General features: G+C 38.3%; 3 protein-coding genes and 1 pseudogene across 6 annotated transcripts in view; 1 reads left to right on the top strand and 3 right to left on the bottom strand.

Moving 5' to 3' along the window:
• The window catches only part of LOC146363412 (uncharacterized), a 28,398-nt pseudogene extending 4,686 nt beyond the window's left edge, over positions 1-23,712 (bottom strand). The window contains exons 1-7 of the transcript XR_014799203.1: positions 23,535-23,712; positions 21,367-21,627; positions 19,891-20,169; positions 19,134-19,436; positions 2,516-2,776; positions 2,094-2,194; positions 119-275 (exon numbers count right to left, since the gene is read on the bottom strand). The product of XR_014799203.1 is annotated as an uncharacterized LOC146363412 (transcript). The remainder of the gene's footprint in view (positions 1-118; positions 276-2,093; positions 2,195-2,515; positions 2,777-19,133; positions 19,437-19,890; positions 20,170-21,366; positions 21,628-23,534) is intronic.
• Positions 23,713-23,830: 118 nt separating this feature from the next.
• Positions 23,831-30,387, bottom strand: LOC146363411 (class I histocompatibility antigen, F10 alpha chain-like). 3 transcript variants are annotated; one of them, XM_084919832.1, is made up of 8 exons: positions 30,014-30,387; positions 29,091-29,357; positions 28,369-28,647; positions 27,520-27,822; positions 27,094-27,195; positions 26,369-26,416; positions 24,340-26,229; positions 23,831-24,174 (listed from the first exon to the last, which is right to left on the bottom strand). In XM_084919832.1, the coding sequence occupies exons 1-7, from the start codon at positions 30,066-30,068 to the stop codon at positions 26,165-26,167; spliced, it is 1,119 nt and encodes a 372-aa protein (XP_084775958.1). In that variant the 5' UTR covers positions 30,069-30,387; the 3' UTR covers positions 23,831-24,174; positions 24,340-26,164. The 3 variants fall into 3 exon arrangements, with proteins under 3 accessions (XP_084775958.1, XP_084775957.1, XP_084775956.1); XM_084919831.1 differs by having other exon boundaries at positions 23,831-24,446; positions 24,919-26,229; XM_084919830.1 differs by having other exon boundaries at positions 23,831-24,446; positions 26,091-26,229.
• A 5,934-nt stretch (positions 30,388-36,321) lies between these two features.
• Positions 36,322-61,418, top strand: LOC146363410 (major histocompatibility complex class I-related protein 1-like). Its single transcript, XM_084919844.1, has 7 exons — positions 36,322-36,454; positions 36,944-37,204; positions 55,597-55,875; positions 55,996-56,298; positions 56,687-56,791; positions 57,065-57,082; positions 57,347-61,418. Exons 1-7 carry the CDS (start codon positions 36,394-36,396, stop codon positions 57,394-57,396), a joined length of 1,077 nt encoding a protein of 358 aa, XP_084775970.1. The 5' UTR covers positions 36,322-36,393; the 3' UTR covers positions 57,397-61,418.
• Positions 61,419-68,334: 6,916 nt separating this feature from the next.
• LOC146363409 (major histocompatibility complex class I-related protein 1-like) lies at positions 68,335-71,699 on the bottom strand. The gene is made up of 4 exons (XM_084918973.1): positions 71,606-71,699; positions 70,031-70,230; positions 69,539-69,808; positions 68,335-68,858 (listed from the first exon to the last, which is right to left on the bottom strand). The coding sequence occupies exons 2-4, from the start codon at positions 70,154-70,156 to the stop codon at positions 68,445-68,447; spliced, it is 810 nt and encodes a 269-aa protein (XP_084775099.1). The 5' UTR covers positions 70,157-70,230; positions 71,606-71,699; the 3' UTR covers positions 68,335-68,444.
• Between the last annotated feature and the right edge of the window lie 390 nt (positions 71,700-72,089).

Below are 72,089 nucleotides of genomic sequence, written 5' to 3'. Positions count from 1 at the left end.
TTAGCAGACAGAGAGGAAGAGAGAAAATACACTAAACTTAACTGTGTTGGTCATAAAAAAGTTGTATTACTTAATAAAAATGAGGTAAATTATCACTCTAAGTCTGGTCATGTGATACCTGTGATACACAGGAGGTGTATCACTCCTCCTGTGTTCCTCCTGGAGACAGTGTGCAGTCTGCCTTCGGTGGGTTTTTGGCAGCAACTGTGACATTCAGCAGACGCCTCATTGTTCTGACACACACAAAAAAAACTATCTACTGCACAACACAATGACTACACACTCCAAACACGCTAAACATCACAAATCTCTCACATCTGTAAACTCGCTCTCTCTCACCGCTGTCACTCCTAAAACTTCCCCCTCTTCCTAAACAACTGAAGGCCATGTTGCCATATAAATTTTTTGACTGGTTGACATTAGATATTTTTCCACCAATAGGAAAAAGGTGTTTTTTTTCCTTTTCTTTTCGGTCGGAAGCAGAGAGTGCTTGCTAGCGCTGTCCTTAGACAGTAAACGTGACGATAGTACTCAGGAAAAAACATCGTGGATATTTTTTTTTATCATGACTCTGTTTTTAAGTGGTGTAAAAACACAATTTAAAAACTGGTATATAGTTTGAAGTCCCCACTTTAACACAAAAATGGTGACTCAGGGTTGCTTTGTCATCTTAAATTGGTAATGTGATTAGTTTAACGCGACTGCTTTCCTTTCTCAGCCAATCAGCAGCCCTCGTGCGATTGTTTCACCCCCCTAGTTCCTGTTAAGCTAGTAATAACTACAAGCTATTAGTAAAGCGTCTGCACCGCATTTTCTTGTTAGTAGCGATAACGGCGTTGTAACAACAGAAATAGCAATTAGTTAGATCACTAGTTACTGAAAAAAGTTTTAACGCCGTAATTCCCATCACTGGTTACTACAACTGGTCTCATTAAACCAGAAACCAGCAGAACCAGTATGAACACTCAGTCCTAAATAATAATAAATTTAGTGCTTCTATTCCATTAAATCTATGGGGTTTGTTTTAATTATTCACCCATTAAATGTTCAAAATGACCCAGCACGTGTTTGAAAGTTTACTTCTTAAAATGCTGAAAACATTATGATCATCATTTCTTTTTTTTTCATGCCATGCACATTTACCAAATACAAGCTGTGTAAGATGTGATCTCAGTACAAATGCTGTTTTCAAAATGTTAAATAAAAGAGAGAAAAACATCATTTGACTTCACAATTCATCATTTCTTCTTCCTCTTTCGGTCACTCTCTTTAGGGGTCGCCACAGCAGATCTACCTCCATCTCACTCCATCCCCAGCATTGTCATCCGACACAACAATCCTCTAAATGTCCTCCTTCTCTACAGCCATGAAACTCCTCCAAGTTCTTCCTCTTTCCATTCAGTCGATCAGCTCCATATTCAACATCCAAACCATCTCAGTCTTGCCACTTGGTCACTCCCGATAAAAACATCATCAGCTCTGTCACCTCCAGCTCAGTGCCTTCATCTCCACACTGTGCATCGCAGCAGGCTTTACTACCATCTTGAAAACCTTCCCTTTCACTCTTGCTTGTACCACAGATCACACCCTGACACCCTGCACCTCTCTTGTGCACTGCAGGTACTTTGGATGGTTGACCTAGTTATTTAAATTAATAATCATCACTATTTCTGCTTCTTGCATCCTCTCTGTAACACTGTTCTCCCTGTCATTCACACACATGTACTCTGTGTTGCTTCTACTGATTTCTCATTTCTCTTGTCACCAGCGTATAACCCCATCCCTTCCACCTGCTCCCTGCTCTCACTCCAGATCACAACACTGGAAACATCATAGTCCACTGAGACTTCAGTCTGACCTCATCTGTTAACCTGTCCATCCCCATTACAAACATGAAGGGGCTTAGAGCAGATCTATGATGTAATCCCACCCCCCACCTTGAACCCATCTGTCACTCCTACCACACACACCGCTGTCTTACTGTCCAGATACATGTCCTGTGCTACCCTCACATACTTCTGTCATTCCCGACTTTCTCATGCGGCACCACAGTTCATCTTTTGACAACTTATTATATGCTTTTTTTGCAACACCTTCTGACCTCCTCTAAACTTCTCCATCAACACTGAAAGACACATCATGTCTGTGCTGCTCTTTCTCAGCATGAAGCCGTACTGCTGCTTCTTCCCCATTCCTCAAATGTTGCACAGTCTGGTTAAAAAGTCCACTGCTCTCTCTCCTAAACATCCCCATAACTCCACAGGGATGTGATCTGGAAAAAACTGCCTTTTCACTCTTCATCCTCTTACAGCTGCCCTCACGTCTTCTTTACTCATCCCCTGCACTCTGCCTCCATCTGTCCTTTACATTCATCGTGAGTCATTCTGTATTTAAATCTTTAATCTGAATGAAGCATTTTTAAAGTGTATGTATGCAAATCTTTTTATGACTAAAATAAACGCTGAAAACATTAACAGCAAATATCAGTAAAAAAACCAAGAAAATATAAACAAACCTCCAGTTTGGTTGAAGCGCGTCTTTGCAATTTCAATGTTGGCTTTAAACACCTGCTGGGCACTTACAAAGCCCCCAGTCTCTCTCTCCCAGTACTGCTCATCTATATTTCTGTTCATCCAGTCCTGTTTGGACACAGTTTTCATGGTGTTGCTGTCAAACTGAACCATCTGAACTTCATCAACCATCCCAACAACCACAAACTCTGGGAAGTTTGGGACTTGAGAGGATGCAGTGTAGAAATACTTCAGAGAGTGCTTCACTGGAAGAAATATTTAATGTTGTGAGAAACAGCTTTAAAAATCAGCATATTTTCAAAATAAAAAAACTATACCCACATAGCAAGCAGGTCTGGCCCGGATCTGGTGTGAAGCCGGCACTGCTGGCTGACTTCTGGCATGATAAGACGTATGTCATCCAGGTATGGGCCAGGCCTGGCATAGATGGCACTGTTTATGTGATGGCATGCCACATCTGGCCCAATTGTGGTTTGGTTTATGTGGCCAAGGCTCACAGAAAACGCGTCTGGCCCGGATCCGGCATCGAGCTGGCACTTCTGACTGACTGGTGTCATGGCAAAGTGTATGTCAACCAGATGTGGGTCAGGTCTGGCAATGATGGCACTATTTATGTTCCTATTTTCCTATTTTAGTTAGGAGACCCAAATGCCGTGTTGCAATACTACACTGCTATAGTAGCCAACGTTTCAAATGCAGGTTTGACAGGTTTGTAGTGTACACTTTATACAAAACCTAGTGACGGTTTACTCATTTTTGCCAGTGGGTGGCTGTAACTCAGGAGGTAGAGCAGGTCACCTACTGCTCAGAAGGTTAGCGGTTTTATCCCTGGCTCCTCCAGTCTGCGTGTCAAGAGTGTGAATGTAGTTAGGAAGCACTCAGTTTAGAGAAAGTGTGTGGTTGGGTGAATGTGACATGTTGTATAGAGCACTTTCAGTAATCTGGGAACATGAAAAGCGTTGTATAAGAATCTGTTCATTCACTGTCTGAACAGAGTTTTGTCATGTTACTTTTGCACTATTATGCACATGTTTTTATTACATGGCTTAATTAAGGTACACATAAGGCTGACATCTGGGCCAGAGTTGAAACTCTTCTGGGCCAGCAAAGGACCACCAGTGTGTCTGCAACTGGCCTTGTGCTGGCCCGTGTGTGGGCCGCCTCTGGCGAACCAGATCTGGGCCACCAAAGCGCCGTCATCCTTTGCGGTATGTGGGCCACGTGTAAGCACATTGTGTGGGACAGATCCGGGCCATACCAATTTTGCTATGTGGGTAGTGTCTCCTCTATAAATACAAAAATAGATTTATGAATCAATGTTTTATCTTTTCTGATCATCTTATATTAAAAACTTACATTTTGTAACTACAGTATTGTTTTGTAAAAAATGGTGTTTGTAGGTCATTTTGATTTGGTTATACTTTCATGATGCATCAGTAATGATTTACAGTCCTTATTATGGCATTAACCTGACCATAGGCTGCCAATAAATTCATTATTTTTTTAGTATTGTACAGATTTCAACTGTTTCTTTCCCCTTTTGCTAATATAACACTCCTATACCTTACACCATAAAACATTATGAGCAGCTTAAATTTTTCTTCTTCTACAATTAGAAATTTAATTTCAACAAAAAAGAATTTGTAAACCAACACTCATTTAGGTTTTGATGTTTGTAGCTGTTTGTAGGCTTTCTACAAACAGCTACAAACAAACATCAGGGACCCAAACCAGCCCTCTCACGGCCTGTTCTCCCTCCAGCATCTGGAAAGAGGTGACGGAGCATCAGCTGCAGAACCAGCAGGATGCTTGAAGACTTTGCACTAACAATCCTTATTTTAGATTTGTTATTACTGTATTTTATTTCTTTTACTGATCATTGTACCGTAGAGGCTGGTAAGAAGCAACATTTTGTTGAAGCATTTGTATTTCTGTAAAAAAAACCCAAAAAAAACCCCAACAACAACAAAAACAAACAAACTGCGAAATAAAAATAAACCTTGAATCTTGAATATATGCAAGCCGAGAGTCTGTTTACAGTAACACCTGAGCCACCTGAGAGCAACACTATCTCTAAAGAACAGTTTCATTTTTATGAAGCTTACCTGCAGACAGAGACGCTGTCCAGTAAAGAAGCAGCATCATAAACGTCCTCATCTTCAATTCAATTCTCTCAATATAAGAAGAAAAAATTAATACAACCGTTTATTGTTTGAATTTTGCCACAAAATGAAACTACTGCCTCTGAGTCCGCACATGCAGTGACTCCTCTCTGACCAATAGGAATTCAAAGCTGGATGCGCCTCACCAGTAACCAGGCAAAATGTGAGAACCGAGGTTTATTTATTTACTCATTTATTTTGGAAAGTGAAACACTTCAGGCAGAAACAAAGAGCTAGTAGCGCCTAATCTGTGATTTTGATTAGAGACCTAAAGTGACGTAGGGATTAAAGACACATAACAATCATGTATATTTGTGTCACAGCTGTTATCACATATTTTCTGGAGTTATTTGTACTTAATCATATTCTTACTATTTTCATTTTTAAAGTAGTTTAAATTATGCTCATGTTTACACTCCTATGCAATTAACCTTGAGTTCCCAGAGTAATCCAGATAAAATTATTCATCCACCCACAAATTTAGCTTGCAACCTATTTCACCTGATTTGGGACAAGAGATAAGGTACACCCTAACAGGTCTCGCCCAGAGAGAGAGAAAGAGCAAACCATACACTCTCACATCCACACCTATGCTTGACTTAATCACCAGTTAACCTAAAATGCACGTTTTTGGGATCAAGTCAAAGTGAAAGAAGTGTAAAAGAATTGTTCCACAAACAAGCATCCAACAATATACCAAAGTAAAAACACGTTTTTACAGGTAAAAGTCTTGCAGTCAAAATCACGCTTAAATAAAAGTCACGAAGCACCAACAGAAGTAAAAGATTTATATTTATCATAATTGAAGTTTAAGAGATTATTGATTTGTAAGCAGTATTCATAGTATAAATACTGCAGTATAAATTTTATACTGTGTTATCTGTTTGAGTTCCATCAAATACAGTTCAGCAGTTTAAAGCTTGGCCAACCACCGGGGTCATCCACCTCTGTGTAACCTGAGAGTTTGTGACATGAAAGCCTGCACACTGAAAACATGAGAAGAGGTCAAGATCAGATACTGCTGACTCTTTAACTAGAACATACTCAGAGGTTTAAGATGCAGGTGTCATGTGCTTGTAACTGTTGTATTTCATGAGCTTATAATATGATTTAAATTCCTTAAAAGTCAATAAAGCTGTCAAATATAAAAACCAAAGTAAAAAAAGAAAATATTTTATTTCTAAAATATTGGGATAGACAGACCAGAGAAAAACGTATACATAGAAAGTGATGAAAAACGTATACACTTAATAACTTGGATAAGGTTAGACACTAAATGCTGCAATGTGAGGAGAAAGCAGTCAGAGCAGAGTAAAGGTGCCCAATATTCAGAAATTCTCATATTTTATCTCAGAAAAGCAGCAAAGTAACCAGTTTAACCAGATTACAGAGGTTGTTTTCAGCGTTATAACATGATGATGATGAACTAGAGCTTTAATTATGTAGAGAAAATGAGCAGGTTTTTAAGATGAATTCAGAGAACGTGAAATGTCAAAGAACAAATGAACAAAGTGAGTGATCTCATTTAGCTTCCAGCAACATCACATCTTTTAAATTTGAGATTTGCCTCTTTATCTTTTAATTTGCCTGCATATGTAAACTTACAACTTCTGTCATTCAATAATTTCTACTGTCTTTAAAGTGGGAAGAAGTATATTGTGCTTCTGACATGCTTTTCACACCAGAACAAAGGAATCCGCCTAAAATCAGACAGAGTTCTGATGCATTTCCTGTTTTTATTTTGAGAGGTTATGAAAACACAACACACCTCAGGTTGTGTTTCTTTGTGACCCTCCTAAACTTAGATTCACACAGCATCACCCTCACACAGATACATGCTGCTGTGTGTTGTCACTGTGACACACTCAGCTGATGCTCTTCTGGGCTGTGACTTGCAAACAACAAAGAAATGACATAAGCCTCAACAAATCTTCTGATCATTCACGGTGTTAGAGCGCCGCCACTGGACTCAAACAGCACTCCATCTGTGCCGCTTTCTGAGAAACCACGTGATGACTCTGTTAGGTTTCGTTTTTGTGTTTATGAAGCTGGATCTGGTTTGATTTGCAAGCGTTGGCACACAAACAAAGAGGCTGTTATCTAATTTAAGCGCCAGGTCGTCAAGGCTTTTTGTCTTCCTGGTTTTGCAACATTGCTGCAATGATAAAGAAATGAAGCTAATAATGATTAACATCAGAAAAACTTTAGCAATGTAGAACTATGTATGTATAAAAACCAGTGTTGGGTAAGTTACTTTAAATTAGTAACTTAGTTACATTACTAGTTACTTCTATCAAAAGTAACTCAGTTACTTCAAGTTACTCGTTACTGTCAGAGTAACTAGTTACTAGGGAAAGTAACTTTGATTTTACTCAGAATTCTCTTGTTAATGTGCTGCTTCCGTAACTGGATACCCAGCAAGATTGCCAGTCTTCTAGCTTGCTTACTTGCCACAAGTGCACTGTGCCACCTACCAATAGAAAGGAAAAAATAATGTGCACATTTCCACGAGAGAAATCCCACACCTGATTCTATCCTAGCCTACTTTTTACATCCAACACAAAAACTGAAGTCGTGGTGCTTTGATTGTACTCAGAACTCGGAAATTCTGCCTTCTGAATAGGAAGATGTAGGTAACACCAGACTGCAGATGAGCTGCATACAGAGCTGGACTGGGACAAAAAAATCGTCCCGGGCATTTTGACTAGAGACCGGCCCACCATTATAGGAAAAATCATAAAGCCTTTGAATGAAAATAAACGCTGTTGTGACAGTGATGTACACTGTTCTGATGGTATATATGTATCAATCTATCAATTGTTTGTTGTAAGACTCAGATAATTATTTTTTTAAAAGTGAGACATTTTAAATGAGAATAAGAAAGTATTTCCTTGTGCCCCCCTTTCCCTTTTAATGCCCTACATGGACCCCTGGCAACACTTTGCTAGACCCGCCCCTGCACAGTTACCAGCTGTCAGCTACTTAGAAAAGGATCCTGGTGTTATTTGTCTCTCAGAAACAGTTCATAACTTCCCTTCAACTCATCCATGTCACCTAAAAGGTAAACCTGTTTCTCCATCACAGCTCTGATGATTCAGTAAGGACATCTCCTGGTTTCATCTTCATGTTTCCCTCTCATCACATAACCAAACCGATATCATGACCAGCAGCTTTACAGCTGTGGCTCCAGCAAACATCAGCTGATACTAGAAATTAATATTAAATAAATTCTAACAACAGCTGATCAAGCTTAAACATGCTGCTGTTGTTTACCGCGACATCCGCTGGTTTCCTCTTTCTGGCGCAAAGCGGGCGATAAATAAACAAGAGAGAAAAGCCGATCAGCTGATCATTGATCAGTTTCATGATTGAAGTAGAAACAGGAGAGGGAGGGTGAGAGGATGAGAGAAGAAGAGGCAGCTGTGCAGCGTAAAGACAGAATAACTCCAGCTTTGTGTCTTTTTCATTGTAGCTGAAGTCCGGGACAAACTGTTCCTTTTCACCTCAATACGAAACGTGTAATATTTTCTCTGAATACGAGACGATTCCGTTTTTTACGGGACGGTTGGCAACTCTAATAATTAACCTTATGAACAAAATAAAGTTCAACATCAGTAACATAGCACCACCCAGCTGTATAGAAACTCCGTCATGCTAGCTAGTACGCAGTACAAAAAGTCAGCATAACAAAAATAAACTCCACCTAAACTTGGTTCATATCTGACCCAGATGGACTGCAGGTTATAACTTCTTACCTGAAGTTCAGTTCACCTGACACTCTCGGACCAGCGGCCGCTTCGGGTCTCTCCTCTTGCCTCCCTTTTCCTTCATCCACCTGCTGGCCTCCACCACTTGCTAATGTTATTGAATCTGTGGAAGCTCCGCGATAGCCACCACACGAAGTAACGAGTAACGAGCCTATCTAAATCCCAGTAACGAGTAACGCGTTCCCGGTTTTGGCATAATAACTAGTTACCGTGCTCGTTACCACAATAATAACGTAGTTACTGTAACGCGTTACTTAATAACGCGTTAGTCCCAACACTGATAAAAACACATAAACCACAATATTTAAGTATTATTATCTCAATCCAAGGGTTACGGACATAATATTATGCATTTGGAATATAAAAACAAAGTTGTATATTTTTGGATTTTAAGACTTTTTTACTAGTTCTGTTTCTCTTGTCCTCGTCTGACATTTTTTATTTGTTTTTTGAGTAGGATTTGCCACAATATCCAATTAAAAAAACATTTCTATTTATCTCTCTCTCGCTCTCATTTATAAGATTTGGATTTTTGAGATGTGGGTCAGCATCAGAATTCAGTGGGTGGTGGTAATACACCTGACTGTAACAAAGAAGGAAAAAAATATGTCTTTATTGTTTAGACTCTGCCACAGTGAAAATGAAACTGCCGCATGCGCAGTAGCTCCTCTCTGACCAATAGGAATTCAAAGCTGGCTGCATCTTAACGGTAACCAGGCAAAAAAAAGGGAACTAAGGTTTTCTTTGGAAAGTGAAACTTATCATGACCTCAGAAACAAAGAGCTAGTGGTGTGTAGTCTGTGGGCTCTGCGTCTTTAACCACTAGGTCGCTGTAGGCCGTCTAATCAAAATCATGTATATTTGTGTCACATCTATTATCACATATTTTCGGAAGTTATTTATACTTAATCATATTCTTACTAAATCCATTTTAAAAGCAATTTAAATTATGCTCATGTTTACGCTCATATACAAATAACTTCCCCAAGTAATCCAGATACAATTATTCATCCACCACAAATTCATCTGGAAACCTACTCCAGCCAAATCAGCTGGAATCGCTGTGTGTCCTTCTCTTTCTGCAACGTTGCTGCAATGATAAAATAATGAAACGATCAATCCCTAAAATCAGAAATGTTGAATTTTATTTAAAAAAACAAACAAATAAAGAGGCAATATTTAAGTATTATTGTCTAAACCGAAGGGCTACAGACTGAATATTATGTATTTACATATAAAAATTTAAATATAATGTTGGATTTTAAGACTTTCTGTTATTTCTGTTTCTCTTGTCCTCATCTGACCTCTGCCCTCACAGACTCTTTCTCATGACTTGCTGCCTTTCATATGAACTCACTTCAAGTTATAATCCCACTGTTCATAAATAATCCACTCATTCTGCACATAAACATGTCTAAGCATCAAAGACTATGATTAAGCTCTGCTGCAGGACTAGGTTTCTCCAGAATGTGCTGCTGGGTTTGGTTTGTCAGATGGCGCCATCTAGCAATGGGATTGTAGTACTGCTGAATATAAAAGTAAGCTTTGTTTTTTTACTGTCTTTCAGTCAACTAAATTGTGTTTTCTTACCCCTCCCAATCCAGTTGCATAATGCTAGTACTAGTTTTAGTCAGCGAAGACTAAAAACATTAAACTGCCTCCATCTGCTAGCAGAGCTCCCTGTAGAGAAACGGGCCGTCTCTGGACTGTGAATGTGCTACCTCCTGTTTTTAAACTGAAAAAGACTCTTTGATGAGAGGTGAAAAGGAAAGCACCGATGAATAAAGAAATAGAGAGCAGTGTTTTTGGATACAGAACATAAACCTATGACATGGTCTGAAAGAATGATTATTTATTAAACTTTAAAAAATGGGTGTAAAAGGTAGATTGTTTAATTGGGTCAGAGACTTTCTGGATAAAAGATCAATAATGTTTTGTATAAATGGTACAGAATCTAAAAGCTGTGTAGTTGAGAATGGAACTCCTCAAGGCAGAGTATTTAGCCCATAAGTAATTTTAAGATTAAATATATCTTTGATCAAATCCCTTTAGGCATATAGGAAAGTCAGCTTTTGCAGATGATGCAGTCATCAGGAAGAGAGGAAGAAGTGTGCAGACTGTTAAAAAGCAGCTGCAAGAAGCAGTTAAGTAGGTACAAATATGGGCTACTACATGAGGATTTCAGTTCTCCATAGAAAATAAAACAAAATCGTGTATTTAAACAGGAAACATATAAGCAAAGATTGCTTCATTTATCTGTATGTCATTTAATTTTTTAGGAGTGCACTTTGATGTAAAGCTTACATGAACACAGCACATTAACAGGACTGAGAAGAAAATGTAAAAAGAGTTTAAATATAATACCTGGTGGAAACGCAATGGGAATCACAAAAGCTAATTTTAAAAAAAGTATGTGCATATATATCAGTGACAAGATCTAGTTTGGATTATGGAGCTTTAACATTTGGTTATTATCTGTTTGTATTGAGGCACAATACAAACAGATAATAACCAAATTATTATCTGGTTATTAATTTGCACCAGATAATAAGCCTCTGCACAGTTCAGTTTGGCTGAACTGAGCAGAGATCATAGACCTGGACTCTTCAGATTTAATGGTTCTGTTTCTGTGAGCAGTCACATCATCAGTAAACACTAGAGGCACTAGTTGCTGTGCTTTCAATCGTGAGCTGTTTCTCTTTTCCAAGTTCTTCATTTCCCAATATTCTGTTATAACCTTTATTTCATCTGTCTAATGATTTATTTATTTATTCATTTTATTTTTTACATTTCTGTGTACGCCGTTTTAGATGTTTTAGATGTTTTCTAAAAAAAACCCCACTGTAACCAGTATTTTGTACCATGTTGTAAACCCTCTGTATTACATTAAATAATGGTTCTAATGACCATGACAATGATATACATTCAGTGGCTTGCAAAAGTATTCGGCCCCCTTGAACTTTCCACATTTTGTCACATTACAGCCACAAACATGAATTAATTTTATTGGAATTCCACGTGAAAGACCAACACAAAGTGGTGCACACGTGAGAAGTGGAACGAGAATCATACATGATTCCAAACATTTTTTACAAATAAATAACTGAAAAGTGGGGTGTGCGTAATTATTCAGCTCCCTCAGTAGAAATACAGCTGCTCTCTGACGGCCTCAGAGGTTGTCTAAGAGAATATTGGCAGCAACAACACCATGAAGTCCAAAGAACACACCAGACAGGTCAGGGATAAAGTTATTGAGAAATTTAAAGCAGGCTTAGGCTACAAAAAGATTTCCCAAGCCTTGAACATCCCACGGAGCTCTGTTCAAGCCATCATTCAGAAATGGAAGGAGTATGGCACAACTGTAAACCTACCAAGACAAGGCCGTCCACCTAAACTCACAGGCCGAACAAGGAGAGCGCTGATCAGAAATGCAGCCAAGAGGCCCATGGTGACTCTGCACGAGCTGCAGAGATCTACAGCTCAGGTGGGGGAATCTGTCCATAGGACAACTATTAGTCGTGCACTGTACAAAGTTGGCCTTTATGGAAGAGTGGCAAGAAGAAAGCCATTGTTAACAGAAAACCATAAGAAGTCCCGTTTGCAGTTTGCCACAAGCCATGTGGGGGACACAGCAAACATGTGGAAGAAGGTGCTCTGGTCAGATGAGACCAAAATGGAACTTTTTGGCCAAAATGCAAAACTCTGTGTGGCGGAAAACTAACACTGCACATCACTCTGAACACACCATCCCCACTGTCAAATATGGTGGTGGCAGCATCATGCTCTGGGGGTGCTTCTCTTCAGCAGGGACAGGGAAGCTGGTCAGAGTTGATGGGAAGATGGATGGAGCCAAATACAGGGCAATCTTGGAAGAAAACCTCTTGGAGTCTGCAAAAGACTTGAGACTGGGGCGGAGATTCACCTTCCAGCAGGACAACGACCCTAAACATAAAGCCAGGGCAACAATGGAATGGTTTAAAACAAAACACATCCATGTGTTAGAATGGCCCAGTCAAAGTCCAGATCTAAATCCAATCGAGAATCTGCGGCAAGATCTGAAAACTGCTGTTCACAAACGCTGTCCATCTGAGCTGGAGCTGTTTTGCAAAGAAGAATGAACAAGGATTTCAGTCTCTAGATGTGCAAAGCTGGTAGAGACATACCCTAAAAGACTGGCAGCTGTAACTGCAGCAAAAGGTGGTTCTACAAAGTATTGACTCAGGGGGCTGAATAATTACGCACACTCCACTTTTCAGTTATTTATTTGTAAAAAATGTTTGGAAGCATGCATGATTTCCGTTCCATTTCTTACGTGTACACCACTTTGTGTTGGTCTTTCACGTGGAATTCCAGTAACATTGATTCATGTTTGTGGCTGTAATGTGACAAAATGTGGAAAAGTTCAAGGGGGCCGAATACTTTTGCAAGCCACTGTATGTTACATCATGTTAAGCAGAGATTAATTTGAATTTAAACTGATGATGCTCGGATTCATTCACTGAATTCAACCTTTATACCAGCTACGAGTAACAAATAGAAATCAGCCAAGATGGCTAAATTCATACAAAGCAGTAAACCTCAGAGCAAGAGCAAAGGTCAGCTGATCACAGCCTATACACGGAGAAAATCTACTAGAGCTCAAAAGAGAAATTATTGTGAGTTTTGATTCATTTCCTCACACTGAGCCACAACAACCAATCTAAAGGTTCCCCCACCTGCCAGATCTCACTTTTAGCCCTCACTCTACTCAAGAAGAAGATGAGGATGGGTGACTGCGTGACACCAGAAGAGGTGTAAATCCTATTCATTTCCTAACTTTGCCCATATTTATGTGGTATTAACTTTGACTTGCATTTTCTGTTAGGGGCCCAGGGGATGATGTCCATCAGATAACTATTCTTATCTGCAAAAAGACATCTCTTGTGACTCCCTGCTGTCTTGCTCCCTTGATACCTGAAAAAGACAACTGACTTTTAGTTTAAACCTATTCATTAAATCCATTACACTTTTTAATAGCTTGTTTCTCACAGTCCTCTATCTCTGTGTCAAGTTTGGGCACGGTATGTTGTCCTGGAGCTATCAGTAAGAAACAAATATGATGATTTATTCTGATCGTGTTGTTTCATGTGTGCTGAAGACAGAAGTGCACTTTTTACTGGCTGTGGATCTCAGAGATTGATCACTATTTGCAAGAATGGCAGAGTTTATTCTTTAAAGTTACATGCAACAGTTGACAACTATTTGAAATGTATTGGTAACTAGATTTGGTGTCACCTTGTATTTAACTGTGATGTGAGTATGAATGAGAACAGAATTAACCCCCCCCCCCTTTAAAATTTTTTTTTTAGTATTTCCAAATTGCTGGTAAACAGAGCAAGAAAAGTATTATTTTTAGATGCTTATGGTATTTTACTTGGCAAACAGAAACAAAAATTTCAGAAAAAACAAAAACTAGCAGGTTCACTGCCCCCCATGCTTAAAATCTGAGACTCTCCACTATTTGATCTTAGAACTAAAGAAGCTTCTCGGATGAGAGGTGAAACGTCTTCAAGCAACTTAAAGAAGTCCAGACGCTTTTCTTTCCAAGCTCCTTAGACAACATTAGCCTGACAACTTCCCCATCATCAATTGTCAGGCAGATTTCAGTGCAAAAGTTGTTTTGTTTTTTTTCTTCTTCAGAGGACAAAAGACATTGCACTGAGACTGGATTCGTCCAGTGTGAAATAATGGGTAGACATGGAATGCAACTGTGGTTTTGAATATTATTTGAATATTTGATATTCTACTTCAAGCGTATAGTAAAAGAAGGCAAAGTTTAAAAAAAGAAAAAGAAAAGAAAAACACTAGCTAATAATAGTATAAAAGAATCTATACCATTTGACCAAATACTCCATCTTGTTAAAGACAGCTGCAAAAAAACAAATGAGAAAATGTGCTTTTTCCCCACTTAAAAGCACAAAGAAAATCATCACTATTATTTTCTTGAAAACAAAAAAAAAATGTGCTAAGGACAGTACCTGGGTACAATAGACAGTAGGCACAACCACCTGATAAACTGCAGACCAGTCTGAATCTTCCGAGACCTCAGCTGTCCATCTGTGCATCAGTGGACCTTCATCTGAAAAGTAAGCCAGCTTTTTCTTCTTGGCATCCTGCTGACTGAGGACAGAAGAGTGACACTTTGACAGGGTTACGTCATTTTTCTATGCTGTAATTAATTCTTCTCGGGAGACTGGCAAATGCAGGGCTGGTTGTGATTTATCAGCAGGTGGAACTTTGACCTGACCCTTAGATCCAGACTTAAACATGACAGCATCACTAGAGAGATCTGACCTCAAAGGAATCAGCCAAGTTAGGACATTACTTTGATTGAGCCCTTGTAACTACACAAGCTGGAAGAATATCAGGCTGGTCATGGGCTGAGGTAGACTCCAGATTCAGCTCCGGTCTGTCTAACACTTCAGGAATGGGCATGACTTTGCCTCCAGCAAGGTCATTACCTAGGATGAAGTCAATACCTTTGATAGGCAATGCAGAATGAATAGCAACTTTAACAATTCCACTAACTAAGGAAGACTGGATGCGAACCGTGTGCAAAGAGGCAGATATGAATCTGTGTTCTACTCCCTGGACAATGACACTAGATTAGCAGAATGACTCCTCTGAAAATGGTAAGATCTCTTCTCTAATGATGGACTGAGAGGCCCCCAGTCAGTGAAACTACTTACTCAAGGATGAAGGGTTTGAAACAGGGATCAGGGTGGTGATAGTCAGGCTGCAATGTCATTCCATTCTCTGTAGCTTTAGTCAGTCCCACCCCTTTTGCTTGTGAGGAGAGTTGCTGTTTGCGCTTTTATGCCAGACACTCTGCAATGAGATGACCCTCACGGGGAGGTGAAGGTAGTCTCACTGGCCTAGCAGCGGAGCGACCAGACTCAAGCCGTGCAGGGTGCAAGGCTGTGGGTTTGTCTGGATGAGAAATAGGGGTAAAAAAAAAAAAAAAGAAAAAAAAAAACTAAAAAAACATTCTTACGTGTTAACACAAACTCATCGGCCAACACAGCTGCTTTTGACATTGACGTCACCTTCTGTTCATTTAAGAACATTATGACTCTCTCACGTAAAGGATTTTTAAAATCCTCCAATAGCATTAACTCGTGCAGTGATTCATAATCATCACCAACTCCGTTAACAGCACACCATTTATCAAAAAGATCCTCTTTTCATGTGCAAACTCAATGTATGTTTGGCTGCTAGACCTCTTGTGATTCCTAAATTTCTGCCTGTAGGCCTCAGGTACCAGTTCATAGGAACGTACAATTGTTTCTTTCAACACTTCACATTTCATACTCTGCTCCAAGGAAAGTAAAGCTACCACCTCCTGAGCTTTGCCCACTAATTTACACCGAAGTAAAATACTTCATGTCTATTGGCCAGTTCATAGCAGTAGCCATCTTTTCAAAAGCATTAAAATATGAATCTACCTCAGACTCAAAAAAGGTAGGTACTAATGCAATGTTTTTGCTCACTTCAAAACTTTTGTCAGACTTTTGGGGTTTCTTCAAGTGGCATGCGTCTTCTGCCCTGAGGATATCTTCAATGCTTCTACTTGAAGCTGCTTTAACCTTATTTCCTTTTCAGCTTCTATCTCAAGCCTACGGATCTGTAGCCGGATATCATAATCTGCTTTTTGCACCTTCTCCTTCTCCTGGGCCTCTATCTGTAAATGAAGTAAGCGAACCTTAAGCTTTGCATCACTGCTAGATTTCTGGGGTTCTGGAGAGAAAGGCTTGAAGCGAGACAGGGTTTGTGGAGCTGCATCTGGCTTGACTTGGGCACCCGGAGGTGTAGCAATTGTAGCTTGTTCTTCCGTTCTATCTGAAAAAACAGGATAAGCAGAGGCTCCAGGGGGAGCTAAAGAGTCTTGAGAGGGGACCTCAGTCATAGTAGGGCTAATTAAGATACCCAACTCAATTAACCCCTCCAGCAATGCCTGCTTAATGTCCCTTTTTACACCATATTTTGGTACCAAAAGTTTATAGTGAGCAGCAACACTTTATGGCACAATTCAATCTTTTTAACAGTAGGTTGATTAACAAAATCAAGCAGGTCAAAACTCATCTTTGATGGCAGCCATGAAACAAAACCACCTTAACTTGCACCATTTCATCAATTTAGATCCTTTGGAAAAGAGTAGAATTCTTAAAACTGAGTTTATTAAACAGTGTTATAAGCACAGCAAAACAGTACAATACCGCACAACAACATATAGCAAGCCCGCAAAGCAAACCCCAGGGTGTAGAGCCTTTAAGCACAAACAGCAGAGACACATACAATGACAGCCAGGAAAAAAAGCTGCCCGGGGCATATCTAACCTTCCTTTATATGGGATCAGTGATCCCTCTTCCTGCTGTTTGGTAACTTTCCATTCCTTGTTTTTTACTTGGACCGTATTAATTTTAAACTAATAAGTACTTTCTTAACACTATAAATATCAATATTACCCCAATTATTGATGTAATATGTTTGTCAATCCTTTCCCCCCAAGCAGTTGTCAAACCCACTTGCACTTTGTAGCTTTTTTAATCTCCGACACTTGTGTCACTTAACCTTCTGGGCTACTCCATAACTTTTCCGAGCCCTATTCCCAGCATCCATCATTTTTAATTGGGTCCCTTTGTCAGTTTTATGGCCAGAGTGAGTCCAAAAGTCTACAAATCTCACAGATAACAGTTAATCATCCTGACAACCTTGGCAAACTCTGTTTTTTTGCCAGAGGTGGGCCACTATATTTGATAAAGAAAGGTTTTTCACAACTTTGGGAGAAAAGAGTCCCAGGTGCATCCTCAGCAGTGCCAAGTTGAATTAACCCTATGTTTGGATGGGGTTGGCCATAACACTATCAGAGGTTACTTATTGATCCCAATTATTACATTTCAAACAGTATTAATCAACATGTGCTCATACAACAAGTGGCACAAACTTTATTAATATAAATGTAGATAATATTTGACCTCAATTTATGGGTCTTGTGATTTCGAGCATGTAGGTTAAATGCTTAACACAGTGATTCCAATATATAAAACACTACAGTATAGGTGTGTATGGTGTATACGAATATATGTGATTACACAGTATACATGTGAGTATATGTCCAGTGTATACAGGTATATATGTCATAAAAAAATCCACAACATAATAGATCTTAACACTTCATTTTATGATGTGAATGATGAATAACTAATGAGGTCACAGTTTATGGGGGCAAATGAGGCTTGTTGATGCTTCTTGTTTCAGTGCAAAATTTGTCCATAAACCTAAAAAGACAAAATAAGATATATTAACATTCCCAGTTCAATCAAGCAATCATCTCTTGTGATTTTGAAGCACAAAAAAGAAGTAAAATAGTAAATGTAGTAATCTCACTGTTTGCAGGGCTGTTTGTCATTTAGGCTTTAGGAATCATTTGCTCTAGAGACTCAGAAAGTCACGTCACAAACACACTGTTAGTCCACATCCTGCTCTGATCTGACATTTTCTCAAGAATGATCCTGAAAAAGTTATTTAACATAAAATACAGAAAACATTTTATTCTACGCAGGGCATAAGGGATCAGAGAAAACAGAATAGAAACAAGTTTTACTTATGAGATGGGGGACGTTTTTCTCAATTACAAAGAAAAAATAATTTCAGTTACATTTATAAAATGTTATACATCGTATCTTTTCTGCAGCTCCTATTCTTCTGGAACTGTGACTTTGGCCCTTGTGGAGCTTATTCTGTTTTGGATAAACCATCGAGTAAAAGGGATTTCTGTTTTTGTCTCTCACCTGTTCTCTATTTGTAGTCAATGAAACCAATTACAGCAATCACTGCGAGAACCATCGTTTCATGGTCGCGATGATCATGGTGAGGAAATTTCCTGTAGATGACACAACAACAAATAAATCATAACCTGAACAAATGAAACACGTTAAAAGAGACAAACTTCAGTTTGCCAATTAAATAAAAATACGGGGAAAAAAAGATGCTCGCAAATTTAAATAAACAGTGAAACGACAGCAAAGTGGACAATAATTTAAACCAGAGCGTTTGTCAAAGGAAAACTGTTTTTATATAATGTGATCAGCTTCATGAAATGTGCTTTTTATTGATCACTAAGCAATCTACATGTCTACGTGACTTTTCACCTAATAACTTTTGTGATGATGAACTTATTCAGCTACTAACCGCTTCCTGTCTTCAGAGAACATTCGACGTAGAGAAGAGAAAAACCCGTTGCTCTGAGTGACGTTGTTATCTTTGTACACACACACACACACACACAGACAATCTTGTATAAATAAAGAACGCAGACAGTGATGAGACACAGGTCGTGCGTCCATGACTGCTCTCACGAGTGAAAGACAACTGCAGTGTTTGTGTTTTCTAACTCAGGTGTCTCAAGCTGAAGAACTACGGGGTGATTCTTAGAAATCCCCTGTCAGCGCTCAAAACTTTAAATGTTAATATTTATTAAGAAATTAACAAATCAGTATCAGTATGAAACACTTAATAAATCTGTATACAACGGGGGAGGAATTAAACTTTTCATCAAACTCAAATAAAACCACATGAACTGCACCATTTTTACAGTAAACTAAATGCGTGTTTCCTACCTTCATCACTTTTACCCTTGTTGGTTTTGATCACTGCTTTGTCCAGTTTGGTGACGATGTCCTCGTTCACACCAGAGAGCTGAAACACACAGTTGTACCTCTCCCAGTATTCAGGTGTGACTGATGAAAGATCCAGATCAACACTCATCTGAAAGTTCCCATCATTGTTGGTGAGAATCTCTCCTTTCTCCACACCCTCATGAAGCTCCTCTCCATCCTTCTTCCAGAACATCTCGGCTCTGTTAGGATAGAAACCTGTAGCGTGGCAGGTGACTGGAGAGGAGGGAGTCTTCTGGAGGAGAGACACTGAGGGAAGAACTAAGGAGAGAAGAGAAAGATAGATGCTATATTACTATTATGTACATACTAATGTAATTCCTGTGGGATGTAATGTAATTTCAATGCCTTAGTTAAGCCTTTTAAAAAGCCTATGAGCATATGTAATGACAAAGAATGGAGGCTGGGAGAGACTGGTTATAAATGTCAGAGTGTAGATGGTGGATAAACTGGGCCAGAGAAAATTGGGGCAAAAGGAAAATATGATAAAAAAAAAAAACCCAATTTTAATAATATGTAAGAGTGACAGAGAAATCAGGAGAAAGGTAGAAAGAGTCAAATGTCAATGTGTGAATGGAAATGAGAGAAAGAGAAAATTTAACTGTGATGTTTTTTTGATGGGGCGAGGGTGTCAATGCTTTTATGTTTTAATGGTCAGAAAAAGGAACATATTAAGATTGTTCTGGCCAAAAAACAGCATGTTATATGATTTCACCTGTTTTCATCAGAGAGCTCCTCCCATAGTTCACATACTTCTTCAGCCACTCAGGACAAATCTGGGTGAGGTAGTTCTTTGCCTGTGTGGTGTAAAATCTGTTACTGTCCCACTTGTATTTGGTGATGACAGCCTGTCGTACAGGAGCAACCCACACCTCTATCTTCAGGTTAAAGCTTATAAAGTCCTCTCCATCATAACCAAACTGCTCATATCCGTTCACTTCATCTGTTTCATCATCCCATTCACAGCCATACATCTGCTGGACAACGTGAACACCTGACAGAAAGAAAAACTTTACATTAGGAACAATTGTAGAACACAGCATACATTAGGAATTGACAACATCTTTACAAGAAAACACTGATCCACGGTCATTTATTAAGAGAGGATATTAACATCTGTTGTTTTTGGCTCAATGGAAGCCACTTACAGATAATCATCACTGAACAGTGTGAGCATCTTAGGGAGATAGACACTGGGGAAACATTTCTATATACTCTCTTTATCAAAGAAAAACAGCCTCCATAAAGACCAACACACATGTGCCCTCTGAGCGACTGAGGGACCCTTTTCTCTTCAAGCAACTCCAAGAGTGTCAGTACTCACTGACTGGCTAGCTGGAGACTCGTGCTAGCCCTCCTGTATGCAGATTGCAGTGTGTCAACCCTCAAAGACAATTGGCTGCCTGGGATCCTTTGATGCTCCAAGAAGCAATGAGTGGTTGATTGTACTCACCTGTGGCTGCAAAAGGCTGGAAATTGTTCACTTAGTGGCTGCTGCTTAGGACTAAACATGCAGTTTGTCCTTCGTGCCTCCCTCTTTGAACTTTGTTTGTTAACCTTTGTACATGGTTCACTTATCCTGATCCTGGGTATTAAGTTTCCATCCTCTGAAACTGCAACCAGTTATCCTTCTAACAAAATCCTCTAACTGTGAGAAACTACACACCAAACTGTCCAGAGGTTTTTCTAGAAGCTTCCACTGAAGGAGAGTTTCAGTCCAGGATTGTTTTTAATAAAAGTCAAATACTAGTTCACAATAATTGTAAAATATTCAAACCTCAGACTGATTATTCTGATCCTGCTGATTTTCTGGAGATTATTTTCTTATTAATCAATTATTGAGAAATTGTATCAAAAACAATCATCAAGGTTTCAGAGACAAAAAAAATCCTAAATATAAACAGAAAACTGCAAATATTGCAAATTTATCTTAATTATTTTGATCAACTAACCAGTTAACTGACAAATTATATCAGTTCATACAAACATGATCCTTAAAGCTGGTTGAATTAAATTAAAGCTTCACAGACTGTAGTTCTACATTCATTATGAATTATTATGTTAATAATTGTAATCTGTAATCTGAATGAAACATTTTCATTTGTATACAAACCTGTTTACTACTGAAAACAAAACACACTGAAAACATTAAGAGCAAGTGTATCATTAAAAAAATGAAACATGAACAAACCTCCAGTTTGGTTGAAGCGTGCCTTTGCAATCTCAATGTTGGCTTTGAACATCTGCTGGGAACCCCTGGAGATATCAGTGTTCCTCTCCCAGAATTGTGGGTCTACCGCACCGTTCACCCAGTCCTGTTTGGGCACCTCTCTCTCCGTGTTGCTGTCATAATAATTAATCTGAACATCATCAACCATCCCAACAGTCACAAACTCTGGGAAGTTTGGGACTTGAGAGGACGCAGTGTAGAAATACTTCAGAGAGTGGGTCACTGTAAGGAACAGTTAATGTTGTGAGATCTCAGGAACACAGATTTATAAATCACATTATTTTTTTTAAATAGCACAATAAGAAAAACTGCAGCACGTTAAAGACATCCTGTAATAATCCTGCTGTCCCTTCAATAAACACCAAATAGATTTATGAATAGATATTCAGTGTTTGTTGTGATTTTGTGTTTTGTAACAGATTCTAGTTTGAACCTGAGTTTGAAACAATTTTAAGTTTTAAAACTGGTGTTTATCCTTCAGTTTACTTTAATTCAGTTTTCATGATTAATGGTTTGAACTCAGAGCAGCATGGTGGTACGGTGGTTAGCACTGTTACTGCACAGCAAGAAAGTCCTGAGTTCAATTCCCCATCAGATCGGGGTCTTTCTGTGTGGAGTTTACATGTTCTCCCCGTGTTTGTGTGGGTTCTCCCCGGATACTTGGGCTTCCTCCCACTGTCCAAAGACATGCACTTAGTGGGGCTAGATTAATTTTAATTAATCCACATTGCCCATAGGTGTGAATGTGTTGTGTCTGTCTCTGTGTGTTAGCCCTGCGATCTAGCGACCTGTCCAGGGTGTACCCCGCCTCTCCCCCTATGACAGCTGGGATAGGCTCCAGCGTCCCCCGCTGCCCTGGGTGAATGATTTGAACTCATTATAACTTTAATTTGACTATATTTTCATTTTCACTGTTAAAGAAAGTACACATTACTTTTAATCTGTTTTGCTTTTGTTAGCTGCTGAATTAACCATAAACTCAATTAAGTTTCTTCTTTCTTCTGAATAAAGCAGCATGACTTCTAAAGTGAGTTGTTCTCTTTTCTATTTCCATTTTTTATATTACAAATTATAGGAACTGATTTAATTCTTTTGATGTGACTGTCCAGACTTTGTTTTTTGTTGTTGTTTTTTCAGAATTTCAGTGTTGGGTTTTCTAAATATCAATATCGATGCTTTTCTTTGTTTATTTTATTTCTCATGGATTTTGTTAAAGCTTAAAATTGTTACAGAAAGCTTTACTTCCAATATCTTTGATTGATATTATCAATAAAAAGCTAATGTTAAGTAACTGATATTCTGAGAATATTATCTTAAGCATTTGGATTTTATCTTTTATTCATTAATTAAGTTTGCAGGTGAGTTTTCAGTTATCAAAAGTACATGGATTTATCTGTTAGTGTTAGTGACCAAGGCATATAGTGAGTTTAAAACTTCTCATTAGCGCTCACTGGTTGAGGTTGAGTGTCTTTAAATTGCAAAACTTTTCTGGCATTTCTCACTTCCAGCTTCTTATTGATCATTCAGCAGTGATACCAACATTAGCTCATGCTGGTATGTAAAGTGTATTGGCACTTTACATACATAAACTGTATTCAATTATAAAGAAATAATTATTTAATTTGTATCTCAATTCAGTTCACTTGAATTCGATTCAATTTTATTTATACACCTCACAACAAAAGTCACCTCATTGCGCTGTTAATGAAGCAATAACATCAGAAAAACAGTGAACTTCATATCCGGGTGTAACTCGCGCATGTTTGTCAAACAGAAAGTATTCACAATAAACTCCATTTAATGACATGTGGCTCTTTATATACAGCTTATGCTGAACAAATAATTAAACATCTAAGTTTTTTACAGATACTTTGTGTCGAATGAACTTTAATGGTGAGCTGTTGTGTGAAAATGTTTTAATTCCTTGTGAAAATTAAAATGGTATTCAGTTTTTAAAATAACAGTTTTGATTATTGTCACCAGATTAGCATCAGGCCTCCTCCCTGATGTTTTATTTGTTAGAGTGCTTGGAGAGACAGCAGAGTAACAACGTTTAAAAATGCGTCATGAACGATTTAAAGACGGGACTCGTCAAACCGTTTTCGACAGAAATCGTCAGTCAAACTGACCTGCCGCTGCCCCCTGTATCCCCAGGATAAGAAAGAAGATGATGACCTTCATTGTGACCATAAACATGCAAACCTTTAACAAACTTTATGTTTCAGTTGTCCAGAAAAAGCTAAAGCTAAAATAGGAGAAAAGGAGGAGAACTAGGAGGTACGTCACCACTGGGCTCCATCTGAGCCAATAAGAATTTACTCTGAGAGTAAACGTCACTTAAACCTGGGGTAAACGCACCCTTTAGGGTTATCAACGAAACTGAAAGTAAAATATCTTCATATGAACCATGAATGATGAAGGGAAGGGTTAAAGTTAGGTTCATCTTATCTTTATTATTTTTTTATGTTATGACAGGTGTAGTTATGCTGGGTATACAATGTATAATTTATTTATGTATTTTTAATCTGGGGTTAGCTGTTTGGTACAGATTGCCTCTGGGGTCTGTGAGGTTACAGCGTCTTTAAAGGCACAGAACAAATTTTAAAATTTGTTTTTGTGCAACTGATGAGGAATACATATCAAATATGATTTCGCCGAGCTTCACTGAATCGTGGTGGTTTGGGCTCCCTCCAGTGGATAAAACCTCGTTAAGTTTCTCAGTGGATTGATTGGTATTAATTTTAAATCAATATGTGTGGCGAGGGCCGCCTGTAAGGGGGAAAATGATGAAAACATTCTATTAGTATTAAAAAAAAAAGAAAAGAAACCATAAAAAATGCTTCACAAAGTACTTATAAACGTGTTTGTTTCCTAGCATTAGTTTTGTTTTGTTTTTGGCAACACAGAATAATTCCAGTCAGCCTCTGGCCCCACCCTCATTATTTCACGGTTTGGTTTGGTCCAGGTGTACGTTCCCAGCTGATGAGCTGGAGGGGCATGATGGTGGCTGAGTTGAGAGCACAGCTGGACTGGCCATCGGGCTGTGGGCAGACAAACAGAAGAAAAAGGTAGTGAGGTGAAAAGGAACACAACTTGTCCCGTACTTCTGCTAGAATGAGAAAAAGACACAAAGCTGGAGTTATTCTGTGTCTTTACGCTGCACAGCTGCCTCTTCTCTCCCTCTCCTGTTGCTACTTCAATCATGAAACTGATCAATGATCAGCTGATCGGCTTTTCTCTCTTGCTTGTTTATTGTCCACTTTGCGCCAGAAAGAGGAAACCAGCGGATGTCGCGCTAAACAACAGCAGCACGTTTAAGCTTGATAAGCTGTTGTTAGAATTTATTTAATATTACTTCTTAGTATCAGCTGATGTTTGCTGGAGCCACAGCTGTAAAGCTGCTGGTCATGATGTCGGTTTGGATATGTGGTGAGAGGGAAACATGAAGATGAAACCAGGAGATGTCCTTACTGAACCATCAGAGCTGAACAGGTGATGGAGAAACAGGTTTACCTTTTAGGTGACATGAATGAGTTGAAGGGAAGTTATGAACTGTTTCTGAGAGACAAATAACACCAGGATCCTTTCATAGCTGACAGCTGGGTGATTCTCTTTTTGCAGCAACATTTCAGGTCCTCATATGAATGCGCCAAATATGTAAAACAAAGTAATTCAATTATGTGTTTAAGTGTTTGGCATTATTGAAACATAATTTAAACATAAATAGGTTCAACTCTGTCCCAGACTATTTTCTGCATGTCATCATTCTTTTCCCACTTTCCTCTCACTTTCTGCACTGTCCTATCCACACATTCTATCTACTTTCAACTGAAGGCCAATTTCACTAAAACCACTGACAGTGTGTAACTGGACTTGTTCTTTTACATATAATGCATATGGTTCATACAAAAAGTTTGAATTAATCTGATTGAAAAGACAAAATCCAGTGCTTAACAGTATCAAGGTAAGTGAGAAATCTGCAGTTTTGAGTGACAAAAGTACAAACTGCTTTGATGAGCTGTGACATTCATATGGAAAATTAATTAACACAATAGTGGTGTTTACAAAAACAATGACAAAGTCTGCTGTGGATGAGGAAATACGTCACTGATTTGAGAACTGCATTAAGAGTGCTGAGTGTGATGCTCCTAATGGAAGAACTGCCATGGAGCAGCTGTGTGAAGGCAGGAATAGGACCCAAATGCAAACTCGTGGAGGTGGAACTTAAACTCAAAGACCTCAGCTTTATTGCTGGCATAAGACAAAACAGAAACTAAACTGGGAAGGCTAGAAACTGAGCTTGAAACAGAACACAGAGACAAGTATGAGGGACGACGCGATGACGAACAGGAACACACGCAAACACTAAATACAGAAGGGGAACGGGCAAAGAGCAAACACCTGGGAGACATGGCTGACACTAATTACATAGACGAGATGGGGAGGAAGCAAAACAGAATACATTGACCTTCAAAGTAAAACAGGAAACAGTGGGCACAGAACTAAACCTATACTAAACAGAAGGGCACCAGAACAAAACCTAAGAACTAGAATACAAAAACAGAAATCAACACTACAAGTCATATAAAACAGAGAAATCACAGAATAACAACAACAACAACAACAACAACAATAATAATAATAATAATAATAATAATAATACACAAAATACTTGGGTCACCAACCTAGGAGTGTGACAAGAACTGCATCAAATCAGTGAAGAAAAATTGTTAACTTCTGTTGCAGCAGAAACTTTTTCTCAGAGGTTCAGTGTTGAAGATTCCTTGGTGAAGTTCACAAGCGTATCCAAACTTTTTCTGTCTTCTGTTCAGATAAAAATTAAATATTTATTAATGAGGAGGGCTTTGAAAATATAAAATACATCATGGGATGAGTGAAACCTACTTTTGAAATCATTCAATACAGCACAAACCTGACTGAATGCAGTACTTGTATCACTTACCGTTGTCACAGATAATATCTTCAGCAGAATTACCAGGTGTCTTGGACACTAAAGAAAAAAATGAAAAACATTCAGATGAAGGACTATAAATAAAAAACTGGACAAGATAAATAAATAAAAAGATACAGTTACTTGATCACTAGTAATATGTAACATATATAATGATATACAGGATTCACTTTAAAGCCATGACTGTGACTGCTGTAATGCCTGAGCTTTATGCCAGTACTTTTTAGCAAGATAAGAACTGGCAGCTGGAGAGGTGTCCCTGATGTCTAGAGCTGGTGGGACAAACCAGTTCCAGTGAAAAATGCAGAAATATTTTTAATTAATATGTATCAGAAAAAAGATTGCAAAAGCATTCTTAGAAAGATGGCTATATGTAATGTTAACAGCTAATGTGTGAGCAGAGATCAAGTACACTTAATTTTAATAGTTTGTGATTTGCTGTTTATATTTTCTCTAGAAGGATGATCAGAAGAAGTCTTTGAACCTGGGGAGAAAAAGTAAAAGACCACAACTGTTGTAATACAGGAATACTGATACCCAATCCTTCCTGCACTACTGGTTACCTTTGACCATATAAATAATTATATAATTATGACACTGGTGCCCTAAACATCACTTTTGCTTCGGATGTTGCTGTGTCTGAACCCGAAGCTTATTTCAATTTGGAATCTGGACAAATAAGTAAAATGCTTAAGCCATGAACTTTTTTGTCTCACCCGTTTTCTTTCGATAAATAACGAGTCCAGTTACAGCAAAGAGGACAGCAAAAGCTTCAATGACAATATAGATGATCATGACCCTGGACCGTCCTGGTGAGGCTTAAAAAAAGAAAAAGAAAACAAATATGTTCATTTTTTTCAGAAGAAGCGTCATAAATGATTGTTTATTGGTTAAAACGTTTTTCTGTTATGTCAAATATGTGCTTTTTAACTTACATTCACTGCAAAATATTCATATTTACCACATAAAAATAAAAGTAAATAGAAAACTGTCAAATAAAATTTACACTGTTATCTTTAAATTCCCACCCTCTTTCTAAAGGTTTACTTATGAAGTTTTTCTAATGAGATTTACTGTTCTTAGACTGGCTTATACCCAAAGTCTACAGCTTGTGAATCAGACCAGTAAGAATTAAGCCTTACTTTCACTGGTCCTAATCACAGCTTTGTCCAGTTTGGTGACGATGTCCTCCTTCACACCGAAGAGCTGGAACACACAGTCATATCTCATCCAGTCTTCAGCTATAACAGATCTGAGGTCCAGATAAACACTCATCTGGAAGGTCCCATCATTGTTGGGAAAGATCTCTCCTTTCTCTACACCTTCATGAAGCTCTACTCCATCTTTCCTCCAGAACATCTCAGCTCTGTGAGGATAGAAACCTGTAGCGTGGCAGATGACTGGAGAAGAAAGAGTCTTCTGGAGGAGAGACACTGAGGGAAGAACTGGAGAGACAGAGAAATTTTACTGATTCTCTTTTTAAATAGTTATAATAATTATTATTATTAATATTACATTGGAATATGTACAATGCTGGTATTATGATTACATTTAACAAAATAACCCTTTTTTTCACATTTTCAATTTTCCACAGCTACCATGCCTAAAACCAGAATACATTTCAAATACAACATCAGTTGACCAGGTTGTGAAACAAAACTCGAACTTCAAATACAAAAACAGAATATCATGTGCAAACAAAACACACTCAACCACAAGGTACCTAGCTTGTGCTCAAGAAAATGTTATAATAGCAATTCGAATATTTCTCTGTATTTATGAAAATATTATAAAAGAGATTTCTTACTCAAAAAACACACATTTAAGATGAGTTGTATTCTCCCATCTACTTCTGCATGTTTCTTAAATGCAATTAAATATTATATTTCACTTTATAATTACAAAAATGTAACATTGCATTACCTAAATATTCCCTCCCAAAACTTGGAGAAGACGTGGCATGAAACTAAATCAGTTCGAGTGAAACCTACCTGTTCTCATCAGACTTTCCTGACCATAGTTCACATATTTCTTCAGCCAGTCAACACAGTCCTGAGATAAGTACTTTGTCCTCTTCGTATTCCAATCTGCATCACGATCCCACTTATTTTTGGTCATGACAGCCTGAGGTGCTGGAGTGATCCATGTCTCCGTGTTTACATCAAATGTTATGAAGTCTTCTCCATCATAGCCGTACTGGTGATATCCTCGAACATCTTCAAACTCATCATCCCATTCACAGCCATACATTAACTGGACAACGTGGATACCTGTGAGAGAGAGAGAAGCAAAATCATAGTGCGTTCCAAAGAAGTATTGATCCACAGACACCAAAACAGAAGAGCTGATTACTTCTTAAACAGCCAGCCGTCATGTAAGATGCAGAATGAGACAAAAAGACAGTAGCTGGGGTTGGCGAGCATAAATTTATTCTGATTTAATCTATGGAGATAACATGTCATTTTAAAACATTTAGTGATTGTTTATTATTGAGTCAGAAACACTGCAAATGAGCAGCATCTGATGGTCTCTGACTCTTCAGTGTGTGTGTTGAATCAGACTGTTCTTTATTCAGGTTCAGACATGAGTCCAACACAGAACAGACATATAAATAAAATGATGTTATTTACAAAAACTGGAGTAATGCAGTTGGAGAACATGTGAGTGCTGGTTTACAATGAAGATGAAAAGATACGATTAATCTTAAACAAACCTCCAGTTTGATTGAAGCGGTGCTTTGCAATTTCAGTGTTGTTTCTGAACACCTGCTCAGCATTACTGAACCCTCTACTCTCAGTGTCCCAGTACTGTGGATCATCTTCTGTGACTTTACTCATCCAGTCCTGTTTGGGCACAGCTCTCCTGGTGTTGCTGTTATAGTGAATCATCTGAACATCATCGATCATCCCAACAACCACAAACTCTGGGAGGCTTGGGACCTCAGAAGATCCAATGTAGAAATACTGCAGAGAGTGAGTGACTGGAAAAAAGTTATTGACAACTTAAAATCCCATGTTTCATTTCATTTTGTATATACACAATACACAGTAGATGTTTAATCACTTCAATAAACAATATAAAGCTGAAAATAAACCTAATAATATATTCTGAAAACATTTTTTATTCAAACTGACAGAAAAACATCCAGCAATAATTCACTTAATAGCTCAGTATGAAACGTAAATATAAACAAAACCCCAAACTTAAAACACGAAACTGAAAAACAGCTCAATTTGGGTGTTTTTGTACAGAAATGCAACCTTTCATAGCAGCATTTACAGAAACACAGAAGCTGTTTCGTTTCCACATAAGTAAAAGTATTTAGGCTATGATTAAATTTTCAAAATCCCTTATATAAACATATTTGTAGTTTATACAATGATTTGAGCTACATTTGTTTTTAGATTACACCAGGTGGGCTACATCATGTTTCTCCTGTGGAAATACATAAAAAAGTACAGACTAATGAATGTTTGCAAAGCAAGCTATAAATACACAGTTGATAGCCAGCACGCGATTACTTAATGAATATGTAACAAACTAAAGCTCTGCTCTTATTCTTTGAGAAACATTAGGCCAAGACCAATCTGTGACGCCTGAACAACCCTGTTTTCCGCTTCAGCACCCAACACCTACCTGCAGACACACACACTGCGCAGCAGAAGAGGAGGAGCAGAATAATCGCCCTCATTTTTAATGTGAAACAGAAATGAGAAGAGAAAACGAGCAGGCTCGGTAATTACTGTAACTTCTCCATAGTCGAGAAATTTCTTGCCAAAAGTGGTCGTCTCAGAAGATGGCTGTTTTAGGGGGGCATGTACGTTTTTCAGTGTGCCTTTTGCAGGTTTACGTTTTGCACGTACGTCACGTGGGAGATGTTTTAATGATTGTATGAAGAAATATACCTCACGTGGGCTGTACTCCAGTAAGCAGATTTAGCTAACAACTCTGAGATGAGGGAAAACTCTGAGTTAGTTACAGTGGTAACAGACTTTATGTCTTAAACTTGCTAGCGGACAGATTTTCTTAAACTAACTCCCTCTGACTCCTCCCCTCCTGCCGCAACTGAACTGCGTGACTGACACTCCGATTCATTTCCTCATTCATAACGTCGCTGTCAAAGCTAAATTATTCCACTGAAAAAAAAATTCTGCCATCTGTAAGTGAAAATTCAAGGTTATTTTCCCATAATTTCAACTTACTTAATCAACATTGTGAAAAAAATCAAAAACAGTCAAAACAGAACAAATGAATCTGTAGCAGTTTCAATTTTTAAAAACACTGAAATCCCAGTGAGAGGTTTGTTTGCTATGAACACTTTTCAAGCCTGTGTATCTCAAATGTCAGGACAGTGATTGTGATTATGTACATATGATCAGCTAAGAATGAAATCTATGCTGCTAACTGCTTGATTCTATGGATAGCAATGCAGCTGTCAAACAGCCAGGCAATCCTCTGAAATATTTACCATACAACTCATACTCATCAATGTTCGATCATGTGTCATGTTTAATTTGTCAAAGTGATGTAAAAATCTGTCACAGTTGGAGATAAGGTAAATATTTGAGTCACTATGAGGCTGAAATTACTTTAAAATTCTGAAACTGAACAATATGTTTTTAAAGTGACTTTTTAAATGCAGCATGCAGACACTCTGACCGTAATCTGATTAGATTTAATTTTGAAGTGTGCACACAGATTCCTTATTTAAAATTACTTTAAATAGGTCATCCTCTCAAAAGTATGCTGAAAAACATCTCAGAGCTGGCTGTGTGGCAGGGTGTGAGTAGGGAGTATCTTTGTTGACTGCTCAGATTGCTACTCCCATCATTGTAACAATTCAGTTTGTGATGTTTCCTCCCTCTTATATATTCCACAGTCAACTGTAAATGCTGTTATTGTTATTGTTATTAAGTGGGAGCATTTAGGAAACACATAAGTCCAAAACCTCCTTTATGGCATAGGTTTCCATGGCAAATGCATGTCCTGTAAGTGTAACAGCATGTCCTATAAGCCTGTACTTTTGTCCACACAGCAGTGGGATATAAATCAATATCCATCCAGCCATTCTCTTCCGATTATGATCACGTTGTTGAAAATATTTAAAACATCTCTTGCAAAATACCTCATATCCTTTCTCATGAAAAAAAATGTACATAGGCTGCAGTTCAGAGGCTTCCTAAGTTGTTTTCTCCTGTTTAAGTATGAAGTTAGGAACAAGCACAGAGAAAAATTCAGTTTTCTGTGCTTACTATTTATTTTGTATACATTAGCAAAAGGTCCTTCCAGCAATTCAATCATTTTATAGAAATGCCGTGAAACTTTGTCGTCAGATCAAATACTATTAAATTGTTTCCATCGTAACCATACTGATAATGTCCATGCGCCTCTATAACAGGGGTCCTTTAGATGTGTCCTTGATCCATCACAGCTGATATAAATGGATAAATTACCTTCTCAACATGTCTTGAAGTTCTCCAGAGGCCTGGTAATGAACTAATCATGTGATTCAGGTGTGTTGACCCAGGGTGAGATCTAAAACCTGCAGGGACACCGGCCCTCGTGGACTGAGATTGGGGACCCCTGATCTAGAGTTTCATCATTGCATACACAGCCATACATCAACTGCACAATGTGGATACCTGAGAAAAAAAGAGGCAGGTGATATCAAGTTGTAACACCCAGAGTGTCATATGTAGGCATGTGTGGCACACAAAACAACAACTATTATTTGTTGCTGAAAAGACAAAGCAACAAAACATACATAAAAAGGAGTACATCAGGAACAAACTGATAGACAAAGGTTTACGCACCATGAGTAAGGACACGAAAAAGACCAGAGGGAGACAAAGGCAATAAATACACAGGAGGAGTTTAGAGAAGAGTGGACACACCAATGAGCACAGCTGAACAAGACAGGGAAAGCAAAACTGAACATCACACGCATAAGAGACTAACAAAGTAAAATGGGAAGTAACACACACACTGAGACTAAGATACATTCCAGACATAAACAGATGGGGACATCTGACTGACTCAAGACACAACTGAGTGAAAAATAGAGAGATGATCACGGGAACAGAAAGTGATAAATGTAGTCTAGATATTAAGATGTAATATCTAGAAACCAGACAACCAAGGAGACACAGAGAGGGTAAGAAAACATGGAGACTTCCACAGGAAACGGTGAAAACAGAGATGACTGGGCATGAAAAGGGAAACAACGTAACCAAGTAACCAAGAACCATAAATAACAAACTCCAAGGCACTACAGAATAACATACTCAGAAACTATTTCATACTTTCAAAGAAGGTGTGGGAGTGAAGAGTGTGTGTGTGGGGTGTGTTTGGGGATTTTGATGTACAACAAAGATGATGAGAAAAGGTTGAAGTGATGCTTTGCCATTTTAATGTTGGCTCTGAACACCTTTAGGGTGTTATTCAGCAACTTCACTCTCTGTGTCTCTCTGTTTTATTGTCCTGTTTGGGCACTGCTCTCCTGGTGTTGCTGTCATAGTGAATCATCTGAAGTTTATCAACCAAACCGGCAGCCACAAACTCTGGAAGGAAAAAAAAGAATACATCCGTTTATTGTTTAGACTTAGTCACAGTCAAAATGAAACTGTTGCGTCCGCAGTAGCTCCTCTCTGACCAATAGGAATTTAAAGCTGGCTGCATCTCAGCAGTAACCAGGCAAAAAAAGGGAGCCAAGGTTTTCTTTGGAAAGTGAAACTTATCATGCAGAATGACCTCAGAAACAAAGAGCTAGTAGCCTGTAATCTGTGCACCCTGTGTCTTTAACAGAGGTGGCTCGAATATCCAAAAATTGTTCTCAAGTAAGAGTAGCATTACTTTAAAATATTATTACTCAAGTAAAAGTGATAAGTAGCCATCCAAAAACCCACTCAAGTAAGAGTAAAAAAAAAGTGGTTGCCGAAAAGGCTACTCAAGTACTGAGTAACTGGTTGTAACGTCTAATTTATGTTTTTAGTTTGTTTAAATAAATGCTCAGACAAACAAAAATACATAAATGTACAAAATTCAGTATTTTCAAATAGATGTTATGTAACAACATTAACAAAATAAGGCACAACAAGTCTAATTTCCAGATTTCAGTTTTTCACAACATAAAGGTTTTTCAAGCAATACCCACAGTTGATATATTCACATTTACAGCGGCCTCAGAGAAAACATTAGAACGAGGCAACTTCAACATTTGTATGCAGACACTAAAGCTGATGCGCCAGAATGTCACACTAGGGGTGGTTCTTTTAAATAGAAGGAGGGATGAAGTAAATCAGAAACCAAGGACACAGAGATGCAACGGGTATAATCAGGAAAAGTTTATTCCCCAAGGCGGACAGCAGGAATAAAAAAAACCCCCCACATCTGTGCTAAAATTCCACAGGAATAGACAAACACAATTCTAACAAAACTATAAAATGTTCTTTGTCTGCTAAAATACCCGAAAGTATAGACAGGGGATTAACACAATGTCATATAAAAAACACTAAAGACATGTGATACAAACATCAGAATAAAAAATTTCAAATAAAAACTCTACTCACAAATAAACACTGAAGTCAGAATAAAAACAATTATAAAAGACAAATTTTCACAGTGTGGATGTACATATGTGTATGCCGCAGATGCAGGAAGAGCTGTACTGACTTTGACTGACAGCTTCTTGATGTGAGGAAAGCTACGCAATAGATCCATACCACCAGTAAATAGACATGAAAGGTACTGCTCCAGTTTCCCTTGCTTCTGGGTTTCCTGACCCCATGGATCCAAAGAAGTCATCTTCATCAGATAGGCCGCTGTTTATGCTGACCTCACCCAACTCTGTGTCTAGGAGATGTCTGATGAAGGTCAGACCTGTGGAAAAATGTATGGTTAGGTCTGTACATTAATGTGCTGTATACACTGCCGAGCTGCTGATGTTTGGCATGAAAAATGTTTTGTCACACTAGAGATGTTTTTTTTTCTTTTGTCAGCCTCTTGGTTTCTAACTAACGCTATAATCCCAAATCACAGTAACAAGAAAAGCCATTATAAGTCAAAATCTAGTGGCTCACAATTTAATGGATAACATGCATATTTACCTGCTTTTAAGATGCTCTCCTCTGTGGTCCACGATGTTCTGAATCCTGGTATAAGTATTGCAGCTGCAATCAGCTCAGAGTCTTTCATTATTTCGCCAAAACGTTTCTAGATCCCATCCCGCAGCTTATTAACAAGAGGTCTGCACATTTTGCAAGATGACTCCAGCCTCCTCAGCTTCTCCAGCAACTGGTAAAGTGTTGGCAGCAAGAAGCCCATGTGCACAGATGATTCCCCTTGGAGGATGTTGAGGGCGATTGAAACGGGCTTCATCACAACAGTGTACTCAACCAAAAATCCCATTTCAGCAGGATTGAACCTAAAAAAAGGTCTAAAAACAGAAATAGGTCATAGCCATTTCTACAGCAAAGTAATAACTGTGCATTGTCTGTAAAATTTGCAAGTAATTGCAAAATAAGACAGTAAAACTAAGTAATTGATAAGTAATATTCACATTTTTCAGTCTCAGTCAAAGTCACTTAAAAAAGGGTGGATTCACACATTAGTCACAATTTAATATTTAAAAACAAGTTCCATCAACTTACATCTTTATCTTTAATGCCGTGCAAACATTGCAGATTGCTTTCTCGCCTTGCTCTTTATGAATGCGCACAAGTCTTTCCACAGGAAGGAACAGAGAGCTCCAACGAGTCTGATTGGGTCGAAGAAACTGCAGCTTGCACTCACGTTCCACTGTTTCATAAGCCATGATTGACCTGCTGGTTTTATTCCACAGAGCATGACATTTTGCAAAAGCAAACCGAGACACTCAGCAGTGGCATCAACTATTGATATAAGACTGAATTGATGACATGCACACTTTTGGTGCTTTGGAAGCTGGTACTCCAGACCTGTGTTGTCATTCAAAACAGCAAAGACATCTTGATACTCCACCGCGTTCAGTGTCTGCTGCACCAACGGGAGAGTTCCAAGGACAAAACACTGCTGACCAGGGTTAAAAAAAATGGCAAATTGTCTGTTTTTGACTGCTTTTGATCTTACCTCATTCTTTTCAGCACAACCTCACATGTCTGAATCTACAGTTAATTTTTCACTTTGACATACTGTATTATCACAACTGATCTAAAATCAAACAAGAAAACATAAAATCAGAGTAGAAAAAGTTACTTTTTACTGTAACAACCACAACCATTTTAAAGAATCATTTTCATAACTTGAAATGCAAATATAAGTTATATAAGTTATAATAAGTTATATAAGGCATTTTTAATAACCATTTCAAACTATTTACAGAACAATCAGGTGTTCTGCATCAAATAAGATGCCACACAAATTATTTGTGCCACTCGAAAAAATAGTTTCTGTCCACTTTAAAGGAGAACATCACAGCCTGATACCTGCAGGCCTGACAGCAGCAGGTGTAGCACAGCACTTACACTGTAGTCTGCCTTTGGTGGCTTTTTGGCAGCAACTGTCACATTCAGCTGTCGCCTCATCGTTCTGACATACAAAACAAAGCTATCGACTACACTACACACAAACTACACTCCAAACATTCTAAACGTCACAAATCTCTACATCTCAATCCTCGCTCGCTCGCTCTCTCTCACCGCCGTCACTCGATAAACTTCCTAAACAACCAAATGCCACATGTTGCCGTATAATTTTTTGATTGGTCGACATGGTAAATGTTTCCACCAATACAAAAGGGCTGTGTTTTGTTTTTGTTTTTTTATCATGACTCTGGTTTTACGTGGCCTATCAACACAATAGCACCTTGTTGCTATGTCGTCTTAAATTGGTCATGTGATTGGTTTACTACTTTATTCTTCCTCAGCCAATCAGCAGCACTTGTGCGATTGTTTCCTAACAGGTAACTTTGGCCCAGCCTAACAGAACATGGACGTTTGGAGAGGTAGCATTACCACTGCCAGTTAGTTTTGGTCTTGAAAATGGAAAAAAAGATGAAGTGTGTGCTCATATTACTCCTCTGCTGTCATGCTGTATCTCCAGGTAAGATCATATTTCAAGTTTTTCTTTAAAAAATATTTCTGTTAACTATTGGCAAATTGAATCGTAAGAGACTTCTAGTTTTACTATGAGCTGTCACTATTTTACTCATTTGTTTGTGCAGATTGGTGATGAAAGGAAGATGTGTGCACCCTTGAAATGTCACAGTCAGTCTCTGTAGGAGACATATTAATATTATCAGTGAATGTACTTTGCTGTAGATGTGGATTTTAGAATGTGGTATGATTTTCTGTATATACTGGCAATGTATGTTTGGAGTAAGAATAAAGACTTACAGAAGAGTTATTAACAGAAATGTAATTTTACACAACACTAAGTATTTCAGGTTTTCTTTGTCTTTTCACCCTAATACGTTTTAAGACAATGCTGAATCTGAAACAATTTCTAGTTTATATTTAACCCTCTTAAATCATACCAAAAAAAGTATATAATAGGAATGTCTCCTAATTCAAAGTCCTCCCAATCTTACAGTAAAACACTCCTTGAAGTATTTCTGCACTGAAACCCCTGAAGCTCAGAGGATCCCTGAGTTTGTGGCTGTTGCATTTGTTGATGAAATTCAGATAGGTGACTTCAACAGTGTAAGGGGAGTACAGCCGAAGAAAGACTGGAATAAATTCTTTGAGGTTCATCCTGAGCACCTGGAATGGCATAGTTTACAGTCTCTGGATGATCATCAATTCTTAAAGGCTACCATTGAGATGTTGAGGCAACGTTTAAACCAAACTGAAGGTATGGATTTGTTTCGCTTGTTACTGCTGAAATATGATAATGGTTTGTTTTAAATCATTTTATTTTTTTTAAATTTTATTTTAAAAAGCCTAAATTTTTGCATTTGCAATGTTTGTTTTTGGTAAAGGTGTAGTTTCAGGTATAAGCTGTTCTGGCATCTTACTGGTTTATTTTATTTCATTTATTTATTTCACACCTGCTTCAACAGTTTCAACAGTTTTATTCTTTCATACACAGAAACCATGCTTTCCCTTGATATAACACTACAACCATGCGTGAAAAGGAGCAGGAAGAAGAAAATATTCTTATTAAACACTGCCCCCTATCTGCGATCCAACTAATATTACAACAAAATTACAATCAGCAATATACCACATCACATAATAACAAGGAGGAAAAAAATAAGTAAATAGAATAAAATAAGGAGAGAGAAAGAGGGGGAAAAAAATCCCTTCTTCAATTAACTCCAATTTCTTACATATTCTTCATATTGATTTATCGTTTTAAACATGTAACACTTTTTAAACCAATGTAAATTTGTACAACTTTTTAGATTATAATAAAGAGAGTTCCACAGCCCCTAACCGTTGGACTCATTAATCTTTGTGTAGTCCTAGCTAGCTGATGCTTAAAAAGATATTTCCTTCTGCTGTCCTCACCTCCCGAACACATTAAAAATAAACTTTGAAAGGCAATATATTATTTTTAGCCTTAAACATAATTAATAGTGTCCATAGTTTCACGAAATCCTTTAATTTCAATAGTTTCGATTTTATAAACAATTTATTTGTAAGTTCTCTATATTTAAAATTATGAATCATTCGTATCACTTTCTTCTGTAATGAGTATAGAGGGTTACAGAATAAAGTAACCCTCTTTCTTCCAACTACTTGGACGGTGTACCCATACCAGCTGCATGGGCTCTTGTTGGCGCTGTCACTTGGTGTTCGCTCTCTCTGCGGTAGCGCATCACTTCCTGTTCCTGCTCAAACACACAAGGGCTGTTTTTTGTTTTTTTTTTAAATATTAAACTTTATTAAGAAATAGTATTAAAGAAAATGTATACAACCAGAACAAAATTAACATATGCCAGGGGGTGTAATACAAAGAATTACAAACATTCAAATAATTTGTAATTACTACAAATAGTAATAGTTTTCATAGCCTTTTTGTTAAGTGATCCACTAATCAATTTTATGTAACATAAAACATCATTATAGTAATGTTTAAAATTAGGCTTTTTGTTACTGTATTTGCATTTGTGAAAATAAAATTTAGCTAAGATAACTAACAAGTTTATTATAAAGTAAACATCTTCTTTTTTTTGCCTTCGAAAGAAACAAAATACAACATTTTCCCATTTCACAGTAAAGTCTTTATAGAGATGTCCAGCAATGAATCTACTGAAGTCTTTCCAAAATGTTCTAGCGTATGAACAGATCCAGAAGAGGTGCTGCACAGTCTCAGGATGGCTTCCACAAAATCCACAGTTCACATTTATGTCCCTTTTGAACTTTGTCATATAATGATTAGTGGGATAAAATTTATGCAGTATTTTAAATGAGACTTCCTTCACTTTATTCGTTACCAGATACTTGTTAGGAATTGTCCATACTCTTTTCCAGTTAATGTCACTGACAAAGAAATTCCAATAAGAGACCACATGTGGAATAGTTAGAGATTCTGTCTGGAACAAAGCACGGATATTCTTATTACTTTTACTATGGTTTGTTAGACAGATTCTTCCTATGTGTGAATCCAAAGGGTTGGCGAGAGAAACAGATGATATGCAAGGTTGAATACCTTTAAAAAGCATTATAATACCCGTAGGTATTTGTTACGCCCCTAGTCTAGGCGTGTAGAGACGCACATAAGGTTGGAGGAGAGAGAGACAAATACCCGCCCTAGTTCCCAAGCCAAACATCCAAAACCAGTTGTGAGTAAAAAAAAAGGTGATTTTATTGAAGGTAATGAAGCATAGCTCCAGGGTGAACCCAGGCCAAAATAATAAACAAAACCAACTAAGTCCCACCAGAAAACTAACTAAACCCTAAGAAAGAAACAGAACAAACAAATGACAATACTAACCCTCGCTCCCTAACCCGGAAAACAGGAGAAAACTGTTCCAAAGAAAAAGGCGGCTCACCCCTTCCGCTTCAGCCTAAGGGTGCCTAAGCACTAAGTTAATGCACCAGGAGCGGCTCTCACAGATCACGCTCACACAAATACACAGTAAAAGTATAGGCTGGAAACCAGGGTCAGGACCACGTCGGCTGCCAAGCTACTCGCTCGCTCCACTCTCTCTCTCTTCGGCGGGAGCTGTCAGAGCGGCTTTTTGAACGTGGTCACCTGTTCCACGGTCCAATCAGCTGCTCGCTACTCTTCATTAGCTGAGGGACCTGCAAAGAGTCTTAAGCACAGTAAAGAGACACAGAACAAAACAGCCCACACAGTGTTCTTATGGCCACAGCCGTAACAGTATTGCATCAAATAATATGGCATATTCTTTGGGTGTGGCTGGAAATTTATAGGTGTTTAAGAATTCTGAATAGGACATAAGGTGCCCATTAGGATTAAACAGCTGATTCATTAAAACAATCCGTTTCTCAACCCACCTAGAAAAAAATAATGATTTATTTTTATACACTATGTTCCTATTATTCCAAATTAAATACGTATGGGGTGTAAAGTTTTGTTTATATATAAGGCACCAAGCTAATAGAACTTGTTTGTGAAACATCAAAAGGTTTTCTGGAAGCTTATCTATATTATAATCACAACCTAAGATAAAACTTAGACCACCAAACTTAGAGAAAATGTAGTGAGGAATAAAATTCCAAATGGATACCGGATTTTTAAGAAAATGTTTAGCCCAATTATCTTAAATGTATTGTTTAGAGTAGTAAAATCCAAAACATTGAGACCACCGTGTTCATAGTCATTCATCACTACACTTTTTCTGATGTAATGTGTCCCGTTTTTCCAGAGGAAGTTGAAGAGCATTCGGTCAACATCCTTACAAGTTTTGCCGTCCACATGCAGAGAAATTGCTGCATAAGTCAGTCGAGACAGACCTTCTGCTTTTGAGAGCAATACCCTTCCTCTTAAACTTAAATCTCTCTGCAACCATTGATTTAAATTGGTTTGAGATTTTTTTAATAATTGGGGGAAAATTTAGTAAAATTCTGTCTTTTGGATCTTTGCAGATAATCAGACCTAAATATGTTGCTTCATTTTTAACTGTTATATTACAAATACTCTGAACATTACACTCTTTGACAGGTAATAATTGACATTTATTTAAGTTTAGGACCAATCCAGACCCTTTTGAGAAATCCTCTATTACGTGTAAAGCAATTGGCACTTGGCTGGCATTTTTAAGAAAAATTGTGGTTTCATCTGCCAATTGACTGATGACAATCTCTCTGTCTGCTATATTTATACCTTTCACAGTGCTATTCGAAATATGAGAGGCAAGAATTTGGGTGCAAAGTAAAAAAAGATAAGGGCTAATCGGGCAACCCTGGCGTACCCCTCGATTAAGACTAAAATGAGAAGTGGTGCCATTTTTCATTCTAATAGAACTATTAGCATTGGAATACAGAGTTTTGATAGCTCTGCAGAAGATATCACCAAAACCAAATTTCTGAAGTGAAAGAAATATAAATTCACGCTCAATTGAGTCAAAGGCTTTATAGAAGTCCAGGAGTCCAAGGATAAATGAGTCATCAGATATTAATGCTGAGTAGTCCAGAATATCCAAGACGAGTCTGATATTATTGGAGATGTGCCTGTTTGTCATAAATCCAGACTGTGTCTCATCTACAATATAATCCAAAATATATTTAATTCTTCTAGCTAGCAATAGAGCTGTAACTGTATGTTTATTGAGTTTTAAACTTTACACTGACACCAAGATTAAACAAAACAAAACCAACATAGCAGAACAAAACAAAACAAACAAAACAAAACAAACAGACAAGCAACCCAGCTCATGAATACAAAGAAATAAATGAAAAATCCAGACATTTGATTATGAGATACGATTAACAATACATATATGTAAAATAGCAGTGATCTGCGTGCATTATACCAGAGCCTGTGAGAAAATGGCAGAAATATCCAAACCAACATACGCCATAAATGGGTCCCATATTTTATGAAACTTTTTGTCCCTACTATGTAGCCTGCATGTTAGGAAATCTAGTGACACATATTCCAATACCGTCCGGTGCCACTGAGTTTTAGATGGGGCCGTGTCCGTGATCCAGTTCAAGAAGACACATTTCCTTGCACAGAATGTTAACAGTGCATAGAGCTGCTTTCCAAACTTCCCCCTGATTTTGTCATTTGCCACTCCAAGTAGCATACACAGTGGATTACATTCAGTGTCAGTGGTAAAGATCTTATCCAGTTCACACTTTATGAGAAACCAGAATTGTTGTATTTTCCGGCAGGACCATAGACAGTGCATTAGGTTGCCCACCTCTGTTTTACATTTAGGGCACAGCGGAGAAAGGTCTGAATTGTATTTATGGCGTTGAGAAGGTGATATGTGAGCTCTGTGTAGGATTTTAATTTGGATTGCCTTTACTTTATTACAGATGCTCAGAGATTTAGAATTTTCCCAGACTTCGTCCCATACCCCGTCACTGATCTCTATATGTAATTCCTTTTCCCAAGTCCTCTTCAAATAGGTTGTGTCAGTGACCCCAAATTTTGTCAACAGGCCATAGCAAATCTTTATAGAAGTTCTAAGATTTGGCTGGAATATCTGCTTTTCACATTTAGAGACGGTTTGATTAGTGAGTATCGTTGTAGCCCTTTGTATATGGTCCCTCACTTGTAAATATCTAAAAAAGTCATGCCTATGAATGTTGTATTTATCAATTAACTGGTCAAAGGACATAAGGTTAGACCCGTCCATTAAGTCAGAAAATACCGTTCGCAGCCCATTTCCGAAAGCCGGGGTCAGTGGTCCCAGGCAAAAAAAGAGGGTAATCGGATAAGGGAGTGAAAAGAGATGTTAAGTGAGACCTTCCTTCTAGTTTTTGAACCATTTGCCAAGCTTTAACAGTAGATAATGTGAGTGGGTCGCTACAGAACATCGTTAAGGTCTTAAGTTTCCCCACAAAAAGCAAACTTTTCAGAGGGAAGTTAGACATAGAGCTCTCAATACCCAACCAGACAGGAGAAGGCTGTCGACAACGTGGATATTTTAAGACGAGGTTTCCTCGCTGCCCAAACAAAGGAGCTGAACCAGCCATTTAGAGTTTGGATAGTTTTATGTGGGAAAAGGGTCGGAATCATCTGTATTGGGTAAAGTAGCCTGGGTAGAATGTACATTTTCAGAAGAGCAATACGACCGATCCAGGATAATGGTAAGGACTTCCATCTCTCCAGATCTAGTTTGACCTGCTCAAATAGGGGGGTAAAGTTACTTTTATACATCTGTTCAAAGGCGGGCGTGACCCTTATCCCCAGATACGTAAAGCCCTGTGGGGACCAAATGAAAGGAAATGGAGAAGGGGCCCGTGGTTTTTGTTTCAGACTGCCCAATGGCATCGCTTCTGATTTATTAAAATTAATTTCATAGCCTGAGATTTCACTAAACTTATTAATAGTTTCAACCAGAGAGGGGATTGATGTTTCCGGCCGAGTCAACACAACAAGTACATCATCAGCATACAGAATGATCTTATGCTGTCTTTGTCCTACAGATAGACCATGTATATCCGCCTGAACTCGTACTGCTTCTGCCAATGGCTCTATGGCTAAGGCAAAGAGCAAAGGGGAGAGGGGGGAGGCCTTGTCTGGATCTCTTCTGTATCCGGAAGTTGGAGGACCGCACCCCGTTTGTAAGAACTGCAGAGCAGGGATTGTTATAAAGTAGCTTAATCCAGTTTATAAAGTTTCCACTGAAACCGAGTTGGTGTAGTGTAAAAAACAGGTAAGACCATTCAACACGGTCAAATGCCTTCTCGGCATCAAGGGAAATTACCACACCAGGCAGAGATTTTTGTTGAAAGAACTGGATCATATTCAACAACCTACGCATGTTATTATATGAATTGCGCCCTTTAATGAAACCCGTTTGGTCCTCATTAATGAGCGAGGGGAGTAAAAGTTCCAGACGTTTTGCTAATATCTTGGAGAGGATTTTCAGATCCACATTCAACAAAGAGATTGGCCTGTAGGAGGCACAATCTTCAGGTACCTTACCCTTTTTAAGTATAAGGGATATATTGACTTCCCTTAGAGAATTGGGCAAGAGACACTTTTTAAAGGAGTCATTGTACATATTCAACAGCGGGCCAGCTAAAATTTCTCTGAAATCTTTATAAAACTCGGCACATAGTCCGTCGGGTCCTACTACTTTGCCAGCCTTCAGCTCTTTAATGGCGTCTAATACTTCCTGTTTTGATATGGGAAAATCCAATTTGAGGTTCTGGTCTTCAGACACCCTGGGAAGGTTAAGAGGGACAAAAAATACATCCAGTAGGTCTGCAGTATTCGTTTGAATTTGCGGTTCATAAAGGTCTTCATAAAAATTTCTAAATATATTATTAATACTGATGTTGTAAAAAAAACTGTTTACCATTTACATCTTGGATTGAAGCGATGTTCTGAGAGTATGATTTCTTCTTAGTCAAGTTGGCTAAGTATTTCCCAGGTTTGTCACCATGTTCATATAACCTTTGCCTAGCAAATCTAATTTTAGTCTCTGCATCTTTCGTCAGTAGACAGTCTAATGTCGAACGTAGAGCATAAATTTCTTTGAGTTTGCCCATAGAAGGTTTTTTAAGATAATCTCCTTCTGTGTGTTTTAGCTTGGATTCCAAAACCTTCCTTTGCTCTACGCTTTTTCCCTTTAGTATATGAAATGATGAGACCTCTTGAGTAGGCCTTTAATGTCTCCCAGAGTAGAGACAGGTTATCCGTGGAAGGTGTATTAATTAACAAGAACTGTCCAAGTTCCTCTGTGAGGTAGCCTGTCAATCCAAGATCGTACAGGATAGAGGGGTCAAAGTGCCTATCAGTGTCTATTCTGGGGGGCCGGATTCCTGACGTTGCAATAAAGGAAAACTGCTGCATGGTCTGATATAACTATATTACCAATCGAGCTAAACGTAACTGATGGCAAAATAAGGTTTGGGATGAAGAAGTAGTCAATTCTTGTATAACAAGTATGTACTTTAGAGAAAAAGCTAGCAATAGAGCTAATATTTTATAATCATTATTTAGGAGGCTTATTGGTCTCCAGTTGTCTATAAAAAGTAGGTCCTTCTTAGGTTTGGGAATTAAAGTAATAAGTCCTTGAGTAAGGCTGGGGGGAAGAGTGCCCCTTTCAATACTTTCATTATAAACCTGCAACAAAAAGGGTGCAAGCTGAGAAGAGAATGATTTATAGAATTCAGCCACCAGCCCATCTGTGCCTGGGGATTTGTTGTTTTTAAGAAATTCAATCGATGTCAATATCTCTTTTTCAGTAATTGGACTGTCACAAAAAAGCCTATCAGCACTTTTAATCATTTCAACATTATTTACAGAGTCAATAAATTGGGTAGTGACCTTTGCATTATAATTGGATTCATACAACTTTGAGTAGAAATTACAACAAAATTGAGAGATAATTTTTGCATCATCACTGACCGTACCATTTATATTCAATTTATGAATAGTATTGGCTTTAGATCTATGTTTTTCTAAGCGGAAAAAATAAGCAGAATTCTGCTCTCCCTCCTCTATCCATCTTTTTCTTGAACGAACAAAAGCTCCTTCAGCTTTCTGGCGGTAAATCTCATCCAGTTTAGACTGAAAGGTCCTAAGACGTAATCTATCCTCCTCCGAGACCTCGTCTGGTGGGAGTTGATATATTGTGGAAATTTGAACAATTCAATTTTCTTCTTCTGCTGCCCTTGACTTAGCTATTTTTGCCCCATACTATCTCAACATTTTGCTCATCTCAAATTTAAAAATTTCCCAGTTTGTGCTATAGGAATTCTCAATATTAGCCTTGTGTATAAAGTGTTTCAACAGTCATGTGATTTCAGATTTTACAATTGTATGGCTCAAAAGCGAACTATTTAATTTCCAATATGAGGATCTATTAATTGCAATAGTAGGAAAGAGTTGCAGGTTAATATATATTGCTCTATGGTCGGTAAGTGGAGTTGTAAGGATATTGACCGTGACACTGTCCTTTGATAGACTACTTGATATTAACCAGAAATCAATATGCAATTTCCTTGAACCAGACCGGTTACTCCAGGTAAATGATATATCATCAGGAAATTTGTCTCTCCAAATATCAGTTACATTAAATTTATCCATAAATGTTTCCAATCTCAAATTATTCCTAAAATGTTGTGCTGGGGGCCATCTATCTATAGTGTCATTTAGTGAAACATTAAAATCTCCTCCAATTATTAAATTTGAACTGGGATATTTAGAGAGCCAAAAACTAATCCTTGTATCTAAAGAGTCAATTAATTTATCATTTTCAGGTTTGGTAATATAGCCATATAAATTGACAATTATTAAAATGAAGTGATTGTATTCTACTACCAGACAAATATAATGACCCAAAGAGTCACAATCTGAATGTAGAACAATACCACCGAAGCTACCTTTGAGAGTTGTGACCCCAGCTGACCTCTCTGTGCCGTGAGAATACCAAACATCGTTACCCCACTGAGACTTCCAGAAGTTCAAATCAGCAGATACAGAATGGCTTTCTTGGAAAAAACAAAAATCACTTTTATATTTCTTAGCAAACAAAAATAAGGCTTTACGTTTACAGATCTGTCTCAACCCCCTGCATTAAGGGAAACAATAGAAAATGACAATTAAGAAAACAAAAAATAAACAACTAGAAATTTAAGGAACCAATATTGTGTGCTTAACAAAAACTAAACCTCACTAAGGGACCGAGCGTTGCAAGGATGAAAATAACTTGGCAGAAATACAAAAAATATTTTCTAGGATACAACTCAGGTGCTGAAACTTAAAGTGTCCTCACAATATAAATGAAGCATAAACTTAATGATCCAAAACACCAGAAGGATCAATGAAAAACAGTCAACCAAGTCCAAGCAACTGTGCAACATTGTAGGGACTTTTCTATTCCTTAGCTCCCCCCATATTCATCTCTCATTCTGAAGACGGGAAAACTTCTGTCCCATTAACAAAACCCCGGCATCCGACGTAATAGGCCTTTTTATTTTCTCTGCGAGCCTTCTCAATAATGGGCCACAACTTTCTCCGGTGCTCTCTCTCTTCTCTGGAAAGGTCCTCAGCAAACTTCAGGTCCCGGTTCTCCCTTAAGAATGGAGATGTCTTGGCTGCTTTCCACAGGCTATCTCTGGTTCTGCGGGAGATGAACTGGATGATAATAGGTCTGGGACTGGTGTTGTTTGGGCGTTTGGAACCGACCCGATGTACGGTGTCAATGTTGTCATAAAGTTGATTTTTACATTCAGGCAACACGGCCTGACAAATCTCAACAGCAACTCTCCATGTATCCTCCTGTTGCTCTTCTTTGACACCAAACAACCTGAGGCTCCACCGTCTGGAATATCGCTCGAGATCTGTGATTCTTTGCTGGTTTTTATCCATACGCTCTTCCTCTTTGGAGATTTTCTGCTCCAAAGTGCCCACTCTGCATTTGACATCTTTTATCTCCTCACATGCAAAGTCCACAGTTTTTCTGATCCCGGCAATCTGTAATGCAAGGTCATCCATTCTTTCGTTTATTAGCTTTGATAGAGTTTCAACAATATCCACGCCATCTACCTTTGAATGCAACGCTTTCTTTGGCGCCGGAGACTGGCTGGGTGAGACGGGTAGAGGTGGAAACTCGTCCATCACGTCCTCAGTTATTGGAAGAGGTAGTGAAAGAGCCGTGTAGTCATGGCAGTTGTCAAGCAGTGGGTTTACCGACACGGCTGTTTGGCTAGCATTAGCCTTTAGCAGTAGCTTCGTTCTGGAGCTAGCCGAGGGTCTTTTATTGTCACGCTGTGACATTTTGTCGCTTTATTGATCAAAATCAGTCCTTTTCTGGATTAAATACCGAAGAAGCTTCTGAAGTCTGAGTTGACACAATGTTCCTACCGTATTAAAGGGTTACATTTGCTAAGCTCGGCAGTAAGCGTGTACTTACTCGGCCATCTTGGAATGCCCCCCCTGCTCTGACCCGTAACTATCGTAAAACACTTCGACCGGAAGTAGACACCTTTCGCGCATGCGGGGTTCCGATCGGGTTTCCGGTACGGATCGGGTAGCGACACGGACCATGCTTGATATTTGGGGAAATCGACGGCGCATTTGGAGTATGCATTTGAAGTACACTTCGAATTGGGACAGCCGTCGTCGCGTGGTGATGACGTAATCGCAGTCAAAATGCGTACTTCAAGCGTGCGGTCTCTTAATTGGGACACAGGCTGTGTCCCAATTAAGTCTATGCTTCATTTATATTGACCGCACGCTTCGAAGTACGCGCAGTTTGCGTACTACTTACGGCGCGTACTAGGAAGTACGAGAAGTGCGGAAGTGAGAGGCTTGTGAAATGGGACGGTCTGGCCTTCGCTGCGCTGCTCAGGTTGCCTAGCAACCATGATACTAACCGCGAGAAACGTTACATACAGCATTGTGTGACAGAAATGAAGGAGAAAAAAAATGTTTTTTTGGTCATTCATTTTTTTTATGACATCACTTTCATTAGTTGAGTATCTGAGACCACAAGACTGTAAAAACATGATTGTCGGGCTTCATTTCTGTACTGAACAGTCATTTCAAGATTAGTTAGTAAATAACAATTAGCTTATGTTGTTCATGAGACTAAAGTCATCTCACTTTGGTAATGTAAATATAATATGGCCAAAATTATATTTATTGTCAGATTAATATGATATATTACAGCAGTGAGCTTGAACTCTGTGTCAAAGATTCAAGTTGCAGTTATTTATATTTCCTATCACTTTAAATCTTCACTCAAAGACAAGTAACTTTGACAGTGTATATATAGATATATTATATATAAGAGACAAATGTTGTTCCTTCAGTATGTTCGCATTATTACATTTGGCTCAATGCTTACATATATGTGTAAAAAGCAAATGTATGAGCTGTGATAACTGTTTCTGATAGAATGAAGAGTAGACTGATATATTAAATATTCCTTTATTGGGTGAGAAAATCATACCACGTCATAACTGCTTTAAGTCACACAGAATAGATATCAGAGCCTTAAACAGGCTGACTTCTGCTAAATGGGTCAAACTGGGCAGAAAGTATACAAACACATAACATCCTTATAGAATATGATGTAACACTATAGATCAACTTACCTCAAAATATATAAAGCATATAAACAATTACAGCAATATGATGCAACAAACACAGCAGTGCTACTAATCCAAAATACTCAAAGCTTCATAGAAGTGAAACAAACATTTATTTTTAGGTCCATTCTGCTGCTGATACATACTTTAGGTTTCTGAATATTAAACTTGTTTCTGCCTTTCATAGTGTGTAACTTGAAGGCCCTGAGTACTTTCTCCCACACTGAAAACACTGAGATGATAACATTATTTGAACATTACCTAATAAGACTGATTCAGGACAGACAATAAGTTATTTTAAACTTTCCTAGCAGTCCTTCACAAACAGGGAACAGTCTGTCTATTCTCTCCATCTGTCAGCTGCTGCTGGCTCTTCCTCCTCCTCTTCCTCACACACTGCTGAGTTTGTCCTGGTGGATCATCAGGGGTGCAAAGCCTCACAGATGATGTGCAGCAGTGGGTCCCTCAGTCTGTCCTCACTCTGGACACTTGCAGTTGTCACACATGGAAATCAAATGTGTGATAAGCTGCAGGATTCAAACACAAGTGTAACTTATTAATACATGTTCATACTTTTATTACACAATCAGAGAGAAAGAAAAAGAGAGAGAGTGCAGGACAGACAGACAGGTGACAGTCTCAGGTGTATACACTGCTACAAAACAGCACGAGAGAAGGAGGATTTAGTGTTTGTGTTATTACGAGTGCTAAACAAGAAGAGTTCACAGATGGTACAGTGGACACATATGTGACTCCTGTAATTAAAGCATCTTTCTTTCAGCTTAACGAGTGAACCGTCAGCTCGTTCAAACACACGTTAAAGTCCGTTTGGCTCGACACCACCGAACAGAGGCAGCAATATAACATAGCTAACATTAACAGTGCAGTGAATCCTGCTTGTGCCGTGATATTCAGGACTGCAAACCAAGCAGCATCACTGACTTTCAGCTTGTTGTGTTTGTGGATATATGACTGACTTTAATTATCCATAAAATCATCACATTCTCTGTAAGATTAAGGTCAACTATTAAAAGGCGTATATTTTACAGTAAAGGCTTTAAAACCAAGTTAGTACAAACATCACTAATGTCACATAACTTGGCCCGACATGTGGCCAACAGTAATGTTTTAATGTTCTTCATTACAGGTCACTCAGGTTATCCTGTGTGAACAACAGCAAATATTGTTTTTTCATCTTTACATACTGTGTATTTGAAATATTCTTGTTTAATTGTTATTGTTATTTACTTTATTGCTATCAAATAAATATTCATGTAATACTGTTCAAAGTTAGCGTTATGTTCGTACATGTTGAAAATGCCTGTAAATCAAATTGAGTTCAGTGACAATTACTGCTTGTTTTAATCAATTTATTAATAACATAAAACCTTTAAACTAATGCAACACATATAAGAATGTAACAAATATATTCAAATAAATAAATTACATAATGCATAATTTATTTTGGATCTAATCTTTCAAGAAGTGAAAACAGTCTGTCCATGCTCTCCCTGCTCTCCTCTCCTCATCCTCTCTTTGCTGCCTCATGTCCTCTCTGATGAGGTCTAGCAGCTGATTATTCCCGTCTCTTCTCCTGTTCCTCCCTGTTGTGGGTGGCTCGCTCCCTTCGTCATCGCTTACGTTTCTGACATTAAACCGGTCCATGGCGCAAAAAAGGTTGGGGACCGCTGGTGTACAGCATGAGGGTTAATAAAACCGTACTCAAATGAATATGAAGTGTAAATTAATTTATTCTTGTACCTCCACGCCACAGTGGCCCAATTCTTTACCCTAATGAAGATGTGATCATTTTCTCCTCGTTTTAATGAATTGAGCCGTTTGCTCTTTGTTCCCCACAACATATTACCATAAAGATTAATTCGAAGAAATCAACATTAGTTGTATGTAAGCGGCAATACGTGACAAACCACGGGACACACCATACAAGCTAGTTTAGGGTTATTTGGATTAAAAGAAAAAAAAAAACCATGTCTATGCAGATCCCCATAGCTTAACAACACAACTGCTATGACAATTTAACTGGTAGGTAGGACACGAAGGATACATCAGACCCATCCTTAAAATTTGGGAAAAAGTAGGACGCATTTGTTGCCACATTTTGAGTACTCTTTGAATTTAGACAGCCTTCGTTGCGTCACTGTGACGTCATTGCCTCCAAATATGGCATCGAAGGATCCTTCCCTTGAATTCGGACACAGCTAACCCTCAAATTTGCAGAAAAGGAGGACGCATTTGTCGCCACATTTTGAGTACTCTTTGAATTCGGACAGCCTTCATCGCGTCGCTGTGACATCCAAATACGTCCTTCGGAGCATCCTTTCCCTGAATTCTGACACAGCAGCAATGGCGTTTTTGAGTAGCTTATCTGCTTAGCAATTTAATTAAAAACTTTTAGATCCATTCCAGAGCAGGCGACATTGAGGGAAATTTAAAAATGCTGGCTAAGGGTAAACGTAAATTCAGTAAGATCATAATTCACGTCGGCAGTAATTGTGGTCGCAAATTTTGAAGCCACCCTGATAACCTTCTCCCATCAACGATGTGGAGATCCAACCCTTTTAGATCCAGTTAAAATCAAGACACTTAAAAAGATGATCTGGAAAAGAGTAGAATTCTTGGAACAGAGTTTAATACACTGAATCATATGAACAGCAGGAAAAATACATACAGACATTTAGCAAGAGAATTACAAAGCAGAAAGCAAGAAAAGCAAAACCCCGGGGTGTACAGCCTTAAGCACAGACAGCAGAGCAACACAGAGACGGACAGAGAGCAACAGCAGAGGGGAAAAAAGTGCTGGGGGTGGTCCTCTAATATATAGGGACCAGTATCCCCGCCCCCTGCTGCTGGGTAACTTTCCCACGCGCCCAAACACAGCTGCAGGGGTCAGGTACAGGCCAGGGTACGGGCAGGGCTCTGGCTGAGGGCCCTGCCCAAAGGGACACCTTTAAGTTAACCCTTTACTTTGCCTTCTGACAATAGGTCACAACATGGTCAAAGGTCACACATTAATCCTAATTATTAAATCTTCACAATATATAATCTTATAACTACATAGGTTCTTAAAACACTTCAGTGTAGTTCAAAGTATGTGCGTGCGTGCGTGTGTGTGTGTGTGTGTGTGTGTGTGTGTGTGTGTGTGTGTGTGTGTGATTATATCGTATGTGTTCAGGATCTCTGTTACAATGTTACTGCTTTGGTTGTGCTGCATGAAAGACGTTGAGTGTGTATTCGGGAAGGTTAGTTACTGGAGAGTAAATTATTCAGGAGAACTCTCCCCTTACATTAACTGCCCTGTTAGTGTACCACCTTAATAAACCACGGTGAAGCAAAATGTCTTGTGCTTAAGACTCTACATGAAAGTTACAGTGAAAATTAGAGTATATATGTTCAGTGCAGATAGATATATAGTGTATATAGTTACATAGTTATACATATCACACAAAAATCCACCACATAATGACACCCGGTTACGCCAATCGGAGGTCAATAAAATCAATATTGAATCGTGTGTAACTTTGCCAAAACAATGTCGGACTCTGTAGTTTTCTCTGGTCCCCTCCCCAATCAGACCAGGAGTGACATGTTTAGCCGCATGTTCTCCTTAAATTGCTGGCTGTCTGAGTGGTGTCCCAGAAACAATGTGGGCTTCATAGATAATTGGCAAATCTTCTGGAGGAAACCTGGTCTTGTTAGGAGAGACGGCATCCATCCCACTTTGGATGGAGCAGCTCTCATTTCTAGAAATATGGACAAATTTATTAAACCCCCCAAAATATGACTATCCAGAGTTGGGACCAGGAAGCAGAGTTGCAGTCTTACACGCCTCTCTGCAGCTTCTCTCCTCCTGCTACCCCCCCAAAAACCCATCTCCATAGAGACTGTGTCAGCTCCCAAACAGACAAAAAACAAAGTAAAAACCAGCAATAAACAACTTAAACATAAACAATTACAAAGAAAGAACAATACAGTATCCACATCTGAACCAAAGAGTAAAACAGTGAAATGTAGATTATTAAATATTAGGTCTCTCTCCTCCAAGTCTCTGTTAGTACATGACTTAATAATTGATCAACAAATCAATTTACTCTGCCTTACAGAAACCTGGTTGCAGCAGGATGATTATATTAGTTTAAATGAATCAACACCCCCGAGTCATTCTAACTAAGAGAAACCTCGAAGCACAGGCCGAGGGGGCGGTGTGGCAGCAATTTTTCACACCAACCTATTAATCAGCGAAAGACCAAGACAGACTTTTAATTCATTTGAAAGCCTGATGCTTAGCCTCGTCCACCCCAGCTGTAAAACTCAGAAACCAGTCTTATTTGTTATCATCTATCGTCCACCTGGGCCTTACACAGAGTTTCTGTCTGATTTCTCAGACTTTTTATCTGATTTAGTTCTGAGCTCAGATAAAATAATTATTGTTGGTGATTTAAACATCCATGTAGATGCTAAAAATGACAGCCTCAACATGGCATTTAATCTGTTATTAGACTCAATTGGCTTTTCTCAAAATGTAAAAGAACCCACCCACCACTTTAATCACACTCTAGATCTTGTTTTAACATATGGCATAGAAACTGAACATTTAACAGTGTTTCCTGAAAACCCTCTCCTGTCTGATCATTTCCTGATAACATTTACATTTACAATAATTGATTACACAGCAGTGGAGAGAAGACTTTATCACAGTAGACGTCTTTCTGAAAGCGCTGTAACTAAGTTTAAGAATATAATCCACCCACTGTTATCATCTTCAATGCCCTGTACCAACACAGAGCAGAGCAGCTATCTGAACGTGACCCCATCAGAGGTCGATTATCTTGTTAATAATTTTACCTCCTCACTGCGTATGACTCTGGATACTGTAGCTCCTGTGAAAACTAAGGCCTCAAATCAGAAGTACCTGACTCCGTGGTATAATTTTCAAACACGTAGCCTAAAGCAGATGACTTGTAATCTGGAGAGGAAATGGCGTGTCACAAATTTAGAAGATCATCATTTAGCCTGGAGAAATAGTTTGTTGCTTTATAAGAAAGCCCTCCGCAAAGCCAGAACATCTTACTATTCGTCACTGATTGAAGAAAATAAGAACAACCCCAGGTTTCTCTTCAGCTCTGTAGCCAGGCTGACAAAAAGTCAGAGCTCTGTTGAGCCAACCATCCCTTTAACGTTAACTAGTAATGACTTCATGAACTTCTTCACAAATAAAATTTTAATCATTAGAGAAAGAATTACCCATAACCATCTCACAGATGTAACATTATCTACAGCTACCTTTAGTACCATTGATATTCATTTAGACTCTCTCTCCAATTGACCTTTCTGAGTTAACTTCAATAATTACTTCTGGCAGTAGTTAAACCTTTACTTAAAAAGCCATCTCTAGACCCAGCTGTCTTAGCTAATTATAGGCCAATCTCCAACCTTCCTTTCATATCAAAAATCCTTGAAAGAGTAGTTGTCAAACAGCTAACAGATCATCTGCAGAGGAATGGTTTATTTGAAGAGTTTCAGTCAGGTTTCAGAGCTCATCACAGCACAGAAACAGCTTTAGTGAAGGTTACAAATGATCTTCTTATGGCCTCTGACAGTGGACTCATCTCTGTGCTTGTCCTGCTAGACCTCAGTGCAGAGTTCGATACTGTCGACCATAATATCCTATTAGAGCGATTAGAACATGCTGTAGGTATTACAGGTACTGTGCTGCAGTGGTTTGTATCATATCTAACTAATAGACTCCAATTTGTGCATGTAAATGGAGAGTCCTCTTCACACACTGAGGTTAATTATGGAGTTCCACAGGGTTCGGTGCTAGGACCAATTCTGTTTACATTATACATGCTTCCCTTAGGCAGTATCATTGGAAGACATAGCATACATTTTCACTGCAGATGACACCCAACTCTATCTATCCATGAAGCCAGGTAACACACACCAATTAGTTAAACTGCAGGAATGTCTTAAAGACATAAAGACCTGGATGGCCGCTAACTTTCTGCTTCTTAATTCAGATAAAACTGAGGTTATTGTACTCGGCCCTGAAAATCTTAGAAATATGGTATCTAACCAGATTCTTACTCTGGATGGCATTACCTTGGCCTCCAGTAACGCTGTGAGGAACCTTGGAGTCATTTTTGACCAGGATATGTCCTTCAATGCACATATTAAACAAATATGTAAGACTACTTTCTTCCATTTGCGCAACATCTCTAAAGTTAGAAATATCCTGTCTCAGAGTGATGCTGAAAAACTAGTTCATGCATTTATTACTTCCAGGCTGGACGACTGTAATTCATTATTATCAGGATGTCCTAAAAACTCCCTGAAAAGCCTTCAGTTAATCCAAAATGCTGCAGCAAGAGTCCTGACAGGGACTAGAAAGAGAGAACATATTTCTCCTGTTTTGGCTTCCCTTCATTGGCTTCCTGTTAAATCCAGAATTGAATTTAAAATCCTGCTCCTCACATACAAGGTCTTAAATAATCAGGCCCCATCTTATCTTAATGAACTTGTAGTACCATATCACCCTATTAGAGCACTTCGCTCTCGCACTGCAGGCCTACTTGTTGTTCCTAGAGTATTTAAAAGTAGAATGGGAGGCAGAGCCTTCAGTTTTCAGGCCCCTCTTCTGTGGAACCAGCTTCCAGTTTGGATTCAGGAGACAGACACTATCTCTACTTTTAAGATTAGGCTTAATACTTTCCTTTTTGCTAAAGCATATAGTTAGGGCTGGACCAGGTGACCCTGAATCCTCCCTTAGTTATGCTGCAATAGGTGTAGACTGCTGGGGATTCCCATGATGCATTGGGTATTTCCTTTCCAGTCACCTTTATCACTCACTATGTGTTAATAGACCTCTCTGCATTGAATCGTACCTGCTATTAATCTCTGTCTCTCTTCCACAGCATGTCTTTCATCCTGTTTTCCTTCTCTCACTCCTTCTCAGTGCCACTCCTTTCACACCATAATTATACAATTTAGAAATCAAAATTCACAGCTACTGTGACTGTCTTTTTTTTTCAGGTGTTCATATCATGCAGAGGATGAGTGGCTGTGAATGGGATGATGAGACTGGAGAGATTAATGGGTTCAATCAGTATGGTTATGATGGAGAAGACTTTCTGGCATTTGATCTACAGACACTGACATGGATCACTCCTAAACCAAAGGCTGTCATCACCAAAATGAGATGGGATGCTCAAAAAGTTCGATTAGAGGCAAATAAAAACTTTTTAGGTCATCAGTGCCCTGAGTTTTTAAAGGAGTACTTGCAGTATTGGAGGACCTTTTTGCAGACTACAGGTAGAATTACATAATCTGATGAAATGTAATAAAATAGAAGATTCATATGGGTTTCTTGCTTCAAAGGTAGAATACAATAAAATAAAATAAAGAGTGTAACAACTGCCAATCTCTTTCCAGTCCTTCCCTCAGTGTCTCTCCTCCAGAAGACTCCCTCCTCTCCAGTCAGCTGCCACGCTACAGGTTTCTATCCTAACAGAGCCATGATTTTCTGGAGAAAAGATGGAGAGGAGATTCATGAAGGTGTGGATCCTGGAGAGATTCTCTCCAACAATGATGGGACCTTTCAGATGAGTGTTGACCTGAAACTTTCATCAGTCACACCTGAAGACTGGCAGAGGTACGACTGTGTGTTTCAGGTTTCTGGTGTGAAAGAGGACATTATCACCAGACTGGACAAAGCAGTGATCCGGACCAACTGGGGTAAGACTGAATCATGCAGGGGTTATAAAACTGCAGTTTGATATTATAGTGCTGTTAAACACTGGCTTCCAAATGTAAATCCTTAATCCCGGGCTTACTGCTACTGCTGATAAATAAACATGAGACATGGGATCTAATGATTGGATTAAGTAATGAGGTACCATATGCAGTAGGCTATATCAGTAATTCTGAGTGCCCAAGAAGAGTAACTAATATTTGAGTAATTGTAATTACTGAGTAGGAAGGGTTTTGTGCTGTTCAGTGTTTTCATTCAGAGATGTCAGATTTATCAACTATCAGGTTCTTTCTGATTTCCTGCTCACTCTTTTTTTGTAACTGCACACATTTCTGTTTATTATTATTAATGTTGTCCAATTTTCCTCACCAGAGAAGCCCACTGACATGGTGATCTTCATCAGTGCTGTAGTGGTCGTTCTAGCGATCACCCTCTTCATTGCAGTTGTGGCATTTGTGACTTACAAAAAGAAGAAAGGTGAGAAATTTTAATGGTGGAGATATGAAGTTCAGTTTTTAAATTCACATCCTAAACCATAATGCCAAATGAGTTTGATTACAAACACCCAGAATCGTATGTAATTGCATAGGGCTTAGAGCCACTGTAAAATGATTGCAAGACAGTAGAATGATGAGGTAAGAAGGAATAAATTAAATCAAATCAAGTAAATTAAAACGGAAATAGAAACACGAGATGCTGATGAAAGTAAGAAGATTAAAAAATAATTTCTTTTTTATTTGTTTGTTTCAGCAAAATGTTCTACATCTGGTAAGTAAAATCTGCTTTTATTTATTTGTAATTTGTCAGATGTTGAGTGTGATCAAGGATATAATATACAGCATTTAAGTGAAAATAAAATATAGATTCATTCACTTTTGCTGATACAGATTCAATTTGTTATAGATGATCTATTTGAAGATTACTGATCTCCATATCATTTTACTAGCTGGGAAACAGGGTCAAATATTCAAATCACTACAAATTATATCTTCAAAAAGGCTCAAATATATGCAAATATTTTGGATCTTACAGCTCCTGGTGATGGTTCTGAGCAGTCTGAAAAACTTAATCCACAAAGGTGACTGTCCTGCAAATAGTTCTTTGCTCCACTCTGTGAGACTTTCCTCCTGTTGCTTAAATCTTTTCCACATTTATAAACATACATACACCAGTGATTAAATTAAGCACAGGTAATGATCACATTTTGTAGATCACTGTGAACAGCTTGCTGCACTTGCTGTAAATTAGTACAGTCACTGTATAGATGCAGTGGTATCATGAGTCTGCTGCAAAGCAAAAGTAAATGTTTTAAGTATGTTGATTGTTTATTGGTTATGCATGTGACAATGACACTTTTTTCAGACCTGAAGTCTGTTATGTTATTGAGAAATTGTCAGTGTACAAAGTATGTGGTATTTTCCAAATGACACAAATACATCTGAATGATAATAGTTAACTTATTGTTGGTTTATTATTTTATTATTCACTAGTCTGTGATTTCCTGCATTTGATTTGTGAGGTCACATTACCTTGATCTTTCACCAACTCTGGCTATGTCCTAATTCAAGCAACATGCTCTTAGAGGTAAACTGGTTTTGTTTTCACTGTAACTTCATCACCGTGCTTGGAAGGGACATTTTATATGAGGAATCATGCATGCAGGTATGTTTTTACAACTACTGTAAAAATGCTGAACTAATATAGTTCTATCAGATGGGAGTTGCAGCAATGAACACTGATGACGAACTGTCTGAAGCTGCAATTAAAAACAAGAACTTGACACTGGTCAGATTAGAGATGATACACAGCAAAATCTTCAGTGTTAAATTGACACTAGAGAGTATCTACATAGGTCCACTCTTTTGAGTGTTAAACGAACACTTTTGACAGTGTTATATTTTTAACAGTAACCTAGTCAGTTTTAAAGATTAATAATGACTAACACTGAGCAGTGCTAGTGCTAGCAAGCTCAGTGTTAGTCATTGTGTCAATTTAACACGGGAAATGTTGCTGTGTATTAAATATGCAAATTACATTACTAATGTGTCAAATCAATTTTAAGTTTTAATCACAATACATACCAGAAAAGTTATATTCTTGATCCTAGTAATTTCAAATAAAATATATAAATTTGTTTTTCAAGAATCAAAGCTTACAGTTTACAAGATCTAAACTCTGAAATTGACAGGAGATAGCAATGTAGCTTTTACAAAATGCTAAAATGTTCAGTTTTGTTTTTGACATTGATATTTTATAACTTTGCTTTAATTTTGCTTTAAGTTTCAGTAAAAGCAGACAAAAATTGAAAGAAAGAGTTGAAGAGTCAAGCAGGTGATCTGACAGTGGACCCAGATGAAGGACTCACAAGATAGAAAAAACAAAAAAACTCAGCTTTATTAAGCAGGCAAATAACAAAAAGGACAAAACAAAAATGATAATGGAGCATGTCAGGAACAAACTGACTGGAAACATGTAGTAAACAGCCCACCAGAAACTCGCACAACATAAGGATACACAAGAGGACATGACAAAGAAGAGAAGCAAACTGACAATTTAAATATTCAGGGGTGCACATAAGTGGTCCGCAGGTGCGCATTCGCTGTCAAAATAAAAGACGTGCACCAGATAAGAAGTTGCAACGCGCGTTTGCGTACATATAAAAGGCAGTGTTTTTGTCCGCTAGAGTGGGATTTTCACGGCATATTCTGCATCACATCTCTGTGCGTTCATCATTTGTTTGAAGCCAGCTCACCTCCTGCAACCACTTTTCCGAGAATACGCGCTTCTTTTGTGGTTCGGAATCCTTCTGAAATTTTGTTTGTTGGTGGAGGAACACCAAAGTAATTGCTTAAAGGAGCTTGTTTCTTCGACATCTTTAAGAGTTCTAAACAAATGTCTGTCCTCCTCCAGAAAATCTTATGTACGCAAATGCGTGCTGCAACTTCTTATCTGGTGCGAATCTTTTATTTTGACAGCGAATGCGCACCTGCGGACCACTTTGTGCACCCCTGATTATGGCAGAGTAGACACACCAAGGAAATTGAGCTCTTTCGTTTTTAACAGCAGCTTGCATCCAACAGTGTTTCACTGCCATCTCTTGGGTTATACTGCTACATCACTTCTATTTCCTTAAATCCTCTTGATGAGTCCAGTATTTCATCATCAGCATCGTTTATTTATATAGCACTTTAAAAACACACCTGGTAGACAAAAATGCTGTACAATACAAATAGAAATATAGTAATACAACAGCAAAAACTAAACATAGCAATAAAATTAATAAAAATGTCAGTTACCTACAGAGTTAAAAGCCAGGGAATAAAATGTAGCTTGTCTAATTTGTAGAGGAAGATTATTCCAAAGCATCAGAGCCGCAATAGAGAATGCTTGGTCTCCTCTAAGTTTCAGCCGTGACTTCGGGACTGAAAGCAATAGCTGCTCAGCTGACCAAAGCAAACGAATAGGGACATGGGGCTTTAACAAATCAGACAAATAAACAGGCGCCAGACAATTTAGAGATTTAAAAACCAATAAAAGGACTTTAAAAGGGATTCTAAATTCAATAGGAAGCCAATGTAGAGAGGCCAAAACCGGAGTATTGTGGTCGAATTTCCTTCTGCTAGTTAAAAATCGTGCCGCAGCATTTTGCACTAGTTGCAAGCATGACAAGGTACTCTGCCCAACCCCTATTAATTGCAATAATCCAAATGTGAAGTAATAAAGGCATGAATAACAGTTTCCAAGTCACGCTTGGAAAGAAAGGGCTTAACCTTCGATAGACGTCTGAGGTGATAGAATGCTGATTTTACCACCCCATTTACGTGGTCATCAAAGGTAAGTGCAGAATCGATTTTTACTCCGAGATTTGTGATCGAACTCTTCAGATGGGAAGTCAAAGTGGCAAGATCAACATCTGGAGTGTCAGAAAAACGATTTGGGCCAAATAAGATTGATTCCGTCTTAGGATCATTAAAATTTAAAACATTTTTTTTGCCATCCATGCTTTAACATCACTAAGGCAGTCAAGCAGAGGTCAACTCGGGAGACTATCAGAATGACTAAAAGGTTAATAAAGCTGGCAGTCATCTGCATATAGATGGAATGACACTTTATGCTTTCGAAATATTGCGCCAAGAGGCAGAAGATACAGCGAAAACAATAATGGCCCAAGAATAGATCCCTGTGGCACACCCCAAAGCAGAGGGGCCAAAGAGGATGAAGCTGGCCGCAACTTAACACCAAAAAGTCCTGTTTGAGAGATAAGATTTTAACCACAAAAGTGCCGTACCAGAAATTCCCACACAGTGCTGTAAGGGGGAGATCATCACAACCATACATGGCCGGGGTCAGCAATAGATAGAGTCAGAGGTCTCAAGCTAGCAACCTTGTCCACAAAACAATTAAGAAACTTATTGCACATAACCTCAGAAGAGTGCAAAAAGAACGTAGACTTCTGAATTAATTACAGAATTTATAGCGTTATACAATACACAAGGGTTATGCAAGCTGGCAGCAATAACTTGAGAAAAATAGGAGTGCTTGGTGGCCTTTACTGCTCTCAGATAGACTTTCCAGCTAGTCTTAAGAGCTTCCAGAGAGACATACAGCCTATCCTTTTTCCACCATCTTTCACATCTCCTATATTCTTTTCTAGCGGCTCTGGTAAAATCAGTTAGCCAAGGACTAGCCTTGGGCTTGCACTGTCTGAATCTTAAAGGAGCAACAACGTCAAGGACAGATTCACAAGCAGAATCCAAATAAGAAAATAATCCATCTGAGGTGGACAACTCAGGAGGATAAGACATAAGTTGGTCAAACAATATGGAAAAGCGCTTGGCGGTATATGAGCTGCAGAAGGAACTGAAATTATCAGAATAGGTTACCTTGGAGGAGTTTAAGTCCATTTTAAAGGAACTGTGTGACTGTTTTTAATGTCGCTCTTAATTTGATCTGTTATTGTATATTTTTCACATGTTCGTGTGGGATATTGCCTTTGTCTTAAATGTTATATACATATGTGGTACATGTATTTGGCTTTTGTTGCCATGATGCTAGGTCTCTCTTGGAAATTAGATTTTTAATCTCAGTGAGATTTTTTACCTGGTGTTGAAAACTCGTTCGATTTGGGCAAGAGAAGTAAGCAGACTGAATCCAGGTAGGTGCCAAAAATAGTGATCTTTATTTACACACTTGCGCAGAGTGTGGGAAGAAACTTGCAACAACAATCTTACAATCTTCCTCGAGCAGACCGCTCCCCATCCTTATATTACCCTGATGATATCACAGCTAGATCTTACTGGAAATGATAACAGTTCCAAAGTTCTCCTTATATAGGCATCCAATACTACTTTCGAGACAAACAAGTGTGTGATATGTTGTGCAATTTTGTGAGACTGTGTGTCCAACCGAGAGATTGTCCTGAGACGACCTCCCTGTTCTTAGTACGTGCGGGAGTGAACGTGCGTACTTTCCATGACTCTCTATGTGCATGTTGGTGTGGGCCTGAATATGTGTGCAAGTGAATGTAGAAGGCCCTACTGGACCCACAGCTTCGAGAGGTGTGAATACAATGATATGGATACCATTTGCAACAGCTTAAGCAGATAGAAAGAATAATAGAGAACAACAATAGACTAATTAAAGTGATGATAATATACATACATTAATATTTTGGTCAGATTACCATAGATATAATTCAGAGATTATTCTGTCAACTGGTTCAACAATGATGAATGATTGATCCATGATAGTTCTGATTATAAATCGTCACCATAAGAATACAAAATAAAATATCTCTTGTCCACACTGGATAAATAAAGGACTAATTTAAAAAACATAAAAACATTACTGATATCATGTAGAAAATATTTTTGTTTTAGCTCAGAAGGTAAAGTTTTATATGAGGAATCATATAAAATTACAATTGCTATATGACATGATAACATTCTTGCTATCAGATGGGAGTATCAGCAATGAACACTGATAACAAACTGTCTGAAGCTGCAAGTAAAAACAACTTGACTCTGTTCAGATTAGCGATAAAAGAAAATATACAAAATATATCACTGATATAAGTCTCTGTTTCTACAGTTTCTGGCCTTCAGCCACAGCAGTTCTCAGTTCAAACCACAAATGAAGAATGCCAGGAAAACAAATTGCAAAAAACATATATACATTTATCTTTTATGAGTCAGAGTTTGAAGGGCTAAATTCATGTTTTGGCTTCACATTCAGTGAGCTGAAACTGAACTTCCGGATTCAGTCGCTGACCACATTTTGCCTCAACTTGTATACACTTTCCTTACTTTTGTCTTAAAGACATATTTTTAAAGGTTTCTGTTTTTTTAATCATTTGGTAATACAGGTACAACAACCTTATGCATAAATGTAACATGCCCCACAATATGAATGCTCCATTAAAAAGCCAATGATGCAAACCTCCAGGAGTAAAAAATAAGATGGTTTTTGTCATCTCACAATTAGATATTTTTCTTATTACTTTTATTAGTCCTAAATTTAGATTTTTGATAAAAAAATAGTTCTCTTACTTTTTATTTCGATTTAAGTAAAGTATAACGGTGCTTTAGTTTTATTTTCTCTTAAGTTTTTTTTCACTCAAATATAATATTTTTTACACTGTAGCAATTTAAAAATAATTCAACCTCTCTATACATAAACTGTATCAGGAGGGTGACTATTAGAGTCCTTTATTCATGCACCTCAGCCAAGGTGGCTGTTTTCATTTCAGTAGTTTATTTGCTGTCAGCTAAGGAATATTTCCTGTACTCAGCATTTCAGAATTTGGCACATGCATTACTATACTCTGCTTAGCAGGTAATCAGCAGCACATCAGCAACACTTTCTATTAATAACTAAACTAAAAGAGACGGACAAGCCGCTATCACCCTTTAAAGAAAGAAAACAACAAAACTCAGGTGTTGGTCGATAAACTGAAAATAAGTCCAAAAAGGTTATTACCAAAACTCCTCTCCACAGAGCAGGAACAATCAATCACCACACACACACAGCTCACTATCTGCAGCCTAACATGGCTCTCTGGCACTACAGCTTTACAAAAAAGATGGCACCCAAGTTAGGAGAGATGGCAGGACACACCCACACAAGGGCAATTTCAGGTGGAGGCCCTGTTAGGGCTATAAAACGCATGTTCTTAAGTTCTGTGGTTAACTGTGGTTTTCAAGTCTCAAGTCTCTGTCCTTGGTCCACTGCTTTCAGCAGGAACATACTGTAGTAAAACGTACTAAATGGCCTGTATTTGTATAGCGCTTTACTAGTCCCTAAGGACCCCAAAGCGCTTTACACATCCAGTCATCCACCCATTCACACACACATTCACACACAGGTGATGGCAGCTACATTGTAGGGCTGGGTATCGTCACTGATTTCTAGAATCGATTCAATTCCGATTCACAAGGTCCCGAATCGATTCGATCCACGATTCGATTTAATTCGATTCGATTCAATTCGATTTGAATCTGGGAAATTTTGACAGTCAGAAATATTATAATTCAGATCAGTACGTTTACATATTTTTGTATCCATAAAAAGGAAGCTGACACACGCAAGACCTTATCAAAGGTGTGAGCATCACAGCAGATGCCTTTGTGTCAAAGTAGCTGAAGATAAAACACAGAAAAACATGAAGGCGAGTTTCCTGGCCTGGGATTTTATAAAAATGTTCTGCAGTACATCAAAAACAAAAGAAAACCATTAATCAAGACATGAACATTGCCTCTGGAGTTACAGCGGTTTTATTAGAGACACGGCTAAGCGTTTTGCATTCTGCATAATTTTAAAAAGTTTACATTTGTTCAGTATTGAACGGCAGAAATTTGGTTTTCTTTTCGGAAGTATATAAAACGAGAAGGGAAAAAAAACGTCGGCCGACAGCGCTGTAAACAACGGTAGACTTGTGCATAACAAGCAAGCGAATAATGAAGAAAACAGATTTTTAGACGGGAAACTGTTCTTGAAGAGAGAGAGAGAGAGAGAGCTGTGCATCGTGGTCGAAGCAAAACAGTAAAAGTAAGAGTGAATACATGACGATGTTTATGTGAAGTGTAGTTTGGATCTTCTTTTGCTGCTGGTTCGGTCAATATTGTTTGGAAACTAACAGCTTTAGAATCAGCGCATAAAGGGCGTGAACACAAAGCGCGGACCCGCCGACAGATCAGAATCAGCGAGCTGTCGGCTTTCAGCCCCGACTGTGAGAAAGGCGACATCTAACTGATTCTGATCCGCGGGTTGCGCTGTGTGTTTAAGTCTTTGTGCAGAATCCGTGTTCCTGCTCTCATGTACTGTCTTAGCTGTTTGGTGGTTGTTGAAAGATTGTGGTTGTGAGATTTCACCAGAGATTCTGGCATTTCGGGCAAAATAAATTTATATTAAAAAATCGATTCAGGATTTTAATGAATCGATTTTACGTTATCCAAGCCAGAATCGATTTTAATCGATAAATCGATTATAAAAACCCACCCCTACTACATTGTAGCCACAGCCACCCTGGGTCGCACTGACAGAGGCGAGGCTGCCGGACACTGGCGCCACCGGGCCCTCTGACCACCACCAGTAGGGTGAAGTGTCTTGCCCAAGGACACAACGACCGAGACTGTCCGAGCCGGGGCTCAAACCGGCAACCTTCCGATTACAAGGCGAACTCCCAACTCTTGAGCCACTATATGTCATATAAATGACATGCAGTTATACATCTCTCTTTAGTTTATCCGTTCCAGCTGCATTGACACTCATTTTGGTCATCTTAATAATATCAAATGCTGGCTGCCTCAAAGCATCAGATGTTTCAATCATTGGTCAAAAAATAGAAACTAGGTTTGGGTTCACTGACTAAAAACATTACATTACAAAAACATTACATTTTCTGGTTGAAATCTGGTTATTTTGATACTGATCATATCATATCAAATCATGATTTGCCTACATCCAGCAGCAGGCAAAACAAAAGTACAAAATAAAAATAATGAGAGGGAATGAATGTTATAAGTAACATTTATTCCAGCAGCTGTTGATGTGCTGGAGGAGTTCCCTTTTATGCAAACACCTCCTTATTTCAAGTTCATTGTGTACTTTGTCAAGAGTCTTTTTCTGAATATAGTCTAGATTGTGGAAGATCTTCAGAGAAGCTAGAAGATCATGTCTTGTGTAGGGCAGCTTTTTTTTTTTTTACTTATAAGGTTAAAAGGGCACCCAGTACACATGAATATGAAATTTCAGTCAGGGACATTTTGCAGGTGTACTGTGTGCACAAACTATTCTCACAACAAGCTCACCATGTTATATGTTGTACCGTTCTCCTGACTTCTGTACATACTGATGACCATTTGAACAAGAATTTTAATTTGGATTCATCACTCCATCAGACCTGTTGCCACAGATTTTTGATCCATTGCTTGTGTAATTTGATAGTCAACCTTCCACTGAGACATTAGTGAGGCTTCAGTGAACAGTAGATGGATCGGCTGAAGGACCAGATGATTTGTGACCTGACACAGAGACTAGACTTCTGTGTCAAGTCTCTGCTGGATTTTGTTTTGTTTGTTTATTTTAAACACAAAAATATTTGTGCTAAATCTGTTTTAAGTATCCAGTGTTATTAACTAAATGTTTTTCTTATGCACACATAAGCATTCTGTCATAAAGATTAAACTATGTTTACTGGCCCACATCATTATGATGAATGCAAGAATCAATGTCATTGTTGCTATGTCATCTTAAATGGGTCATGTGATTGTTTTACCACGACTACTTTATTCTTCCTCAGCCAATCAGCAGCACTTGTACAATTGTTCCGCCCCCTCTAGCTCCCAGTAAGCTGAAGACAGCTTCAACCGTCTGTGTTGAAAAATAATTACGCGTCTGTAGTGTATTTTCTTGTTAGTAGAAGCAGTTGTAATGGTGTTGTAATGATAGAAATAGTAATTAGTTAGATTACTCGTTACTGAAAAAGTAATGCCGTTAGCAATGCTGTTACTTAATAACGCCATCATTCCCATCACTGCTGCTAACCAAAAAGAACATAAAGGCTCATCTCACGTTTGCCAAAAAACAACTTGATGATCCCCAAGACTTTTGAAAAAATATTCTGTGGACTGATGAGACAAAAGTTTCTGGAAGGTTTCAGTGCTGTTACATCTGGAGTAAAACTAATACATCATTTCATTAAAAAAAAACCCATCATAACAGCAGTCAAACATGGTGGGCTGTTTTCCTGCTTCAGCATGACTTATGCATCATGTATTCTGCCATCTACCAGAAAATTCTGCATCCATCACTTCCTGCCCCGAAGCTCAAGTGCTCTCTATTATTATTATGCAGCAAGACAGCAATCCAAAAAACAGCCCCCCTTTGAATGGCTCAAAAGTAACAAAAAAAGCTCCAGTGTGATGGTTTCAAACAATTCTGCCAAGAAGAGTGGGCCAAAATTCATCCACTGCGATGTGAGAAACTCATTGCCAGTTATCACAAATGCTTGTTTATACTTCTTGCTGCCAAGAGTGGCAAAAAAAGGTTTAGGAAGCAATCACTTTTTTCACAGCATTAGGTTGGTTTGGATAACTTTTCGTCCTTAATAAATTAGGTCATCATTTACACACTGCATTTTGTTGTTACTTAGATTATCTTTGTCTCCTCTATTGTCAAAATTACTTTTATGATCTGAAACATGTGAGAGTCATAAATATGCAAATTTTAAAAAATTATTAAGAAGTAAATACTTTTATGGCACTGTGTTTGACAAATAAAGTGTTGATGTTGTTCTGTATTTTTCAAAGTTCAGTAAAAACAGGAAAGCCCTTTTTGAACTTAAATTAAGGACTGTAACATTTAATTTAGGAGGATTTAATTTGGAGGATCACATAGTGATCGCATGATCGACACGTCTTGGTGTAATATTAACGTAAGCCTTAAATGAACAGAATGCCACATTAAGGAGCCATACTTTCTCATCCGACACACATACAGTGAGGAACATAAGTATTTGAACACCCTGCAATTTTGCAAGTTCTCCACTTAGAAATCATGGAGGGGTCTGAAATTCACATTGTAGGTGCATTCCCACTGTGAGAGACAGCATTTAAAAACAATTCAGGAAATCACATTGTATGATTTTTAAAGAGCTTATTTGTACTGCATTGCTGCACATAAGTATTTCAACACCTGAGAAAATCAGTGTTAATATTTGGTACAGAAGCCTTTGTTTGCAATTGCAGAGGTCAAACATTTCCTGTAGTTCTTGACCAGGTTTGCACACAATGCAACAGGGATTTTTGGCCCACTCCTCCATCCTCTAGATCTGTCAGGTTTTGGGGCTGTCGCTGAGCATGGAGTTTCAGCTCCCTCCAAAGATTTTTTTTGGATTTAGGTCTGTAGACTGCAAGTGAAGCTTAGATCTAAAAAGTCCTATTTTGGTCTCATCTGACCATATGACTTTCTCCCACACCTCTGGATCATCCAGATGGTCATTGGCAAACTTCAGATGGGATCTTTGAAACTGTGGTCCCAGCTCTCTTCATGTCATTGGCCAGTTCCTCCTGTGTAGTTCTGGGCTGATTCCTCACCTTTCTTATTATCAGTGATACCCCACAAGGCCTTGCATGGAGCCCCAGTCTGAGGGAGACTGACAGTCGTCTTTAGCCTCTTCATTTTTTAATAATTCTCCAACAGTTGATCTGTTTTCACCAAGCTGCTTGGCAATTGCACTGTAGCTCTTTCCAGTGTTGTTGAGGTCCATAATTGTTGGTCTTGCCCCATGGTAGTATTGGAGTTTGACTGACTGTGGGGTGGACAGGTGTCTTTAAAGAGCTCAGACAGGTGCTACTAATTTAGATTAATAAGTGGAGTAGAGGTGGACTTAAAGGCATAGTAACAGGTATTTGAGAGCCAGAATTCTTGCTGATTACCAGGTGTTTAAATACTTATGTGCAGCAATGCTATACAAATAAGTTCTTTAAAAATCATACAATGTGATTTCCTGAATTGTTTTTAAATGCTCTCTCTCACAGTGGGAATACACCTACAATGTGAATTCAGACCCCTTCGTGATTTTTAAGTGGAGAACTTGCAAAATCATTGGGTGTTCAAATACTTATTTTCCTCACTGTATACATGAACCAAAGCACTGTATATTAAACACGGGTTTTTGATCTTTATTTCCTCTAATTCCCATCGTACCATCTTGATTGGTTTTGATCACTGCTTTGTCCAGTTTGATGGTGAAGTCCTTGCTCACACCAGAGATCTGAAACACACAGTCGTACCTCCTCCAGTCTTCAGGTTTTGCTGATGATGGATTCAGGTCAACGCTCATCTGGAAGGTGCCATCATTGCTGGGGAGGATTTCTCCTTTGTACACACTTTCATGAAGCTCCACTCCATTTTGCTTACTGAACAAATCAGCTCTATTAGAATAGAAACCTGTAGCGTGACAGGTCACTCGAGAGAAGTAAAACATCTGTAGGAGATAGACTGAGGGAAGGACTGGAGAGAGCGAGAGACAGGGAGACATTGACTATATGCTCTTTTCATTACATTCATTTCCAACACTACTTGGGCTTCATAGAAAATATCTACAACAACATCAATAACATAAAAAAGCAAAACTGAACACCACCCATATAAAGTCTCCTGCTTCAGAACTAACATTTCATAGTAGAGTTGATGAAGGAATCTTCATGATCACTTCTAGGCTTGCAGAGACTTGAGTAATGTTAGAATTTGTATCATGTTTACATTATACTTTGTGCAGCCCAAATTTGAATCTTAACTCTACTGCAGTCTGCTATGGAGTAAGCTTTTAATTTCCAGTCCTCTGTTTGCATACAGGGAAAATTATAAAAGCAGCACAAGACTGAAGGTATTGTAAATGTATGTCTATAGCATCAGTCAAACTACACAAACTAGTTCACAACCCTAATATGATGGATTCTGTCCTATACACCTACTAACTATCCCCACATATATACAAATTGGTTTATTAATTGTATATATATATATTATATTTTAGCATTAGTATGTCCCCTTTTCAACCACATTAAGATAGATTCATGCTTAAATTCCTATTGAGCATTTACATTTCTGCAAAATCACCTTGTGAACCTTGTGTAAAATTACCTGTCCAAATTTTTTTTTAAAGTGATTTAAAAATTTGAAGAAGTACCATGAAACGGAAACAGTTCATGTAAATGAGATTATTCCACCTGTTCCCTTTAGTGTATGCCGACCGTAGTCCACATATTTCTTCAGCCACTCAAAACAGTCCTGAGTTAAGTAGTGTTTTGTCTGTGTATTCCAATCAGCATCATAATCCCACTTGTGTTTGGTGATGACAGCCTGTTCTTTTGGAACAATCCACATTTCTGTGTTCACATACTGATGATATCCTCTAATGTCTTTAAACTCATCCTCCCATTCACACCCATACATCAGCTGGAAAACGTGGATACCTGAGAAAGAGAACAAATGAAATCAGTGACATTGTGTATGAAGTAATAACACATATACATAGGGGGCATATTTTTTTTACACAAAGACAAAAATATTTGTAGTGTTACAATTTTAATTCAAACAATCAAACTGTGATTGATGTGCAGACTTTAAACTTTATTTTAAATAGTTTTATAGAAATTATGCATTAACTATTTAAGAATTACAGCTATTTTACTACATAGTCCCTCATTTATTTAGTGCTTTAGTCTCTGTATTCCAGTACTGTCTGTTATTTTCTGTGACTTTCTTCATCCAGTCCTGTTTGGGCACAGCTTTCCTGGTGTTACTGTCATAGTGAATTATCTGAACTTCATCGACCATCCCAACAACCACAAGCTCTCAGAAGTTTGGCACCCCAGAAGGTCCAGTGTAGAAATACTGTAGGAAGTGAGTCACTGCAAAACAAATGATATGTCTTTTTTTAATGAAAATGTTTTTGGCTTTAAAAAAAAAAAAAAAAAGCACTACAAACTAAAAAATTATTCAACTAATGATCAATATTCAGCCAATGACACCTACTACTACTACACCAACTACTAATACTACACTCACTGGCCACTTCATTAGGTACTCCTTGCTAGTATCAGGTTGGCTCCCTTTTTGCTTTCATGTCATAGATTCAACAAGGTTGTTCAAGCTTTGGAAAATGTGAAGGAGAACAGAAATTTTGTGTTTTTAGTTGTATTTTCAAATGTTTTAAGCTTCGTCTACTGATAAATGTGTAATTTCACTAATTTATTTCTTAAATTTTAAGCCCAAAGAGTCCTGCTGACAGATTTCTTTCTGTTGAAGCAGCGCTTCGTTTTTTATAGGAGATATGTAAGGGATTAAACATTTAATTAAGTTTCTGTAGATTGGCAAAAACTTTCATTTCACTGGTCTGGTGTACATAAACTTAAATTGCACTGCATGACTCGCAGACGCGAAAATAAACTCAAACTCAGCTTAATTGCTGGACCAGAGAAAATGCAAACTCAACTAAATTCACAGAGAGACACACAGCCATGAAGCGCAAGGGAGATCGTAACGCAAGACAGAGGGAGACACAGACATAAACACACACAAGGGAAAACGAGAGAACAAGCCACAGGAACGTTATCTAACTAACGAGACAGGGGGAAACAAAACTGAACATGACGCACATCAGACAGGAGACTATCAAATTAAAACAGGAAGTACTGAGACGCAGACTAATTCACAACATAACATAGTAACTGGGAGGAAAGAACAACCAGGGAAATGAGATGAATTAGGGAGATAACTGGAGGAGACAACGAGTGGGACACGGAACCAGTTAAGGGAGAGGAGACACAGAGAGAAGTAGCGAGGAAGGGCGAGGAGGGAGTGAGGGAGCGAAAGGAGAGACATGATGGGCATGGAATGAAACAAAGAGGGGAACATGGGATGAAGGAAACAAGACACAAGGACTCACACAGCCACAGACACACAGAGAGGGACACAGAGGGAAAAGACAAAAGACGAATGTAACATAGAATGTACAAGAATTACATCAAAATATTTGCCATATTAAGTGTACCTTCTTGACTAAAGATTTAGCTGCCATTGCTTTCTACTTGTTACATAATAAAGCAAAGTAAATAACATTTAATTGTAAAATATCCTCTGAACAGACAACAGGATTTTTGATGACCACATTACAAACAAAAGCACTTTACAATTTCATCATTATGTATGATGAAACATTGTGCTTTTACTGATGTGTGCAGCTAAAAATCTGAAGTACCGTGAAAACATCTTTGATGATCTTACCTGCAGTCACAGACACTCTGTAGCAGAGGAGTAGCAGAATAATGGTCCTCATATTTGATTAAATATATATGAGCAATTTAACTTTGCCATTCTACATACATACACTGTTGTCGTCTCTTTTCTATTGTGTACTTTTTACACTTCTGCTTCTGTGAAAAAATAGGAAGTGAAAGAAATCAGTTGAGTACACCTGACAACTACCAGAATAAGTTTTTTAGTTTTTAAAAAAATATTTTTTACTTTAACTTGAAGTTTATCTTTAATGATTCACTGTTATAAATTAAATCTGAGGTGTACAGAGTAAACAATAATGTAAACAGTTATGAAAAGTCTGGGCACTAGACTTGCGATGCTAAGAAATAAACCAAGAGGTTAAAGTCCACAGAGCTTTCTGCCTTGGACATTTTTGACTTGTTTATTAACTTTTAATAAAAGTAACTTTTAAATAAAACGTTTATTCTCCACTTGAAACTTTAGACGACAA

Source organism: Perissodus microlepis, chromosome 22 (genome assembly GCF_051167445.1).
Source record: "Perissodus microlepis isolate ML-2025 ecotype Zambia chromosome 22, ASM5116744v1, whole genome shotgun sequence".
Taxonomy (NCBI): Eukaryota; Metazoa; Chordata; class Actinopteri; order Cichliformes; family Cichlidae; genus Perissodus; species Perissodus microlepis.
Note: the sequence above shows the minus strand (reverse complement) of the source record. Positions and strands in the feature narration are given on the sequence as shown.

Coding starts and splice junctions, on each gene's coding strand:
- LOC146363411 (XM_084919832.1), bottom strand. CDS start 30,068: ATGAGGGCGATTATTCTGCTCCTCCTCTTCTGCTGCGCAGTGTGTGTG. Junction 28,648..29,090: donor CCGCTTCAATCAAACTGGAG/GTTTGTTTAAGA, acceptor TCTCTCTCACAG/GTATCCACGTTGTCCAGTTA. Junction 27,823..28,368: donor GGAAAGTCTGATGAGAACAG/GTAGGTTTCACT, acceptor CTGTCTCTCCAG/TTCTTCCCTCAGTGTCTCTC.
- LOC146363410 (XM_084919844.1), top strand. CDS start 36,394: ATGGAAAAAAAGATGAAGTGTGTGCTCATATTACTCCTCTGCTGTCAT. Junction 37,205..55,596: donor ACGTTTAAACCAAACTGAAG/GTATGGATTTGT, acceptor TTTTTTTTTCAG/GTGTTCATATCATGCAGAGG. Junction 56,299..56,686: donor AGTGATCCGGACCAACTGGG/GTAAGACTGAAT, acceptor TTTCCTCACCAG/AGAAGCCCACTGACATGGTG.
- LOC146363409 (XM_084918973.1), bottom strand. CDS start 70,156: ATGGTCGATGAAGTTCAGATAATTCACTATGACAGTAACACCAGGAAA. Junction 69,809..70,030: donor ATACAGAGACTAAAGCACTA/AATAAATGAGGG, acceptor CACTGATTTCAT/TTGTTCTCTTTCTCAGGTAT. Junction 68,859..69,538: donor TAAAGGGAACAGGTGGAATA/ATCTCATTTACA, acceptor AAGAGCATATAG/TCAATGTCTCCCTGTCTCTC.